The sequence below is a fragment of the Malania oleifera genome, chromosome 5, assembly GCF_029873635.1.
Source record: "Malania oleifera isolate guangnan ecotype guangnan chromosome 5, ASM2987363v1, whole genome shotgun sequence".
NCBI classification, from domain to species: Eukaryota; Viridiplantae; Streptophyta; class Magnoliopsida; order Santalales; family Ximeniaceae; genus Malania; species Malania oleifera.
The window spans coordinates 95107057-95179145 of record NC_080421.1 but is presented as its reverse complement, the minus strand read 5'-3'; the positions used below and the strand labels follow the sequence as shown (position 1 = coordinate 95179145).

Sequence of the window (72089 nt, the reverse complement as noted above, 5' to 3'; positions counted from 1 at the left end):
TGTTAGATCTTAAAACTCAAAATAGGTCATTTTTATACAGGAATTTTTGAAAAATGTCTTATTTTCAAACGGCATGCTGCCGAAATATTTAAAATTCCCAAACTTCTCTTGTGTACTAATGTTCTATACCCAATGCCTAAGGCTATTAATTTCATGACTCTTTTTGTTGTTGCCAAAAGGGGGAGATGTATAAGAAAGGGTAAAAATTGGGTTGACTTGAAAATTGGGTTGAATTGAACTTAAATGAAAAATTATTTGCATTGATAAAGTTTTACATTATGCATATTGTTAGGGGGAGCCTTCTAAGGCTATACCCATTTTTCGCACGATGTATTTGTCATCATCAAAAATAGGGAGAATACTGACCTTATAGGTCACACCCGGTTTTGATAATGACAAATACTCAGGTATTTGATGGCTTTCAAGTGTATGTACAGGTTCATTTTAGCAGATCAAGTAATGACACATGAAAGCAAAGTATGAAGACCCAGAAGATTAGTTTTATGTTGTAATTCATTTTATGTAATATGAGTTTGTAACAGTAATTAGGATATAAGGTCTGTAATAATAACCAGCATGTCATACATATAAGATATAATGTAAGCTCAGTAAGACCTTAGTGAGACCTTAGGTCCCAAATGCACAATCACTCCCTATAATAACTTGCTCAATCAAGGGATTAAATTGAAATGGATTGAACATAGTAGGCATAAAATGAGAGAGGTTGGGCAACCAAACCCCAAGTGTTCTTATCACCTCGAGCGCCCGAACCGTTGGGATGTCAACGGTTTGACTAGGCTTCGGGTGACTGAACCTAAAATTACCCTATCTTCCTCGGACAATAGAACCCATAGAAAGTGACTTTTCACCAACTCGTGCTGCTGAACTTTTCAGCTCAAAACAGGCCTCGGGCGACCGAATACCTCTGTTCGGTTAGCTGAACGTATTATCGGGCACCTGAACTGCGCGCCAAAGCTTTTTGACTTTTGTTTAGCCAACCAAGTTTAATTTTAGGTACCCGAAGCATTTAAAAATCCTTTTTTAACTAAGTCCATTTGGGTGACCGACCTGAAGTTCAGCCACCCGAATCTTCTCGGGGTACTTAATTACATATTGAGGTTAAATAGGTTAAAACGGGCTAAATGTCCTAATATGATTTAAAACTTTCCTAATAATACCCTATATGTCCTAAACAGTCATAATTTGACCTTAGTCTATATAGATATATATGGGTTCATTTGTGTGGATTAGTAATTAATTAAGAAAATCATTAGCCAAAAATTCTCTCTATTTTTGAAATCCTACTTTACTCAAATACTCTCATATTCTCATTCCCTTGATAAATTTTAGTAGTGTGAGAGCTTATTGATTGTGCTTGTGATTACTAGATATTGCTAATACTCTTATAGTATTGATTGATTATTTGATATTGATTTTGGGGAGTTTGACTAAGGTTTATCTCACAAATTTGAATTTTATAAATCTTGTGTTGGGATAAACTAGCAAACTTAAGGATCTTTGCATTGTCATTGCAAGATTCCTAGAAGTTTGTTTTTATTGTACAAAAATATTTCCTACAAGTTATAATATTTTTCAAACTACTTTTGTGCTCATTGTATTGAAGAAAAATCTTTTGAGTTAGTTTGATTATTTGATTAGCATCTTTGAAACCCTAATTTGTTATTGATATTTGATATAACTTGTTTCAAAGATATAACTTGATTAGAACACTCTTAAACATTTTGGAGATCATATCTTGTTGAGTGTTATTTGCATAAATATTCACATCACTGAGCTTACATATTCTATATTGTTTATGTGCTTGTGATTGATTACAGTTGGTACATATCTGTTTTACTAAGAAGCATAATCACTGTACCTTGTCATATTGTGAAAATATTGTTGTATTCTAGGCGTGGCCTGAGGGGGCAGTAATCTAGCCCGGAATGATTGTTTTGGTTGAGGTCAGCCTCATTAATTGACCTGATGTATTAGGTGTCGCTCCACCCATTTAAGTGAGCCTTATAGTGGTAATCCTTGTGCTTTTTAACAAGTTGGGGACGTAGGCAGTTTGCCGAACATCAATAACATTTTTGGGTGTCATCTCTTATTACCGCTTTCTGGTGCATGCTTGGTTAATTTCATTGTGCAATTTAATTTCACGTACATATTTAAATTGATTCTATTTATCCGCATTAGATTAATCATAAGGTTGTGTAATACTACTGTTAGGGGATTTACCTAAGGGATAAAATTTTTAAATACCAATTCACCCCCCTCTTGGGTTCACGGTAAAGCTAACAATTTATCTCCCTCCCTCTCTCTCTCTCTCTCTCTCTCTCTCTCTCTCTCTCTCTCTCTCCATTTTTCTATTGCAAAGAATTTGGTTTTATTTTCCAAAAAAATAATAATTCAAATCTCTAAGTACATTGAATCAAGAATGAAAGTCTTATACTGATCAATGCATTTGCATAATAATTTTATATTTTTTAAATTAAAATCTAAATTTCCTCTTAAAATTTGTCCTCGTAATTTTTATCATTCATCAAATTTTAAGTGGACAAATTTTAAAAGGATATTTGAATTTTAGTTTTAAAAATTAGGAATTATTGTGCAAACGCATTGGATTAATGTAAAACTTTCATTCTTGATTCAATGTACTTAAAACTTTCATTCTTGATTCAATGTACTTACATATTTGAATTATTAATTTTTTAGAAAATAAAACCAAATTCTTTCCAACAGAAAAATAGATTTAGCAAAAAAAAAAAAAAATCATGTGCAATAGAAATTGCAATTCATTGATTTCAAATCGACTACCAACTTAGTCTCTCAACCACATAAATATTTAGAGAGAGAGAGAGAGAGAGAGAGATCGAAACTTACCTGAAACAAAAACTATCAAGAGAAGTTCGATCTCTAAAGTTTCTTGCCAAATGAAGATCTACAAAATCAAAATCTTAGAAAATTCAGGAAAGATGTAAAGAGAGATGAGGAAGTTAGAAATTCTTACCTCAATGGTTCTTGCATCTGGTGAAATGAAAATTGCACAAAATTTTCAGGGCTCGATCTTTGAAATCCCTTACAAAATGAAGATCTATAAAATCAAAATCCTAAAAAATTTTGAAAAGGCATAGAAAGAGATGAGGATAGAAGAAATCTCACCTCATTAGATCGAACAAGCTTGTCGAGGATGGGTCAAGATATTTGAGGTATAATTTTAAAATTTTCAAGATAAACTAAGGACATTTTGGTCATTTAAGTTTTTTAAGGCATTATCCCATTCCTAAAAAGTTATAATACCAAATTGAGTATGGTAATGATATTCCAACAAAATGTGGGCAAATGACATGAAATGGTAATCTAAGACGATTCAATTCTTGCATTTTTATTTCAAACCAAACATGGGTATATTTTTAAATTATCGGAATACGACATTACTCAAACTCACATTCCATGAACCAAACATCCTTTAGTTTATTGGGTATCAACTGAAATGCTGATGCATTATATGCTTGGTACCAATATTTTCTAGTTATATGAATGGAAAATAGTGTAAGATATTTCATAAGTTACTATGGTTACGTAATTATGGTTAAAAAACAAGTTGAAAATCCATCTTACGAAAATTTTTTAAAAATAAGAAGTGTTGGGAGTAATTGTTAAAGATATCTATTAAAGATATAGAGAAAGGAATTGACATTTTTCACTCATAAATTTCGACTATAATGGAAGTAGTAATAATATGCCATCACCTTTCTATTTTTCACTGGTCTTCCAACATTTTAACGCTAGATACAAGTAGAACAAAAATAAACAGGTCAAAAGTAAAATATTTTTCTATGTTTTAGCTTCAGTGCCATCTAAGAGTGAGCACTATTCAATATTTATCAAATTAATCAATCTAATTAATTAAATTTGTTTAATTAGTCTAATTAATTTTATAATTGTGAGCGATTAAGCATAGATGTGTACAATTTTTGGTTTTTTGATTTTCGATTCAATAGACCCTTTAACCCTTGCTTGGTTTGCAATCTAAATGAAATCAAATCTCGAGGATGGAATTGCATTCTTGCATTTGATTTGTAGTATTAAGAGTGGAATCATATCCCAGCGGGAATATGATTTCTGCGATTGGGGAATCACTATTCCAGTTCAATTAGGTTAGAATTGATTTTCATTTCATAGAACCAAACTAATTTTATAAGAAAAAAAATTTCAAAATAACAACAAATGCTAATAATGCTATTTGTTGTTACTATTATAATAAAATCACAACTAATCTTTATTATTATACAATAATATTTATTATTATAAAATAATAATAACAACAAGAACAATATTAATAATAAAATAATTCAAATAATAATTATGGTAAAAGACACTAACCTCCCTTGAGGCTCGACAAAAAGACAATGACCTTCCATAAGGTTTAAAAAATTCCAGATACCTCACAGAATTCCAAAACCTTCCTTAAGGGTTGTTAAAAAGATACAAGTCTCCCTTTATATTTTACAAAAAAAAGGTGAAACACTTATGTTACAAGCCAATTATAATAGAAAATCATTTGCCTCTCATCCCAAGAAACTTTTATGGAATGAGATTCAGGCGGGGGGAGATTGTGAATTTACAAACTTAAATGAGACAGACCATCAAATTATTCTTAAAACACAAAAAACAGTTGCTACAAAAGTTATTCAAGATCAAGAAGGAAATGTTAAAATTAATTTTCAACCTTTACTCACAAGAAGTCACAGTCTAGGACAGACTTCAAAACAAACAATCGATTTAGGAAGAAAAAGTATTTCAAGTTTCTACACTTATATCAAACCAAATCAAACAAATCTTAAGTTAAAAGGAGTTGATTTTGGCCCTGAAATACCTCAAGGCTATTATCAAGAAATCCCTTAATCAAATTCTCCAACAGAATCGCAAATCTTAACAAAAGAACAAAGAGAAAATCTTTATGAAGAGAATCAAAGAAAGAATGTTATGGTTATCAATAGAGAATTTGAACCAAATATGGAAATGATTAAAAGAGATTATTATCATGAACTTAATGAGAAGAACAGAAGGTTATTTTTCAAAAAATATAAATGGAGAACAAATTAAGATAGAATGGTTTAAAAAGATGGAACAAATAAAAGAAAACATTCCTTTCTTCAAATTTGTCAAAGATAGACAAATAGTTAACATAATTCAAAATCCCGTTAAAATTTGGAAAACTACTGATAATTATTTTGTCAAAGCAACTCATCCTCCAGAAAACTCAATGAGGTTTAATTACAAAGGAACAGAAATTTTGGCCTCTCCCTTTAAGGAATCAAAAGGTAAAACAAAAGTTGACCAATTAATTAGTCAAAATAATTATACAAATCAAATGTTAAGATCAATAGCTACCCAATCAACAAGGATTGAAGAACAACTTGAAAATGTTGTTGAAATAAAAATTAACAAGACTTACCAAAAAGGCGAATCAAGTAAATCAAAAAAAAGACTTGAAGAACCAATTAAATTTAACATAGTTGATCAAAATCTTAAGAATTTTAACTTTGACAAACAAAATGAATTACTTATCAAAAGAATTGATGAATTAGTTAGTCAAACTTCAAATCTTAAAATCAATACAATAACCAAAGAAGAAGCAATCAATGCTCTTGAATCAAACTTTACGGAAGAAAGCTTTGGCATAAACAAAATTAAAGATTGGAAAGTCAAAGTTAAAGAACTTATTACAAGAAACCTACACCACCAAATATTTTATCAGAAGAATCAAATGATCTTCTTCCTCAAAGGAACTTTCAAGGCAATGAAATTCATGAATGGAGAATTGATGGTCTAACAGAACATCAACTTCATTCCTTTTTACATCAAATGGCTATGATAGCAACTGCCTATAGACTTCGTTCAAATAAAGCTAGTGAAGAACAAATAGTTTCTCTCATTACTCATGGTTTTACTGGAACCCTTAGAGAATGGTGGGATCATTATCTAACTGCCTTTGAAAAGAGACAAATTTAAGAATCAAAGAAAGTTATGGAAGAAAATGGAATCCCTACGCAAGAAAGTGATGCTGTTGCAGCACTCATTTGGTCAATTTTTAGACAATTCATTGGTGAACAAAGTAGTCAACATGAAAAGAATAGTGTTATTCTTCTTAACCTTACTTGTCCAAAATTATCAGACTTTCAATGGTACAAAAATATTTTTATTGCCAAAGTTATGAGCAGGCCAGATGGAAGATCTGGTTTCTGGAAAGCAAAATTTATTAGTGGATTACCAAAACTCTTTGCTCAAAGAGTAAGAGATCGTGTTAAAGAAACTTTAGGTACAAATTATGAATCAATTACTTATGGTCAAATTATTTGTACAATTAATCATGAAGGTCTTAAATTATGCAATGAACTAAAAATTCAATCTCAAATGAAGATTGAATTCAAAAGAAACAAAGGTGAACTTGGTGATTTTTGTGCTCAATATGGGTATGAAAAAATTCAAGCACCTTCAAGAAAGTACCTTAAGAAAACTTGTACAAAGTATAAACCGTCCAAAAAATATTATAAAAATTATGATAAAAAATATTATAAGAAAAAGAAGAAAAGATCTGAAGAAACCTCAAAACCTCAGAGAAAAGAAAAACCTCAAAAGTTTAAGAATCAAAAAACTTGTTTCAAATGTGGAAAGAAAGGACATTATGCAAGAGATTGCAGGGTTAAGCAAGAAATAAAAGAACTTAACATTGGAAAGAAATTAAAAAGACAAATGCTTAATTTAATCATCCATAGTGAATCAGAAGAATCTGAAACCTCTTACTCAAACTCATCCTCTGATAAAGAATTTATTAATGAAATTAATACAAGCTCTGATTCGTCAAATTAAACCACGTCTTCAGAAGAATCTTGTCAAGAAGAATTAAGATTTTGTTCCTGTAACAAATGTTCAAAATCTGTTAATGTTATTTCAAAAAGAAATGAAATAATTCTTGAGATGATTGAACACATTCAAGAACCAGAAATCAAAAACAAGTATTTACAAAAATTAAAAGGAAACTTAGAAAAAGATAAACTTCCCAAAATTAATGAAGGTTATAATCTTGAAGAAATATTTAATAGATTTAAAGACAAAGAAACTTTACCAAAAGAAAATTTATCTATTCAAGATTTACAAAGAGAAGTAAATCAAACTAAAGAAGAGATTAAAAGGTTAAAAAAACAAAGCGAAAAATTTAAACAAGAAATGCTTCGTTTAATTTCAAAAGTTGAAAAAATCAATAATAAAGGAAAAGAGAAAATCAATTCAAATGATGAAGATGATTTTCAAATCAATCAAGGATTTCTTTATTATTTATCAAAAGTAAATATTCATAAATGGTATTCTGAAATCAAAATTGTTATTAATAAAGATTTTGTTCTTAAAGGCTGTGCCCTGTTAGACACAGGAGTAGATTTAAACTGTTTACAAGAAGGTCTTATACCCTCTTGTTATTACGAAAAAACAAAAGTACAATTATTCAGTGCAACAAACTCTATGCTCAAAATACAATACAAAATTTCCAATGCTCATATTTGTAAAGATAACATCTGCCTCAAATCTACTTTCGTACTTGTTAAAAACATGCAGCAAGAAATTATTCTTGGCACACCATTTTTTACAATGATTTATCCTTTCACAGTAAATGAGAACGGTATCCTTACTTCAGTCAGTAATCAAAATATTACATTTGAATTTATTGATAAAATTCATGAAAAAGAGATTAATACACTTAAGGATTTAGGAATAAGTAAAGTAAATCTTATACAAAATAAAAAAAGCATATTAATTCTTTATCAAGCGAAATTTATCATAAGAAAATTGAAGAACAAATTCAAAATCCAAAAGTCAAAACACAAATTGATTTATTTAAAGAAAAACTTGAAAAAGAAGTCTGTTCAAACCTTCAAAATGCTTTTTGGGACAAAAAGAAACATTCGGTCAAACTACCTTATGTTAAAAATTTTGATGAAGAAAAAATACCTACAAAAGTAAGACCAATACAAATGAACGAAGAACTACTTGAGTATTGTAAAAAAGAAATTCAAGAATTACTCAATAAAAAACTTATTAGAAAAAGTAAATCTCCTTGGAGCTGTGCATCCTTCTACGTTCAGAATCAAGCTGATATAGAAAGAGGTGCCCCAAGACTTGTTATCAATTATAAACCCTTAAACAAAACTTTACAATGGATTAGGTGTCCAATACCTAACAAGAGAGATTTACTCAATAGACTTAATACTGCTTCAATATACTCAAAATTTGATATGAAATCAGGATTTTGGCAAATATAGATTGCTAAAGAAGATAAATACAAAACTGCATTTACAGTACCATTCGGACACTACGAATGGAATGTAATGCCCTTTGGACTCAAAAACGCCCCTTTAGAGTTCCAAAATATTATGAATGAAATTTTTAATAATTATACAAATTTTACTATTGTATACATCGACGATGTCCTTGTATACTCCGAATCAATAAGTCAACATTTTAAACACCTTAATATCTTTTACAATATTGTTAAAAGAAATGGTTTAGTTGTTTCTAAACCAAAGATCAAATTATTTCAAACCGACATTAGATTTCTTAGTCACCAAATTTATCAAAACAAAATAACTCCAATCCAAAGATCCTTAGATTTTGCTGATAAATTTCCAAACGAAATTACCAATAAAAATAAATTACAGAGATTTTTAGGATGTTTAAATTATGTTGCAGATTTTATTCCAAATATTAGAATTTTAATCAAACCTCTATTTAAAAGACTTAAGAAAAATCCTCCAATCTAGGATGAAGAATGCACTCAGATTGTTATTAAAGTTAAAACTTTAGTCAAAACTTTACCTTGTCTTAGTCTTCCTGACCCTAAAGCCTTTATGATTGTAGAAACAGATGCCTCTAATGAAGGATTCGAAGGCATTCTTAAACAAAAGGTTGCTTCAAAAGAAACCATAGTGAGATTCCACTCAGGAGCCTGGTCAGGCCCTCAGATTAATTACTCAACCATAAAAAAAGAAATGTTTTCAATCGTTTTATGCATTCAAAAATTTCAAGATGATTTAATTAACAAAAAGTTTTTACTTCGAATCAATTGTGCTAGTGCAAAAAATATTATTGAAAAAGATGTTAAAAACCTTATTTCAAAACAAATTTTTGCAAGATGACAGACAATTCTTTCAGTTTTTGACTTTCAAATTGAATTTATCAAAGGAACATCAAATTCCATTCCAAATTTCTTAACAAGAGAATTCCTATAGGGAAATTATGGCGAAAAGACAAACTGCAAGTGACTTTTATTCCAAAGCCTCTTCTTCAAAAGCCCCAGAAAGAATTCCTTTATCAAATAGATTCTCTCCTCTTGAGAGACCCTCAAAACCTCAAGCCCCCAGCTTCAAAGATATCATGGAAGGAAGAGTGTCCTCCCCTCATCCTTCTCCCTCAAAGAATTCCCCCAAAGGATACTTTACCAAGAATATTTAGGAAGATCTATTTCCTGTTGAACTTGAATGGGAAGCATCCCAACCATTTGAAGTTATCAAGAAATGTTTCTTCAGAGGATATCATTTTGACACTCCTGACATTATCAAGGATAAAAGATTTTATGAATTAATACTTATTGAGACCAACTCAGTTATCATTGATCATACATTTGATCTTCAAGAACCTCAAAAAATAAATTTCTCAAAATTAAAGATTATCAAAGTAATTTCTCCTTCTGAATGGGGACAACATCCTCGAACTTCAAAAGAATTTAAAGGAGTTTATATTCCTCAAACCTATGATTATCAAGATTATCAAAAGGCTTGGTATTTTGTTTTCTACGTAAGAAATTTTACTCACTCCTGGTTCATTAATTTTGATCAAAAAATTATAAAAAATTTTTCAAAATGGTTTCTCACATGGTTTTCGTACTTTGGTGCTTAAGCAGGAATTTTCCCAAAAGACATTCAAAACGATTTTGATTTATTCAGAAAAAATTTTAAGCTTCCTTTAGATTACTCAAAAGGACGCCTTGAGGAGACTGCTAGCCTCCTTTTCTTCTATTCATTTTTTATGATCACCTAGATATTCTGCTAGGATTATGTTCTGGTTTCACCAGCCGATAGTTCATTTGGTCATTCCAAGACCTTACGAAAAATCTTCAAAATCCGTTGGTGGGATAAATTCATTATGCCTGAAGGCAAAGTTCGTCCATGGCTTTCAAAATCTCATTGTCCAGAAGTTCTTATTATTCAAAAAGAAAAGAAGATTGCTCTTGAATAAGATGATGTCATGTCTATAATTTCATCAAGAAAGTCAAAATCTTCGACAAAGTCAAAGTTACTCAAAATTATTGCCCAACTCAATTCGGATGATTCAGGATCCGATCCCGATTCGCCAATCGCTCCAAAGTTTAGTCTACTAGGATCTGATATCGATTCCTGGTATAAATTTATTCATGACCCTGAAGAAATTTCCTCGAAGGAAACTTAGGGCAGAAGATGCTCTTTATTCAAGATTGACAGGCCAAGATGCTCTTTATTCAAGATTGATAGGCCATCCTGTCGGCTTCTCAGAGAATTTATCAAGAATTTTACAACTGTTCGCCATTTGGCCTAGCTTTTATTATTCTATTGTAAATTATTTGTGTGTAAGGTTTGAGTGTTTTACACCTTTCCACCATTTGGGGTCAGGATTGTATTTTCTTTCAATACTTTTTTAAGGTGGTGGGTTCCCACACAAATGCAGCCGTCCATGTGTTGTCACATTTTTTAAAGTATTTTGTTTTGTTGCGTCGGCTCACGTGTCCTATAAGGAATATGAGAAATTTTAGTGGTCGATGGGGCCCAATGAGCACCCGCACTAACTTTCCCGGACTCCAAAATGTTACAAGTCCAAGCCAGTCCGCCTATAAATTTGTGGTTTAGTTTTATTTATTCTTCGCACCAAGTTGAGGGTTTAATTTCTCTTAGGGAAAGCCTGAGTCTTCGAGCTCCACTCAACTTCTCTCTTCTCTCATCCCTCTAAACTTCTGTAAGTCCATTCTCTTATGTAAAATTAACATAAATATTTAATAAAAGCTTTTGTGAATTTTATTTCATAAATTAGTTTTCATAAGTATGCTCTGCACTTGCGACTTAGTTCGATCTTGTGCATCAGAAAAATTGCTTTACATATAATTATTCAATTATTATTTATTCTCAAAGATTGCTCAAGGGTTGTCTGTCAAGCTTGACTCGGCCAGTTATTCAGACGTAATAGCAAGTCCTCTCCAACAGACTCTTAATCATCCCTTAAATCTAAGAATACTTCTTTCAATTTGCTTATACTATTTATGATGCTTATGTCATTTTGCTTGCCAATTGTTTAAACTTTCCTTGTTTAAATTGTTTAAAATTTATATGAATGGAAAATAGTGTAATATATTTCATAAGTTACTATTGTTACGTAATTATGGTTTATAAAACAAGTTGAAAATCCATCTTACAAAATTTTTTTAAAAATAAGAAGTGTTGGGAGTAATTGTTAAAGATATCTATTAAAGATATAGAGAAAGGAATTGACATTTTTCACTCATGAATTTCGACTATAATGGAAGTAGTAATAATCTGCCATCACCTTTCTATTTTTCACTGGTCTTCCAACATTTTAACGCTGGATACAAGTAGAACAAAAATAAACAGGGTCAAAAGTAAAATATTTTTCTATGTTTTAGCTTCAGTGCCATCTAAGAGTGAGCACTATTCAATATTTATCAAATTAATCAATCTAATTAATTAAATTTGTCTAATTAGTTCAATATTTATCAAATTAATCAATCTAATTATTTAAATTTGTTTAATTAGTCTAATTAATTTTATAATTGTGAACGATTAAGCATAGATGTGTACAATTTTTGGTTTTTTGATTTTCGATTCAATAGACCCTTTAACCCTTGCTTGGTTTGCAATCTAAATGAAATCGAATCTCAAGAATGGAATTGCATTCTTGCATTTGATTTGTAGTATTAAGAGTGGAATCATATCCCAGCGGGAATATGATTTCTGCGATTGAGGAATCACTATTCCAGTTCAATTAGGTTAGAATTGATTTTCATTTCATAGAACCAAACTAATTTTATAAGAAAGAAAATTTCAAAATAACAACAAATGCTAATAATGCTATTTGTTATTACTATTATAATAAAAATCACAACTAATCTTTATTATTATACAATAATATTTATTATTATAAAATAATAATAACAACAAGAACAATATTAATAATAAAATAATTCAAATAATAATTATGGTAAAAGACACTAACCTTACTTGAGACTCGACAAAAAGACAATGACCTTCCATAAGGTTTAAAAAATTCTAGATACCTCACAGAATTCCAAAACCTTCCTTAAGGGTTGTCAAAAAGATACAAGTCTCCCCTTATATTTTACAAAAAAAACAAGTTTTTTGAAGGAAATTTTTTATCTTTTTGACAAATCTTAGAGGAGGTGGGTGTTTTTTGCCTCAATGATTGTTATTATTTTAAGACAGCTAAGAACAATAGTCGACCACAATAATAGTAAAACTTGGTTTTGTTATTGTGTTGTTGTTAAGACAACTAAGAATAACTAATAATGACTTCAATAAAAATAATATTTGTTATTGTAAAATAACAGTAAGAACAAAAGCAATAATAATAAAACAAAGCAAATAATAATAATTATTTTAAGGTTAATAATTATTATGAAAATAAAAAAAAACAGTAATAACAACACTAAAAAATAATAATTACACTAATAATAATGATTGTTGTGTAAATAATAAAAAAATAATAATCAAACAAAACCAACAATAAAAAAGAATACTAATTATTATAATAATAAAAATAATAACAATGAATAATAATTACAATAAAAAAAGAACAACTAATAATAATATTGATTACTATTAAAATAATGATAACAACAAGAGCATTATAAATAATAAAAAACGTCAAAATTATAATAATAAGTATTTTGAAGATGATAATTATTATAAAAAATAATAACAGCTAATAATAACTATGATAAAAAATAATATTTATATTTAAAATAATAACAACAAGAATAAATATAATAAATAATAAATAATTAAAATTATTTTAAGGATAATAATTATTATGAAATAATAAAAATAATAATACACTAATAGTAATCAATAAATAATTAAAATTATTTTAAGGATAATAATTATTATGAAATAATAAAAATAATAATTACACTAATAGTAATCATTATTATAAAATAATAATCAAACAAAAACAACAACAACAACAATTTTATTAATTCATTAGGAAGTAAGAATACCAAATCCTCAACAAGCACTAGCTCATTGCTCATAATTTTTTAAATAGGAAAACTGTAATCCTTGTTTGGCAGTTTAAGTAAAGCGGGTGAAAAAATTAATTGAAGTCAAGAGTCGCGACAAATGACAAGAATATTCCCAGCGCTGCAGTGCAGAATCTTAACGAGCAAGGAAAACCCCAAAGGTCCCCACCGACCTCTCAAAGTCAATCCCATCTCTGCCAAGTGGCAATTGTAGCGTACAGTCCACAACAAGGAACACACAGGTCCCACCGAAGCACCCTGTTCCCGCTATCAACTATCGTACTCGCCCATGATTTGACCGTTGTTTTCTTTAGATCCTGCGGTGATGGCTGACGCAATTCCTCAGATTGCCGTATCCGCGGCACACCCGACCACAGCCCAAGCGTTCCTTCCCTTCCTCGCGCGGTCTTTGTCTGCTTCGCTTTCCGAATTCCATTAGCAGAGCCTTCCTCACTACACACTGGCTCTTTCCCCTGTCGTCGCTTTCCACCCTCCTTCTCTATCTACGTTTCTGTATCTGCCTGCGTTTGGCTCGCGAGAAAGCTGAGGAAAAAAAGTAAGAACCTGAAAATTCGGATCCTTGTTTTATGTTGCTTTTGTTTCCAGATAATGAGAGACTTGCCTTGGGTGGTTACTGATATGTTATTCGTGTTGAACTAGGATGAGTGCAGTGTCACGAATAGAAAATTCCAAGGTTCATTTTATATATTTTTGTGTTTATCTATTAATTTCCAGTGTTTTCTAAGCAGCCAAACGGAGCAGTAAGTTTTTTCCGCTACAACTGAAACTTCAGATTGTCTAGTTGCATGTTTGATGTTCCCTTTTAGCATTTGTATCTGTGCTTGTTTGTTTGATGAGAAAATGCAGGAAAATGAAAGATTTTGAATATTAAAATTTTCTTTTCTTAATTTTTTGGGTTTCAGATTACAAAAGCACAAGTCCGTTTATGCTTTTGTTTTTCGTCCGTTTCCTCACCGTCTAAACAACGGATAGGTTTCCAATTTTCTAAATTTCTGTTTTCTGACGCAGGGTTGTATCCTTGGCTTTGTGTGAAATGTAATGTGCAGAGTCGTAGATCGTGTACAATTACAGTGGAGTGAGTTGAGTTTTCGAGTTTGGGCGCGGTGAACTTTTTTGACTGTTTTGAGGGCTGAAGTGCTTACATTGTCATCAATTTGGGTTCTGTTTTGCTGAGAATGGGGGCAACTCCGACCTCAGATCAAGGTTTCATAGATTCTCTGAACCTGTTTGTAGTACTACTTTGTGCTTGCATTGTAATTGGTCATCTTCTGGAGAAGAACCGATGGATGAATGAGTCAGTCACTGCACTTGTTATTGTGAGTATTTGCAGTTATATTTGGAACAACAGCCTGTGAATCTGACCTAAATATTGTATTTCTTGTGCTTATTTTGTTTGGATTATGGGAAGTGGTACATGAGTGTATCTTGGGGTTGATGGCAGGGTCTGTGCACTGGAATTGTCATTCTTCTATCGACTGGAGGAAAGAGCTCACGCATTTTAGAATTCAGCGAAGACCTTTTCTTTATCTATATTCTTCCACCCATTATATTCAATGCTGGGTAAGTTGGATTTTCCCTTAACTAAAAATTATTTTTGAAGGGTTTGTTAATATAGTTCAAACTACAATACTTAGGGTAGTACTTGTGTTATTAACTTTCTAAAGGGGTTCATTGTTCTTGTATACATGTCTAATCCTCAGGAGGCTCTTAGTCATAAATTATCCGACTCTGTTGCAGTCATAAATGATCTGTGTTTTAGTTCTGGCTGACTTGGTAGTCCACTTGGACGTGGTGATGATTGTGGAGTTTGGCATGAATTGAGCTTATTATTATTTTACTTAATGTGAAATGTCCATGAATTTTAAAGTTTCATAATCCTAGATAAAAATCGTTATATAACTTCAGTTCAAATCGGAGACGCAATCAAGTAGTTTAAAAATTCAGATTTGGTATGCAATTTAAAATTTAATCTATGGCCTAGTAGGTGCTCTTAGAATGTTTTGGTCAAGCTCCAAATTAGCCATAACTGGAAGGAAAGCTTGCTTCCAATCATCGAAGTGCAAGGAAAGAAAATGCATCCATCTTTCCTAATTTTTTAGGTAACCATCCATCTTTCCTACTTGACTCTTGTTTTTGTGAGATTGTCAAAAATATGAATGCATTAGTGCCTTCCCCGTACTGAACATTGGTTTATGGCCTTTTTGTATCGCCCATGTGTCGTTATGATGGTTTTACTTGTTACAAAATCCTATTTGAGAAGCATTTACATGGACATGGAGCATAGGTATGACCTGACATGGATAAAAACATAGGTATGACGCAACATGGATACAAAAACATGGCAAATCCCAAAAATATAAGCAAAATTCTCCATATTTTATTTATTCCATTAGAAATGCTGACAAGTTTATTATATATATATATATATATATATTTAAATCCTTTTTTTTTGTTTTCTATATTTATATTATTTTCACAAAAAATATAAAATAGTCATATCACGTGTCATTATAAGTGTTAGGCATTCCATAATTTTTTTTTTTTTGAGGGGTGTCCAAGGAATGGCCAAGATAAGTTGGAAAAGTGATTGGCTTAAAAAAAATATTTTAAAATTGTGCACATTTTATGAATTGGTGGGTACATGTTGAAGGAATGTTTGAGGAGTAGCAATGTTTGACATGGATATGCCACAAACAAAGAACCTTATACAAGTATCTATAGTAGTACATAGGCATGGAGATGGTGAATTCTCAATTAGGTGTTGCTAGAGTTTCCTGACTTACCCTGATGCTTGAGAATGATATTATCAGCAATGAAAAATGATTGAGTGAATACTAGTATAAAAAGCATAGTCTAGTCTGATTTCTAGCTTTTTTCTTATTCTTGGGAGAAAGAAATTCACAATCTCATACCTGGGAACATGGTTTTAAATAATGATCTGTGTAATGGTAATGGTTGTAGTGTAACAGTTGCTGATGTTATGTAACGGGTACTGGACACTGCCCATGTGAATTTAGTTTTTGCATTAGCGAACTTAAAAACATATATAGATTCATATGTTTTGATCCCAGAATCTCATAATATAATGCTTTAAATGATTTTTAGTAAATTTTAAGCAATTTAATATAACATACACTACGAGTATTGGACGTCATCTTGGTTACGTTAGTTTTTTTTTTAGCAAGAAGAAACATGAATTTGCTACTTCCCATTATGATAAGTGATACTCAAACTAAGAAATCATAAATATAAAGAAATATAAAATATAGAATGCCCTCTTTTGTACTCTTTTAGTCTTTAATAATACAATAGGATGTATTTTAGTCTCCAAACTAGGTGTAAAAAAAATTGAAAAAATCAAATTGAAAGAACTTAGAATATGAACATATGTAATTTAATGAGGGAAAAAGTTTGGGTTTATTTGAACATTAGTCAATAAAAATATGCATGCTAAATATCAAGGAAAATAAAACCAATAACGATTTAAAAAAAAAAAAGAAAAAGAAAATCACTAATTAAATAAACCAACTTAAAATTGAGTTCCTAAGCTTCACTAAAGGGAAAAAAGGGGAAAAAGCAAGGAAAGAACTCAAAAACCTATTTTAAGCATTCACAACCAATTGGCCTTCGTGAATCGGATTACCTCTGGGATATTGCTCCTTAATGGTCTTAGATATGGTTTCATAGCATCCATAGCGGTTTTTATGCACCAATTTTTAAAACCATGCTTGGAATACATCTTTTTGAAAGGATACAAGACTGAAATAATTATAAATAGTCTTACTATTTGTTTGGGAGCTTGAATTTTGGGTCTTGGATTTGGATTTGCATGGATTTGGATGAAATGTAGTGCAAAATCATATTGAGTTTTGTCCAGATCCATGCAAACCTAAATTCAAGGCCGGAAATTCATGGTCCCAAACTCTACGTTTGGATGTAACCATTGAGCTGGTAAGTGTGATTCTTTCACTTAGTAAAACATAGGTGTTGCAGAAAATTTTGCAATTCTTTACTAACAGTTTATATATGATTGCAGGACCTATAAAAGTCATATAGTGTTTGTCTTAATTTATAGGGTAAATATTGATCTTGTGTCGTCCTTTCAGTTGGTTTAATGGTTTTTGAATTAGTTTCTAAAATTTGGTATCAAATTTCATGAGAAATGAGAACATCTAAAGTATCATCTGCCTCCCCTTTTTTTTGTGTCCAAAGACTATAATGTGTGGGCAGTGTCTCCTTTCTCGCCCTCCTCATTCTCAATACCCCTGATGAAAGTGGTATTCAATTCCTAGGCTTTAACAAAACCCACTTGAACAATTTACAGTTATTTTTTTAAATCATAGTGCTATGGTGACAACTCACAGTTCACTGTTGTCTTTTCCACTACAAACTTTGTTAGGATGACTGATGACCTTACGATGGTGACAGTTTTACTATTATTTATTTCCCCTGTGTACATGTTCCACCTTATTCCACATATTTCTCTAAATGAATTTGATCAATTTATCCTGTTTTCTTACCAGGTTCCAGGTCAAAAAGAAGCAATTTTTTCGGAACTTTATGACTATCATGTTGTATGGTGCTGTTGGCACATTGATATCGTTCAGCATCATATCATTTGGTATATTTGGCTACTTTATGCTTGCATTTAGCAGCATTAAAGATTAATTAACTTGTTTACTTGTAAGTCTATTATATGCATTTGCAGTGTTATCTTAATTTAGGGCAAAAGACACTCACCTCAAGATTTGACAAAATGACAGGGATTTCCCCCGAAGTTTTTAAAAATTCCATTGACCTTCCCTAAGGTTTAAAAAAATGCCACAGATCTCCCCTGAGCTTTGCCAAAAAGACACGAAAACCTCTTTTCAAAAGGCTTATATATAAGGGGAGGTTTATGCCTTTTAGGCAAACCTCAAGGGAGGTACTTGGAATTCTTGAAACCTCAGGGAAGGTCTTTGGAATTTTTGAAACCTTATATTATCCAAGATGAATGCATAAGAGATATATTCTTACTGTGCTGGTTAATGCTGACTGTCAATGGTGCATATCAATTTCTGAAAATTTGGTTTTGGTTTCATCCTTTTTCAAAATTATAATGAAGGAAAACTGCTTCATCAAAATAGAGTAAGGAGTTATTACATATAACCATGATTGCAGTGGTAGCATTGTGAAATATTTACGAGCACAACGCATTAACATCCTTTAGAAACAGAGGATTATTATCTCTGTGTCTGTTTACTGTGGGAATATGCTCATAAGGGCCAATTGTAATGCCTTAGTTTCAAGAAAAAAAATGTATTAGGTGTGATAATACATATTAAATTTTCTTGTAGTTGCTAAAAGGTTTGGAAGGATGCTTTTATGATTTATATTCTTATTGTTCTGAATTTGATGAAAAGTATAAGGTAAATATCGAACACCCAACTATGTTTCTGACTAATAGTTGAATTAGTGAACGCGTGAGTTTTAAACAATTATGAGGCTATGTCAATAACAAAGGAAGGTGTGTCATATTTATGCTTTAATGCCGTTCATAGTATTTGTTGCAGAATTGGGTAAAATGGATGATCTACACAATGATAGGTATCTCCCTCTATTTATAATATACGTCAAGTTCATTCCAATGACCACAATACCCTTCCTAACTCATGCTTACCAACATAATGCTAGCACATACTAATGATTCCAAAGGACCAAAATAACCATTAACGCTCCCCTCAAGACACACACACACATACACACACACACACACACACACACACACACATATATAGATATATCAACAAGGAGACTGCAAATTAGGCTACACATGAGTGTTTGTAATGAGCTTCTGCACAAGTTTGTCCAAAACAAAGTAGCAGTCAACTTCAATGTGTTTTGTCTGTTCATGGAAAACTTGGTTGGAGGCAATATCAGTAGCAACTTGGTCATCTCACACAGACTCCATAGACTAAGAAAGTGGAAAACCTAATTCTTCCAACATGTTCTTCAACCAGACAAGTTGACATGTAGTCTGAGCCATGACCCTATACTCTGACTTGATACCTGATCTGACCATAGCAGTTTGTTTTTTCACTCTTCCAAGAAACCAAGTTACTACTAAAAAGGATATAGTACTCGGTTGTGGATCTCCTATTGGAAAGTGACCTGGCCTAATTTGCATGTGTATCCCTGAATCCAATTGTGACCATCTTGATACAAGAGACCTCACCCACATGCACTTTTGAGACATCTCAAGATGTGAATTATGTCATTCTAATGACTTGTCCTCGGAGAATCAAGAAATTGTCTCACAACACATGTTGCAAAAGTAATATTTGGTCGAGTGACTATTAGATAATTCAACTTTCTAACAAGTCTTTGGTACTGTCTTAGGTAAGGCAACAAATCATCCATATCTGACTCTTTAACTTATTGTTAGGATTCATTGTTGTATCAACATGCAAGAACATACTTTCTCTATGACAAGATGGTTTCTGTCCGAGATCTCAATATTGTTATACTCAAGTAAATATCAATGGTCCCATATCTTTGGTTTGAAACTTAGTCCATAGGAAATGCTTTAGGCCCTAGTAATAGTAATCATAATGTCATCCACATACACAATAAGCAGAATTCTATTGAATGGAGTATAATGATAAAATACTAAGTGATTTATTGCACACCGTCGGAGGCCAAACTCAAATGCTACGACACTAAATCAATCAAATCATTTTCTGGGTGATTGTTTCAAAATGTAAATTTGGAGGTGTGTATTTGAATTTGAAGTGGTCAAGTAAGGGTTTGTTTGGTATCATTGTTGTTTTCTATTTTCTATTTTTCTTTTGGTATAATTAAGAAATATATTATAAAATGCGTTTGTTTATGTTGCTGATTTTCTATTTCTATTGTCGATTTTCAATTGTTTGCAGAAAAATTCAAAGCTAGATTTTATGGTTTTTAGTTGTTTTGGCAACTTCTTGTCAAAAATTTTAATATTCAGAATAGCTCTTTTGGATTAAATCATTCATTTTATACACTTTTAAATTAAAATAAAAATTAAATGTTCATATGACTTTAAATATAATTGAAATAAGAATATTCATAAATTTCAAAAAATAAGAATAAAGTCAATTACAAAATATATATATATTTTTTTCAATTGTCATGCCCAATAAAATTTTTATTATAATATTAATTTTGAAAGTATAACAATTATGTAAAATAAGTATAATAATTTTTATTTTTACATAGTATTTTTTAATGTGTATTATTTTGCAATTTTATTATTTTAATCATAATTTTATAATATTATTTGATTTAAAGATGAAAATGAGTTTTTTTACAATTAATTTTAGTTTTATGTTATTAACCAAATAGGTTACTAGTTTCTAGTTTTTAGTTTTTGTTACTGGTTTTTTGTTTTCTTTTGTGGTTTGCGTTTCTCTAATTGTTGATAGTGATACCAAATGTTTCCCCTAAAAATATTATTTGACTTTAGTTTTTAAAGAATGAATTTTAATTTACATCAAATTCATTTTGTATTTCGACTTCCCAATTACATGAATATGAAATTACTTCTCAACCTATGGAATTTCAAACTCAAATCCCACACGAATTGCATCCTCTCCCTTAAGACACTTGAAATCCCTTGTGTCGTCATCATTCGACTCTATGCCACAAATACAAGATAGAGCAAATCATTCCTCACCTCCACCATCAAGTTTGTCCTGATACATGCCTTTGATTAGGAGATAGCAAAGCTCCATCAGCTGCTGTTGCATCACACCATTCTAGCAGCAAGAATTTGTGCCAAGATCTCCACCGAAAGCAATCCCCGGTGTAGATCTTTAAAGGAATCTAAATCTCGATTAATGGCTGAGTGAGATTGTTGGCCTTGGTGGTTGTGAAGGTGTAGAAGTTTGTCTCTAGCTTCTATTGCAACCCCTCGTTAGTGATGAAGAAGAAGTTTAATTAAGCCAAGTGTCACGGACCCCCAAAATGGGACTCAAGTAAGGGCCGTGTGGCACTCGTTGAGAGCTCTCCCTCGACAAGTCAGCCAACTCTCACACGTTCAAGCCTGCAAGTACGAGCACCAGGTGAGTCTCAATACTCAAGGAAAACAAGAAACAATAGGATTTCACATGAGCAATATATTCTTATACACCGAATAAGACTATAACAATCAAAGAAATCATAATCCAAGGCAACAGAACACCACAATGAAAAGAACTACTTGTATTATTCATCTACAAGAGAATCAACATACAAGCGATAACACAGATATTCATATATTCATTCTAAATCCCTGAAGAATACAATTATAGCAGTATCTCACTCCCCCATTTTCCCCATTACATTGTCACACCCTAACATCCTCCCCCACTCAATTTATCGACGTCCTCGTCGATATGTTGTAGACGGCCTTCTCACTCTTCTGATGTCGATGTAGATGTCGTTGACTATGAATTTCTGAACTCTTCAATCTTCTGTATGGCATGCTGAAGGTTGTCTGCTGTTTCCCAACTATTCTCTTCTTCCTCCAGTCCTAACCACTGAACCAGAAATTGTTGTTGTTGACGACCTTCTAGATTGACGACTCTGTCTGCAATGATCTCCTGGACTTCTTTGGTGACAGGATGCCTTCTGGAAATTGTTGATCTCCTTAATTTTTGTCGGTGCGGATCTGCTTCATCTGTGTGGAATGACTTTAAATTGCTTACATGAAACACAGGATGAACTGGACGTCTGTGGCTTTTCATCCACTCGGGTTGCTCAAGCCGATAAGATGCATGTCCCACCTTTTCGATTACTCTGATTGGACCTTCGTAACGACGTAACAGCCTTTTATCCTTGCCACGAAGAAAGCGAAATGTCTCCGGTGGCACTTTTACAAGAACCAGATCTCCAGCTTCAAATTGTTGTGGTCGTCTCCCTTTGTCAGCCCATTTCTTCATGCGCTTGGATGCTTTTTCTAACTGAGCTCGGGTGACTTCGATGTTTTGCAACCAATTTTTCGTGAATTGGTAGGCTTTTGGGCAATTTCCTTTGTATGGACCATCCAGAGTGTGTGGAAGAGTCGGTTGTTGACCTGTCACAATCTCAAAAGGGCTTTTATTAGTTGCAGAAGATTTCATAGAGTTAAAACAGAATTGTGCCGTGTCTAGTAAAGTAACCCAATTCTTCTGATTGGAGTGAACAAAATGCCGCAAGTATTCTTCCAGCATCCCATTAAAACGTTCAGTTTGACCATCTGTCTGTGGGTGATAGCTCGTGGAAAGATTAAGGTTTGAACCCATCAAGCGAAAGAGTTCACCCCAAAATCCCCCCGTGAATCTAACATCCCTATCACTAATTAAGCTTTCTGGAACACCCCAATATTTCACCACATGCTTGAAGAATAACTGAACTGTCTTCTCTGCTGAACACGGCTTCGAGACTGGTACGAAAGTTGCATACTTTGAGAACCGGTCAATCACCACCAAAATTGTGTCAAACTCCTCTACTTTTGGCAACGAGGAAATAAAATCCAAAGAGACACTCTCCCATGGCCTAGCAGGAACTAGCAATGGCTCCAATAAACCTGAGGTCTTCTTTCTTTCTACCTTGTCTTGTTGACAGATCAAGCACGTTTTAGTATAACTCATCACATCATCTTGCATATTTGGCCAATAGTACCCCTGTGTAATCAAAGCATGAGTTCTTCGCCATCCCGGATGACCAGCCCACAACATATCATGACACTCTTTCAGTAAGGTTTTCCTCAAGTTTCCAGCTTTAGGCACATAGACTCTCCTGCCTTTAGTCATTATCAGTCCATCTTCTACCCAGAATTGTCGTGTGTTCCCTTCGTCTATTAGTTTGCTTAGTGACTGCGCCTGCTGGTCTGTACTTAAATGTTCCTTGATAAGATTCTTCAAAGGTAGCGCCACCCTACTAGTTGATAGATGACTGATGATTTTCAATGCTGCCAATTCAGTTTTTCTACTTAAAGCGTCGGCCACTTCATTCGTCTTCCCCACTTTATATTCAAAAGCAAAATCAAATTCAGCTAGCTTCTCCTGCCAACGGGCTTGTTTTGACGTTAGTCCAGGTTGTGACAAAAAATGAGTAACTGCTACATTATCGGTTTTTACCACAAATTTGGACCCCAAAAGATAGTGCCTCCACACCCGAAGACAGTGTACCACTGCGAGAAGCTCCTTTTCTTGTGCTGTGTAGTTCCGTTCGGCACCCGACAATTTTCTACTTTCAAAAGCAACTGGATGCCCTTCCTGCAAGAGAACTCCCCCTAATGCAAAGTCTGAGGCATCTACTTGCACTTCAAACGGTTTTGTCACATCAGGAAAGATTAGCACAGGATCTCCTACAATCTTTTCCTTTAATTCAACAAATGCTGATTGGCACTCTTCTGACCACCCCCCATGGTACCCCCTTCCTCAATAAATTCGTTAACAATACAACTCTTCTAGAGTACCCCTCTATAAACTTTCGGTAGTAGTTGGCTAGACCCAAGAAAGATCGCAGTTCTCTAACGGATGTAGGTGCTCGCCACTCCTTGATAGTTTTTACTTTAGCTGAATCCATCCGAATCTGGCCCTCCTCAATGATATGCCCCAAGAATTTAATACGCTTTTGAGCAAAAGCACACTTCTCCCCTTTTACATATAACTGATTTTCTTTGAGTTTTTGAAAAACCTTTTGAAGATGATCTTTATGTTCTTCTAAGGATGCGCTGAAAACCAGTATGTCATCAAGGTAAACAACCACAAACTGATCAAGGTAGTCCCGAAAAACCTGATTCATTAGAGAACAAAAGGTAGCGGGTGCATTTGTTAGCCCAAAAGGCATGACAAGGAATTCAAATGCTCCATACCGTGTGACACAAGTGGTCTTCGGTTCATCTCCCTCAACAATGCGCACTTGATGATATCCCGACCTCAAGTCCAGTTTCGTGAAATATCTAGCTGTACTTAACTGGTCAAAAATATCAGCAATCAGTGGAATAGGATACTTGTTGCGCACGGTCACCTTATTAAGAGCCCGATAATCTATACACAAGCGCAAACTACCATCTTGTTTCTTCTGAAATAACACTGGGGCCCCAAAAGGTGCTTTTGAAGGCCGGATGAACCCTGCTGCAATAAGATCATTCAGTTGCCTTCTAAGTTCAGCTAACTCAGGCGGCTCCATTCGATAAGGGGCACGTGCTGGCGGCTTTACTCCTGGCAAAAGTTCAATTTCGTGGTCAATCTGTCGTCGAGGTGGTAAAACCCTGGGTAGCTGTTCCGGGATCACCTCCTTGAACTCTTCTAAAACTTCCTTAATCTCAAGTGGATATTTCCCTACTTCTGCATCTTCTGAGACTATTGGTAGAACCACGAAAGAAGATTCTCCCCTTTTTACTCCCTTTTTGAATTGGAGGGCTGAGAGCAACTTCCTCTCATCAAAATTGTTGTAGGCTGCTGGGACCGCACAAGGTGCACTTCCCATTATCACAAGACAATCCGCAGCTGGGATCGGCATTGAGCGTGTCACTTTAAGAAAATCCATCCCCAATACCACATCAAAGTCGTCAAGGGGTGCCACAGTGAAATCAACTGTTCCAGACCATGATCCCATTTGGCATGCCACTTTAGGTACCACCCCCACCGTGGTTAATGCTGGAGAATTCACTGCTTTTATCTTGCCCACATCTTTATCTACTTGCAATTCTAACCGTTGAGCTTCAGAATCAGCAATGAAATTATGAGTGGCCCCTGTATCAATCATGGCCCTGATTTTCTTTCCATTCAAAAGTAGATCCACATACATTAGTCCCTTCTCCTGAGACTTGTTGTGAATTACTTGACGCTCTAATGCCCCCAAAAATCTCAAGGCTCCCACCATATTCGGTTGTTCTTCTGGAATTGCTGTCGCGGTTTCGGTTTCCCCTCGAAGGGCCTTCATAGCATTCAAAGCCTTACGATCGGGGCACTCCGCCACTCGATGTGGTCCACTGCAAAGAAAACAAGAGATCGGTCGACGCTCTCCACCCCCTGTTCGTCCGCCCCTCCACTCCCTATTCATGGGCGCTCTTTTATCTTTCCAAGAACTATTTGTCTCCTTATCCCTTCCCCCATTTGTGGGCTTATACACTTTGTTGGGACGGGAATCATTGTTGGCGGATGTAGGGAAATTTCGCTTCCCAGAAGTATCTGAAAAATCATCCAACCGTTCAGCAGCAGCGAGGGCGGAAGAGAGATCACCAGCACCTTGCCGACGTATTTCATTTCTTGGCCATGTCTTCAAACCCCGAAGAAAATGAATCAGTTTATCCGATTCAGTCATGTCTACAATGTCCAACATCAAGGCTTGATATTCCCTTACATAACTCCTTAACGAGCCCGTCTGTTGCAATTCCATTACTTTGCACTTTGCTATATACTCCACATTTTCTGGATAGAATTGGGCCTTCAACGCCTGTTTCAACCCCTCCCATGTGTTAATGACACATCTATTGTGCTGAATATCATTCCATTTAGTTCTCCACCACAATTTTGCATCCCCAACCAGGTATACCGTTGCCATATTGACCCGGTCCACTTCTAAATCCACTCGGGAGCACGTGAAGTAGTGTTCCATATCAAAGAAGAAATTGTCTAGCTCCTTTGCATCTCGTGTACCCCCAAAACTTTTAGGTTCCGGTACCTTCCATCGAGAACTCTCATTTGGATGTGCAACTGGCCATCGGGCTAACTGTGCCACTGCATTCACTTTCGCAGTGATCTCTTGTAAATCCCTCTGGACTTGGACCACCGCACTTTGGACATTGCCCATCTCCTTCAAATCTCCCTTCAAAGCAGTAATGGACACTTTAACATCTTCTGTAAGGAAATCAAGATTATCTGTTAGCTCCCGTAAGGAGGCCTCAAGCTCTATTGGCTCTCCCCGTTGGGACGAAAGAGATGGCAATATGCCCTCAATATGTTGTAGCCTACTCTCAAAGGCTTCCAACTGCTCGATACTCTTCTGGAAGGCCTCAAGCTCTCTTGGCCGTTTCTCCAGGGATTTCACACTTGGAATGAATTTTTCAAGTTCCTCAAGTCTCTCTACGACTTTTGATACCCCATAGAGATTTTCTCTAGGGTTTTCTTCGGCGGCCTCAAGCTCTGTTGACCCGCCTTTCTCTTTTATCAATGTTGCCACCAACCCTTGGAGGTCACCGCACGTTGTCTCCAGGGTTGCGAGTTTTGTCTCAAGCGCCTCAATGTGCTTCACTCTTCCTGACTTATTTCTCCCAATCCCACGCATGGTGCTCGCACACACTGTGCTCTGATACCAACTGTCACGGACCCCCAAAATGGGACTCAAGTAAGGGCCGTGTGGCACTCGTTGAGAGCTCTCCCTCGACAAGTCAGCCAACTCTCACACGTTCAAGCCTGCAAGCACGAGCACCAGGTGAGTCTCAATACTCAAGGAAAACAAGAAACAATAGGATTTCACATGAGCAATATATTCTTATACACCGAATAAGACTATAACAATCAAAGAAATCATAATCCAAGGCAACAGAACACCACAATGAAAAGAACTACTTGTATTATTCATCTACAAGAGAATCAACATACAAGCGATAACACAGATATTCATATATTCATTCTAAATCCCTGAAGAATACAATTATAGCAGTATCTCACTCCCCCATTTTCCCCATTACATTGTCACACCCTAACACCAAGCATGTGCAAGAGGATCATGATGTCCCCACAGTGGAGGTAATTTTGAATTGCTCATTTCACATGAAGGTGCTCTTGTTGTCAAATCAACAATTATGACAATCTTAAGGTAGATCCCCCCACATGGAAGTGCCGAGATGATGGTGGGGCGAGATTGCTCTATTCGAATAGTTGACTGATTTTTGTGCCAAAGCTTGCCAAAAATGTTTGTATTCAAATATTCAAATGTCTTGGAAGATACTAATACCACCTATTGAATTCCCAAACATGTATTTTTATGAATTTAAAACTAATACAATTTTTTTTTAATTCAGGGATTTTAAAATAGTACTTAGCTATAATATTTTTGCTAAGGCAGTGGTGCGATGAAAGGGTTACCATTTTTATTTTTAAATATTTGAGGCAATTTTTGTGAAAATTTGAATTCAAATTCAAATTCAAATGTATGTATATAAATTTTAAATACATGTATTTCAAATTCATTACTTTAAAATATTATTCAAGCAATGAATTTGTAAATTTATGTATTATAAAATGATGGGAATTCATGTATTTAAAATGCAGATGTCAAATACAAATTCGTGTTCCAAATGCAACCATAATGATTTCTTGAGCCAACCCTTACTCCAACTAAGCAACAAACATGAGTGGTTGCTCTGTATAGACCTCCTAAAGATCACCTTGTAGGAAAGCATGCTTCACGCCTAACTATCGTAGAGGCTAGCGATAGGTGATGGTGAAGGAGATGAAAACAAACGTAATGAATCAAGTTTGAAAAACAGGGAGAATGTGCCTGAATAATCCAAGCCATATACCTGAATATATCCCTTAGCAACAAGGCGGGCATCAATTAAGCCATGGAACCATCTAGGTTGATCTTTACACCCAACATCAACCAACCATATACACAAGGAAGAGGTACCAACTCCTGAGTGTCATTATCATGTTGAGCATGGTTCTCTTCAATCATTGCAGTCCTTCACCAATAATGGGACATAACTTAAGAAATAGATTTTAGAAGAGCAACAGAAGAGAGAGTCCTAACAAAACAACAATATGAGGGTGATAAGAAATCATAACAAACAAAAATTAGAGATTGGATGTTGGGTACAAGTTACCTTTTTCAATTGCTATGGGAGGATCCATCTCTTGGGAAATAGGATCATTTGACAAGGGAATTGGAGACTTAGAAGTGCAAGCTGGAGGAGACTCTTCTCCCTTGAGTTGCCGTGTGTATACATGCAAATTGGGACGATCGAAGTGACGAGACGGACTCAAATCGGATGAAGATGTAGGACGACTAGACAAAGATAGTAGGTTAGGATCTAGAAGGTTAGGCAGAGGAAGGGACTCGTCGAGGTTTCCAGAACTCTAGGAATTAGAATCGTAAGGTGTAGACTTGAAAAAGGTGACATTAGCAGAGACAATGAATAGATGTAAAGTATTGACTATAACATGATATCACTTTTGAGTACAAGAATAGCTCAAAAAAATACAGTTGATAGAGAATCCAATTTATCCTTTCCTGGACTTAACTGATGGACGAAGGACACAAGGCCGAATATATAAGGAGGAAGTGAGAACAAAGGAGCTTTAGGGAAGATAACTGAATATGGAATTTACTACCAAAGACAGAGGATGGCATTTTATTGATGGGAGAGCAGCAAGCAGTGAACATGGCATCACATTCATTTGATAATGAGTGACTTTGAGGGTATGTTTGTTTTTTCGCTTTGCAAGTCCATTTGTTGTGAAATGGGGGCACAAGATGATTGATGGATCATACTAGAATTAGTCATATAGGTAGTGAATTGAGTACTGAAGTATTCCTTAGTATTGTTAGTTTGTTGCTACGATGTATCTTGAATGGCGTATCAAACTAAGTCTTTATTTGAGAACAGAAGGCAAATACAACCAAGTCATTTGGGAATAGTCTTTGACAAACATAACAAAGTACTGAAAGTCCAACTTTGACGTGACACAACCAGGACCCTAAACATTGGAATGGACTAACTTGAAAGGGTTAATTGCCTGTTTATTGACTTAGGAAGCAAGGGAACATGACGATGCTTTCCTAATTGACAAGACTTACACTCAGGATTAGTCACAAAACTCAAAGTAGGAACTAGCTATTTTAACTAGTCCAATGACGAATGACCAAGGCAACAATGGATTTGATATGGGCTAGCAATGGCACTACAGGCAATAGGAGAAAAAGAGCAACTCAAAGTAGTGAATAACAACAGAATCAGTAAAGAAGGTTATTGAACTATTTAGTGACTTCGGAATTTTACTAAAAGACACGAGATTGAAGGGAGATGGAAGAGTAAGATTTACTGTTCCTATCCTCTTAAATGTAGTACTGGAGCCATTAGGAATTGTAACTTGAGGTCGATTTTCAGAATACTGGAGGGCAAAAAAGAAGTTGGTAACACCTGTCATATGGTGAATAAGTAGCAGAGGTAATAACTTTGGGACTAGTGTAAGAGATACCAAATAACATATAGATTGTAGGATTACCTTTTTGAGCAAAAGCTGCAAATGTGATGAGATGTTTCTTGGGGTGCCTGATATTGCAGGAACCTTGAATACTCGTCCTTGAAACAATTGAAGTACTCTATTCACCCAAACAAGTGAGTGACGAGGAAAACACACTTTTGGGGATTTGGGGACTCTACCCTGACATGCTCACAGCCTTGATACAACAGAAAATTAGAACACGGCGACAACATGCAAATTCATGGACTTTATCCCAACAAACAAAATGTTTGACAACTGTAGCAAACCACAAGCAACAATGAATAAATCACAGACACAATGGACGCCACTGTTTCAGGATGAACTCAATAAACATTGGCAAACAGTTTCGGGAAGTATCAAACTATCTTTCCCCAGGTTCCAGCGTCGTGTGAGCAACTAAAGTAGGTGATATCTTTGTACAGAAAACATCACCAAAAAATTACGTAATATGTTTATAGAGGGATTCGAACACTGCAGGAGGATTCAGGCCAGAAACATGCCTGAAACGACTTTCATGCACCAGCATGTGGGTTAGCCCTGCCTGCCTTCGGTTCGTAAGGGCGCATGGGAGAAGTTCTGGTGATGGGATTTCAGGCAGGGGGCAGATTGGCAATGTCTGTGGGTGGCTACGGTGTTGGTTTTGCAAAATCTATAGGGGATTTTTTTGTTCCTGCCAGTAATTTTCTGGTGATTGCTGTGGCTTCAGGATGCTGCTGGCTGTTTTATTGGTCTATGAGGGTGCTGGAAATTCTCCTATGATGGTAGACATGCATTGGATTTAGGTTTTAGGCTTCAATTTTGACGGTTGCTGTGGCAATTTGGGTTTAGGTCACAAAATCTACTTTGATACCATGTTGAAGAAATGGGTAAAATGGAAGATCTAATCCCAGCAATAAGTCTTTCCCTCTATTTATGACCAAAATATTTTTACTAATTCACTTCATCAACATAACACTAGCACATACTAATAATGCTAAATGATCAAAATAAGTAAATAATCATTAACTATATTCATGTATTTTAAGCCTAAAGTTTAATGACAATTTGTAGTTTTGTGCATAAATTGCATTTTGAATCCTCAAATCTGTGTTCAAATTCATTATAACTGTTTAGTAAATGGTTTAATGCAAATTCATTGGGTATTCCTTGTACCAGTTGCGGCGGTTAACTCAATGTTTTAATTGAGAAAGTTTTCCAAAATTATTATTGTTTTTTTTAACTTTCAGATCCTTGTTTCAGGTGCCATTCAGTTGTTCAAAAAGCTGGATATTGGTTTCCTGGAGATAGCAGATTATCTTGGTACTCATTCTCTGTGCATTATTCTTATAGTTATTAAGTTATTGATGTTATTCTTGTTGTTGACATCTTCATAATTGTTATCACCATCATCTTAACAACTGTGCCAATATTGTCATCATCATTGTGCTTGTAAATATTAATATTAAAATGATCATCATTTTTCGTCTTTTCATCATCGTCATTTTGATTGTTGTATTACTAATGTCACTGTTATCTTCATATTTGTTATAATGTTTTTAGTCTTGCGTCAACTGCTACCACTGCTGTCACTGCCTCAACCACCATTAAAACCCGAAGGACTGCAGTTATAATTCCAGTTGACTTGAATTTACATTCATGCCCTCATAGAATAACATGTTTTCTACAGTTAGGGTTATTAATTGTTGGATAGCCCAAATCTGAAATATGGGTCTTTTTATCTGGTTTGGTGTTTTTCCGAATGAAATTTTTTAGTGACAAAACTCTTTAGATAATTGCTGCTGTTATTCCTGATTCTGCATTAAGCTATAATCCTGCAGCTTAAAAGCCTCTTTTTTTGTTAAATCATGGAATTTCAAATTTTGGTGTCTAATACACTGAAGTAATTTTTCTTCATGTGATCCTATGAGTTCCAACTTATAGATGTCTAACTTTGTGACATGTAGCCATTGGAGCGATTTTTTCAGCAACCGATTCTGTTTGCACCTTGCAGGTATTGAAATTTTGTTTTGGTTGCGACTCTTTTAAAAGGAAGGAGTGGGGAGGGGATGGGGACCTGCAACTAAAGATTTTCATGTGGGCAGGTGCTTAATCAGGATGAGACACCTTTACTGTACAGTCTAGTCTTTGGGGAAGGTGTGGTAAATGATGCTACATCGGTGGTACTTTTCAATGCAATCCAGAGATTTGACACATCTCATGTCAGCTCCAGGATTGCCTTGCAGTTTGTCGGCAATTTTTTGACATTATTTGTCGCAAGCACCTTTCTGGGAGTGTTAGTAAGTTCTCTCTATCTCATGCATGTGGGTGTCTTGACGGATTGAATTTGGACCGTTTGAATATGTGTTTGCCTGTCATTAAGAGAAATTGTAGGACAGAAAAGTAGAACCTCATTACTGAAACAATCTGAAATTGTAAAGCAGGAGCTGTCTTTTCCTTGGGCTCAGGTGTCGTCATGGTTTATATTGATTTGGGTGACCCTAAAACGTCCTTCTAGCATGTTTAATCAAAATATTATATGTAGTTTAACAATATTAGACGAATAAAATTTATAATTGTGTTGCATAATCATGGTCATATTCATGCTCATCAGTTCAGGTAATTTTCTTTTTGGTGCTACACCAAGAATTGGTAGGATGGGTGACGAATTTGTGGCAATCCTCCTTAGGGATGACTGTTGGAGTCCTTTTTGTTCAAATGAGTTGCTTGGGGTTCAAGTTAGCCTTTGTCAGATGTGGGCAATTGAATGCCTGTAATGATGTTATAGTTGGTGCTATTGACCCATTTCCCATTATATAAACATCATCTAGATCGAAGGAGGAATGATGGGCATGTGACACCACTTCAATCATTTTCCTTAACGATTTCTGAAGGAGCATTTCTAACCTAGTCTTTTCATAGGTAAGACTGGGATCATTTATGGATGCATGGTAAATCATGACTTTAATTGTCAGTCTTAGCCACAATATTTGTGGCCTTATATAGAGCACAATTGTAGTGATGGGAGTGGGTAATAGGTTGATGTGTTTTGACGTGAAAATTTTAATTATGAAGTTTGTAAATATTAAAATATATGTTCTCTATTCCATTTCTCTCTGGATAAATGTTAAATACACAGGTCCTTCTTATGATATTACATTATTCTTGACATTTTTCATTTTAACCTGCAGATTGGATTGCTCAGTGCTTACATAATTAAAAAATTGTACTTTGGCAGGTATTCAATTGCTTGTGATTATGTTTTCCCCAAGTTTATTCTATTAGAAAATTCGGTGTTTATTTTTTTTATTGTTATTTTTCATTTTAGTTTATCTCCCCCTTCAAAATTTCTTGCATTATTTCCTATGGAAAAATGAAAGGAAGTTTTTTAATAATTCCCTATCTGATTGACCATAAGACAATGAAAGACCTTTATAAGAGGCTGCGGTCGGAGTGTCAGTTTTTTGATACTCCAGAGTTCTTTTTTCTTTTCCCCATGACTTCTCATCAATCAAACTCAGGGAATTGAAGATGCAGATCAATAGGATGTAGCAATATCAATGGTAGGCATGGTGCATCATGCACCTAGTAATTATAAAACCTGTTATTTCTAGCTCGACCTACCATGTTTAAAATTCAGACTTCACAATATGCAAATTGTATGTTGTTGCGAATAATGTGGGAACTTGGTATTAGTTGGCTTTGAAAATTGCGAAGAAACCAGGATCTATTCAGGTTATCAAGTGCATTATGGAAAATTGATAACACATAATTCATTTGTTAGTTATATATATATTATTGATTCACTCCCTAATACATTAAACTGTTGGGGCATAGTGGTTGTTTAACAATATCAAAATTGTGAGAATTGGAAAATTTATTTTAAAGGAAAAAGTAAAGTTTCATACAATCAATGCAAATGCCAAAGGTTACTACAATACCTTGTTTAATCCTAAAAAGTTCCATTGCAGTGCATGTTGTGGACTTGTTGCTGTACTGGACTTTTCACTAGAAACCATGTTACTGTTTTGCTTCTGAGAACATTCCATTTCCAGCTCTTGGAGATAATTTTATTTTTTTCCCTGGGGAAGAAAGAGTATCATAGGATTGTTTTTTTCCGTTTTATTCTTGTATATATACTCTAGTAGCTGCAACTTTTCTTTTTTCTTTGTTCTTTTTGGATGACTCTAGCAGCTTGTTTTACCAATTTCAGGCATTCTACTGATCGAGAAGTAGCTCTTATGATTCTCATGGCTTACCTTTCATATATGATGGCTGAAGTGAGAGTTCTCCCAATTTTTAAGTACCTTTGCAGATATTTCCATTCATTGTTGAATCACCTTCTCTTTTTGGACCTTATGTAACATTATCCTTGACTTGGTGATGATCTTGGCTATTTTTATTCATCTTTCAGTTGTTCTATCTAAGTGGCATTCTTACTGTATTCTTTTGTGGGATTGTCATGTCACACTACACTTGGCATAATGTGACTGAAAGTTCTAGAATTACTACCAAGTATGCAATTAATATTTTTTGAAATTATTTTCTTGAACTTTGGAACACAATTTTGTTTATCTTAAATTTGTGGCAAATGTAGTCATCTTACTATTTTTGTGGATATCATATACTGGTTTCTGCAGGCATGCTTTCGCAACATTGTCATTTGTTGCTGAGATTTTCATCTTCCTTTATGTTGGTATGGATGCATTGGACATTGAGAAGTGGAGATTTGTGAATAATAGGTAGGTCTATTTGCACCAAAGAATAGTTGAATAGAAAATAATCTTTCAAGGTTAGCTTAGTGCATGATTTTTTATGCATCATGCCCTCTATTTCATTTTGTCTTGCTTCAGGGTTTTAAATTTTAGTCCTTTTTTAGAAAGCTTTCTTGCATATAAATTGCTTGTTGCAAGTTGTATGTATTATTTTCATAACGTTGGGCCTTTTTATCTTTTTTTGCAGTCCTGGAACGTCAGTTGGTGTGAGTTCAATTTTGCTTGGCCTGGTTCTGGTTGGAAGGGCAGCTTTTGTATTCCCATTATCCTTTTTATCAAACTTAACTAAGAAGTCCCAGAGTGATAAAATTGGCCTCAAGCAGCAGGTACATATATATTTTTTGTTTGGATTGCCATAGCCCCCTGAATCATTTGGTGCTCCAAGTGACTCACAATTTAATTCTTACAGGTAACAATATGGTGGGCTGGTCTCATGCGGGGTGCTGTTTCTATGGCACTTGCTTATAATCAGGTATAAAATGGGATTAATCAGATGGCGTAGGATGCCTGAAGTTCTGAAAGGCATTGATAGGATTATAGGGACATAGTGTGCCCAATAGGTTGCAACAACTTCATGCTTCAAAAAATTTGAGCAAGAATTTCCTTGCCCATTGTGCACATTTTCATTTGCAAGGACAATTATATTTTAGTTGGGTAGCTCTTACCTTCTAATCCTCCATATGTTTGCCTGCTTATCTAAAGATGATTATAGCATATTTTTATAAAAGTACAAACGTTAAGAGTTTTTTTTTTTTTTTTTAATAAGGTAAATTATAACTACTTCCCCTTAATGATAAAAACAATCAAAACTCAACTCAAGAGTGTTAGATGGAAAATTTTGACAGAATGAACATCAGGTCATAAATGCTTGTTTTATTATTATGCATAGTTTATAAAATCCATTAAACCCTTAAAAATTGGGATAAAAATTAAATAAATCAACCATGTATATATATATATATAAATCAAGTCAAAGACAAAAGTTTAATTTAGCAGTTATTACAAACAACAACAACAACAAAAACATACCAAGCCTTAAGTTCCACTAGGTGGGGTCGGTTATATGAATCATTTTCTGTCAATTTTAATTTTTACGGGCACTTGCCTTTGACAGTTTCAAAGCTGTTTAATCCTTATTATTTCACTCCAAGTTATTTTAGGTCTACCCTCACCCCTTCACTATCCTTCACGTACTATATCACTCCTCATTAGTGCACTATTTGGCTTACATTGCACATGCCCAAACCATTTGAGGTGTCCTTCCCTTATCTTTTACAAAAGTTATGCCTAACTTAGTGCGAATATGTTCATTCCTTACTTTATCTCATATGTTATACTAGTCATCCACCTTAGCATTCTTATCTTGGCAACTTTTGCAATTAGATACTTAAAATCGTAAATGAAGTTTCATAAAATTATCTAAAGTAATCTAAAATGTGTTTAGTATTTAATACGCTTCTATTTCAATTAGGTGTACGGGTGTACAAAATTTATTGAAAAACTGAAACGGACCCAAAATCAGCCTGAAATAAGTCTAGATTTGTTTTTTGGTTTTTGTTTCGATTCTGGTTCTCAAAAATTGAAAATCTTAATTTTCAGTTTTAGTTTTCAACCCAAAACCAAACCAAAAAACCAAAATATCTTATAGTAAATTAATATATGAGTTGTGTTATGTAATATATAGTAAGCAGTTATGAACTAGTATTAATATACTTATTAATAATTTCTAAATAATAATTCTCCTTTTGTACTAAATCATTACATTTTCTATTTTCGAAGCTTTCCTTTAGAATTTTAATCCAAGTAGAAGTATGGTGAAAGAGGGATATGGCGAGGTTTTATAGAGGCCCTCACGAATTTGCGATGTGGGACAAAGAGAGTTGGCGACTCAACTGCTCAAGTCATTGCTCCCCATCCATACTTAGTCCCACAATGGATATGCTTGAAATGTTCAGGCTCTCTCTCCTTGTAAATAGAGGTTTCCCCCTGTGTCTTTTTTCATCTTCCTGGCTGGGCCTGCATGCATCTGTGTGCGTGGTTCCCATGAGACTCCTAGAATTGTGGTAGAGTCCTGAAAATTTAAAAGTTTTAACATTGGGGGAGGGTGGCAAGAAATACAGTAGGCTTACTATTGGTTTTTTATCCAATCTGAACCGTATATCTGCCAACCCTTTCAGTAAGAGAACTGTCGGTTTCAGTTCAGCATTTTAGGAAACTGAATTCTGCAGTTTGGCACTTGGTATTAATCAAAACCAAACGGCACAAACTGAGTTCACCCAAAATTAGGTGACAATCTTCTTCTGGGAGGGGTTGGGGAGGGGATGGAGGTTGCTATAGAATAAAGGGTAGCAAAATGGGTTGATTAGTTGATGCTTCATAAATCGAGACATACCATCACCATCACCTTTTTCCTTTTGGAAAATTGGATAGATTGAAAAACCAACTCGAACTGAATGGCTTGGTTTGGCTTTTTCAAGTGCTTGGATAGGTTTGTTACTGCAAAACTAGGAACTGTGTAGTTTGGTATGGTTTTTGGTTCAAATATTTTTTAAGCAGAACAAAACACTTGATTGAATCAAACCTGTTTATAAAACCAGATTGAACAAATCTATCATAGGCCTGCATAACCATTTCCAAGCTCGTATGTAAAATCTAAAAAAAAAAATTATATATAAATTCAAATACAACAACAACAGCAAGCCTTTAAGTCCCACTAGGTGGGGTCGGTTACATGAAACTTTTTCCGCCAATTCACCCGATCTAAAGAATTTTCCTCTATTAGATTAAGGGTTATTAACTCCTTCACAACTACCTCATTGCAAGTATTTTTAGGCCTACCCCTACCCCTTTTCATGCTAGAAACCATAACTCACTCACTCCTCCTCACAGGTGCTCTACTAGGTCTGCATTTTAAATGCCCAAACCATCTAAGTAGTCCCCCCCCTTATTTTATTTTCAACCGGTGCTATGCCTAAATTTTTGCGTATATGTTAATTTCTTACTTTATCTTTTAATGTTAAACCACTCATCCACCTTAGCATATGCATCTCAGTAATTTTCATTTTTTGTATATGTTGTTTCTTAGTTGCCCACCATTCTGAATCATAAAGCATAGTTGGCCTAATAGCCGTCTTAGAAAACTTTCCTTTTAATTTTAAGGGCATTCTACGATCACACAACACGCTTGACGCACTCCTATATTTTACCCAAACTGTCTTAATTCTATGTACTACATCTTTAATTTTCACTTCATATTGCATAATAGATCCAAGATATCTAAATCTATCAACACTATTAATCTCTTGGTTATTCAGTTTAATTTTCTCTCTGTTGCTACTCCTGACATTACTAAAATTATATTTCATATATTCAGTCTTATTCCTACTTATCCTAAACCCTTTAGATTCAAATGTAGCTCTCTAAAGTTCTAGCTTAGATTCCACTCCGCTCCTACTATCATAAATCAACACGATATCGTCTGCAAACAACATATACCATGGAATCTCATCTTGGATATTCCTAGTAATTTCATCAATTATTGAAGTAAAAAGAAAAAGACTCAAAGCAGAACCTTGATGAACACCTATTGAGATTGGGAACTCTCTAGATTCTCCTCCTACAGTCTTGACGCTAGTCACTACCCAATCATACATATCCTTAATGACCTCCGTATATCTACCGCAAACTCCCTTTTTTTCTAATACGTACCAAAGCACTTCCATAGGTACTCTATCATAAGCTTTCTCTAGATCAATAAAGACCATATGCAAGCCCTTCTTCTTTTTCTTAAACTTCTCCATTAAAATTCTTAAAAGATAAATAGCTTCTATTGTTGATTTCCTAGGCATATAACCGAATTGATTTTTCTGAACTCTTCGTTTCTAATCTTATTTCATGTTCAATTACCATTTCCCATAATTTAATCTTAATTCCACGATAGTTATTATAGTTTTGAATGTCGCCTTTGTTTTTATGCAGAGGTACTAATGTACTTTTCCTTCATTCTTCTGGCATTTTCTTGGTTTTTATAATATTATTGAATAGATTAGTTAACCAAATAATTCCTTTATCTCCTAAACATTTCCAAACTTCAATTGGTATTTTATCTAGTCCTACTGATTTCCCACTTTTCATCTTTTTAGATGCCATCTTAAATTCAAGGACTCTACTTTTATGAATAAATCTCCTATTTTGAATCTTCTCTTCATTTTTCACTTCCAAGTTTAATCTTTCATTTTGATTTTCATTGAACAACTTATCAAAGTATCTTTGCCACCTTTCTTTTATGTCTTCTTGTCTAATTAAGACATTATCATTCTCGTCCTCTACATTTTACAAAACCTAAATCTTTGCATTTTATTTCTCTAGCTTTAGCAAGTCTATAAATGTATTTTTCTCCTTTTGTATCTAGCTTAGTATATAAAGTATCATAAGCTCTATGTTTAGCTTCATTGACAGTCTTTTTAGCATTTTTTCTTGTTTCTTTATATTTTTAAGGATTTTCTATATTTCTACAATTTTGCCATATCTTATACCAATTTCTTTTTGTCTTAACGATTTTTGGACTTCTTGATCCCATTACCAACTTTCTTCACTACTCAAGTATCTTTCTTTGGACTCACCTAAATCCGTTTTTGCTATCCTTACGATAGAATTCACTATTTTATTCCAAATATTATTTGCATCAACCTTATCCCCTATTATCCAGTCACACTCTTTGTTCATTTTATCTTTGAATTTTACTATATTATCTCCCTTCAAGTTCCACCATCTAGTCCTCGTATGTTGATTTATGCTACTTCTCTTGCATTCTTTAATATGTATATCTAATACTAAGACTCTATATTGTGTGGCCAAAATTTCTTCTGGGATAACTTTACAATCCTCAAAAGATAGATGGTTCTTGTTCTTGGTTAAAAAGAAATCTATTTGGTTTTTATTATACCTACTCTTGAAAGTTATTAAGTGTTTTTCTCTTGTTATAAAGCCAGTATTTACTATAGCCAAATCGTAAGAGATGGCAAAATCTAAGATTGTATCATTGAACTTATTTTTATCTCCATATATATATGGCCTCCATGTATCCTCTCATACCCAATATTATCCTTCTCAATGTGACCATTCAAATATGCTTCTATAATGTATTTTCTGACATCGGAATCCCTTGTAAAACACTATTCATATTTTTCCAAAATTGTCTTTTCAGATTTTCTGCTAAGATGGGGAGCATATACACTAATGATGTCCACTATCTCAAGGCCTAAAACTAACTTGATTGTAATGATCCTATCCCTTATTCTTTTAACTTCTACTACATTATCCTTTTATATTTCTATCTACAATAATACTCACCCCGTTTTTATGTTTCTTTTTGCTAGTGCACCAAAGTTTAAATCTTGATTTTTCAATTTTCGGGGCTCTCTCCTACCCATTTCGTCTCTTGAAGACAGACTAAATTAATTTTCCTTCTAAATATTATTTTCACTATTTCCGTACTTTTTCCCGTAAGAGTCCCTATATTCCAAGTTGATAATCTTGTCTTAGTTTCTTGTACTAACTTATTAACCCTATCCCTTTTATACTAACCCGGTCTATTCTCTTGATCTAGGTGATTTTGGTAAGAATTCATGGTAAAAGGATTTGACAAAGTTTTACCTTGGCTGTCAGCTACCTAACACAACCCCTCCTTTATCCGAGCTTGGGATAGGTTATGCGTACAAAGACTTTGTGTTACACATGCGAAGTACACATTTGTGTGTTTTTTTTTTAACAAACTTATTCCACAGAGATAGTTTTCTAAGTTACACCTTACAACTAGTAGAAACTAGTCACATAGTACAATGCATTAAAAGTATTTTTAAAGCATATAACCTTGAGTGTGCATCCAAGCTAGACTAAAATCCATGCAATAGTACTTTTTAAACAAAAAAAAATAAAAAAATAAAAATTGTTATATTCCAAAACTTGCAAATGAAAACACAAAAAACAAATATTAAGCCTACAAATCCTAGACACAAGATCACCACAACTAACCAACTATTGAAAAAAAAAAAATAATAATAGTAATAAGAACAGAAATAACTGAAGAGGAGAAGATCTCACCGGTGGCTGAAACTAAAAAGGTGAAGACAATTGCTTGAAAAATACTCTTTAATGCAGGAAAATTGATGCTGGTAACGAGAATCACTTGAAGAATATTTAAGCAACAAGGAATTGCAAGAATTATTTAATATGCCCAAATAGTTGGCGCGAAAAATGAATATGAAGTTTTGGGTCAACCAGGATTTGATTTTCTATGGCTTCAGCTACTATATTCTTGTCTCTGCCACAAGAAATTTGATGCCTCTAACGAAAAATCAATTGAAGAATGTTTAAGCAATGAGGGATTGCAAGAATTCTTCAATTTAAATTCAAGATTCAAAATCCAATAATATTGAAGAAACAAAATTTCTCGACCTTTAAAATCTTTATTGCTTTTTCATGATTTTAGGGCCAAAGAAACAAGAATCCTTGAATTTGTTTGTGTTGTAGTATGTGACTCATATTGAATGGAACACATGCATAGGAAAAGCATGCTGAGGAAAAACAAGGAAGCCGGTCTGCAGGCATAGTAGTTAGAGGCGCGAGGCGAGTCGAGGCGCAAAGGGTCTTTGAAGCCGAGGCGCAAGGCGAAGGCGCGCGCCTCATGAAAGTGAGGCGCACAATTATTAAAATGGTGTAAAATGTCTATTTGGGGTAATTGATATATGAACATATGAATATCTAGTAATATTAGAATTTAAAATGCCAAAAAATTCAATTACAAAATTGAAAATTTAGCCCAAAAGCATAAACAATTCAACATAGTTCATCATCAAAAGAAAAGAGTACAAATCAAAAAATAGTAGCTAAATTTCAATAAAAAAAATAAATATTATGTATTAATTATAATTTATAAACTCACATTAATTAAACTATATATTACAAATTAAAAAATAGTGGCTAAATTTCAGTAAAAAGAATAAATATTATGTATTAGTTATAATTTATAAACTTGCATTAATTAAACTAAATATTTAATTACTAATTACATATAAAGAAGAAGAGGAAAAAAAGTAGCCAAATTTCAATAAAAAAAATAAATATTATGTATTAGTTATAATTTATAAACTTACATTAATTAAACTAAATATTACAAATTTAAAAACAGTAGGTAAATTTCAGTAAAAAAAATAAATATTATGTATTAGTTATAATTTATAAGCTTAGATTAATTAAAGAAAATATTTAATTTATAAGCTTACATATAAAGAAGAAGAAAAAGAAGAAGAAGAAGAACTCGCGAGGGCTCCTGCTGGTTGGAAACGAAGTCGCGAAGGGTTGTGCTTCTTCAAAATGTCGAAGACGAACTCACGATCCTGGTTCGAAGCTCGAAAACGAAGAAGTGAAGGATTCCAGTTGGTTCGAAGGCTCGTAGACGAGCTCACGTTGCTGGTTCGAAGGATCGCGAAGGCTCCTGCTGGTTCAAATCTGCAAAACGAACTCACGAAGGGCTTCGAAGGGCCGAGAGGGGCTAGGGGCTATGTTTGTTCGAGTCGAATGAGGGCTACGGGTCTGGCTGTGGCTATTTCTCTACTTTAAATGACTAAAAATTCACAAGGCGCGACTCACTGCGCCTGTCGCCACAGTGCGCCTCGTCTCGCCTAGCGTCGCCTCTTGCAGGTCGCCTCGCCTCACCTGGTTTGAGGCGCAAGCCTCTTCGCTTCACTACGCCTTGTGCCTAGGGGCGCGCTTTTAACTACTATGTTTGTAGGAAGAAACAGTCGACGGATTGATCAACAGTTACATCGGCATTTTAGGCTTGGGAAGAAACCGTCGATGTTTTGTTTGAAGCCTTCGATGGTTCAGGATTAGTAAGAAACCATTGACGGTTTTGTTTGGCGCTCTGTTTTTTAATTTTGAATTGGGAAGATCAATAGGTTGGGGATGTGGAGGCATAACCTCTGAGGATTGATACAGGGGTATTTAGGAACTTCCTAGTTCCTAATTCCTTTGTATGTGTAGGGTTAGTATATAAATAATGTTGTAACCTTGGTTTTGACACAGTGAAAATTAGCCACCGTTTGCTCTCGTGGACGTAGGAACATTGCCGAATAACGTAAATTATTGTGTCGTGTGTTTATTTGCTTTCCTTATTATTTGTGTGAGTGTGTTTTTCATATTGTTCATCGTTGGTTGTTGCATTGACGAATCGATCACTTTTCCGCATGCATTAATTTGCACAACAAATTAGTATAAGAGCTTTTGGTTACAATGGCTAGGATTTCTTCTGCGAAGTTTGACATTGTCAAGTTCGACGGATCGGGTAATTTTAGACTATGGCAGAGGAGGGTTAAGGACTTGTTAGTGCAGCAGGGTATGGTGAAAGCATTATACGAAAGACAGTTGGAAGACAAGGACGACATGAGTTGGAAGGAATTGAAAGTGAAGGTTGTGTTGACTATCAGGCTTTGTCTGGTTGATGATGTGATGTATCACGTCATGGATGAGGAATTGCTGGCGGTAGTTTGGCTGAAACTGGAGAGTCGGTATATGTCCAAGTCATTGATAAACAAGTTGTATCTTAAGCAAAAACTATATGAGCTTACGATGTTAGAGGGTTTGGATTTGAATCAACACATCAACATATTTAATCAGATCATCAGTGATTTGAAGTGGGTTTGATGTGTAGTTCGAAGACGAAAATAAGACGTTGATGTTGTAGAATTCCTTACCTACGTTTCCTACGTATGAAAAGGATTCACAAGGTGTGGGGCTTGTGGTGAAGGGTAACCAGAAATGTGAGAGAAGCAAGTTCCGAAGCGGATTAAGTAACAATAAGGCTCGGTTTAATTCTAGGAAAAGGAAGGATGTACGGTGTTCAAGTGTGGGAAAAAGGGACACAAAACCAGATTATCCGAAGAGGGAGAAGGGGAATGTAGAAAATAAAGAGGGTTCCTCAAAATTGGGTGAATGTAGTGGAAGAAGGAGACTTACAAAGCGGTGATAGTGATATGCTTTCGGTTTCATCTAGTTCAAATCATCTCACGGATTCTTGGATCTTAGATTCGGCATGCTCTTATCACATGATACCAAACAAAGAGTGGTTCATCACCTACAGGTTGGAAAATTCTGGTTTTGTTCTGATGGGAAATGACGCTTCATGCAAAATTATCGGAATGAGGACTATGAATCAAAATGCTTGATGGTGTTGTGAAAACGTTGTGTGATGTTAGGCATATATCGGAGTTAAGAAAGAATCTGATTTCATTGGGCACTTTTAGACTGTAACGAGTTTAGTTACAAGTGTGTAAGTGGGGTAATGAAGGTGAGTAAGGGTGTTCTGACTGTGTTGAAGGGACAAATTATCAGGGAATATCTATACATTGCTAGATACCACAGTTGTAGGTGGAGCTGCAGCTGCAGAGTCTAAGTCGGATAACACTGTTTTGTGGCATATGCGGTCAAGGCATATGGGTGAGCGTGGGATGATGGAGCTTCAAAAGAGAAATCTTTTGAAGGGTGTCAAACATGCAAGCTGAATTTCTGCATGTATTGTATGCTTGGGAAATAGAATAGGGTGCAGTTCATGGCAGCCACACACAAGATGGAGGGAATTCTTGATTATATTCATTCCGATGTTTGGGGGGCGGTAAGGGTAGCATCACGGGGAGGGCATTTACTTCTTGAGCTTTATTGATGTTTACTCACGAAAGGTCTGGATGTACTTCATGTGACACAAGTCAGAGACGTTTGTTATGTTCAAATTGTGGAAAGCTGAAGTAGAAAATCAGATCGGGAGAAAGATTAAATCCCTCAGGTCTGACAATGGTACTGAGTATACTGATTCGAGGTTCAAGGAGTTGTGCGAGCAACATGGCATTAGGAGACATTTTACAGTATGCAATACACCATAATAGAATGGTGTGGTAGAAAGGGTGAACCGAACTATAGCTGAAAGAGCTTGGTGTCTCAGGTTCAATGCATGGCTTGCAAAGAACTTCTGGGCAAAGGCAGTAAATATGACGTGTTTCTTAATTAGCAGATCATTAAGGGCAGTTTTAGATGGAAAAGTTATAGAGGCGGTGTGGACAGACAGTGTGGTAGACTACTCTGATTTAAGAGTATTTGGATGTCTAGTCTATGTGCACGTTTCTAGTAAGGAGAGATCGAAGTTTGATGCAAAGTCTAGACAATGCATCTTTATGGGGTATTAGAAAGGGGTGAAAGGCTTCAAGCTGTGGGATCCGAAGGCAAACAAGGTGGTGATCAGTAGAGATGTGATTTTCGATGAGAAAACCATGTTGCAGTGTAGTCAGGGAGAAGAAGAGAAACAGGTGCTAGAAAACTACGGCAACAATGAGCATGTGGTGCGGGTGAAAGTTAGAGACTCAAGGTGGAGATGACAATGTGCAGAATGCAGTGAGTTCTAGCTCAGGAGACCAGCAGCATCACAGTATCGCTATAGACAGGATCATACGCACTATTAGGCCACCCCTCAGGTATGGATTTGATGATCTGGTTTCTTATGCACTCATTACTAGTAGCGGGGGTCCTACTACTTTTCAAGAAGCGGTGCACAACCAAGAGAAAAGTAGATGGATGGGTGTTATCGTGGAGGAGATGAAATCTTTGCATAAGAACCAAACATAAGAGTTAGTGGAGTTTCCAGAGGGGAAGAGAGTAATAGGTTGCAAATGGGTGTATAAGAAGAAAGAAGCGGTATCATAAAAAGGAGAAAAGTTCAAGGCTCGATTAGTAGCAAACGGTTACTCACAGAGGAAAGAGGTTGATTATGATGAGATCTTCTCCCTTGTGGTTAGACACACTTCCATTAAGGCAGTGTTGGGATTAGTGGCGCACTTTGATTTCTCCATGGTGATTTGGAAGAGCTAATTTACATGGTACAACTAGAAGACTTTAGTTAGCCTAGACATGAGCACTTGGTCTGTAAATTGAGGAAATCACTTTACGGGCTGAAACAGTGATACATGCGGTTTGACTCCTACATCATTTGGATTGACTAGAGGAGATGTGAGTATGATTGCTACGTTTATGTGAAGAGCGTTGATGATAGCTCATTCATTTTTTTGTTGCTTTATGTGGATGACATGTTGATTGCTGTGAGGAGTATGATTAAGGTCAACAATTTGAAAACCTTGTTGAGCAAAGAGTTTGGCATGAAGAATTTGGGTGCAGCCAAGAAGATCCTTTGGATGGAGATTCGCAGGGACAGAGCTTCCAGAAGATTGTGGTTATCCTAGCATAACTATGTTGAGAGGGTGTTGGAGAGGCTTAGCATGGATAGTGCAAAACTAGTGAGTGCATCGTTGGCGAATCATTTTAGGTTGTCTACCGCTCAGTGTCCAAAGACAGACGATGACGTTTATGACATGTCAAAGGTCTGATATGCCAGTGCAGTGGGGTGTTTGATGTATGCTATGGTCTGTACAAGACCGGATTTGACACGAACTGTCAGTGTGGTGAGCAAGTTTCTTTCGAATTCGGGTCGACAACATTGAGATGCAGTCAAATAGATTTTTAGATACTTGAGGGGTACTATAGACTATGGCATTATGTTCAACAGACAACAGGGTGATCCTTCAGTGGTAGGGATATGTGGATGCAGGCTATGCAGGGGATTTGGATGACAGGATGTCTACCATAGGGTATGTATTCTTCCTTGTGGGAGGGCCTATCTATTGGAGGTCCATGGTTCAGTCACTTGTTGCACTATCTATAACGAAATCGGAGTACATGGCAATGACTGAGACTGCCAAGGAAGTGTTGTGTCTTACAAGATTGGTCAAGGAGTTGGGTATTCAGTAAGGTGGAGTTCAGCTGCATTATGATAGTCAGAGTGCCATTTATTTTGGCGAAGAACCAAATGTATCATGCGAGGATCAAACATATAGATGTGAGATTTCATAGGATCAGGGAATTGGATGCTTCTGGTGAACTACTACTTGAGAAAGTTCACACTTTTGAGAATGCAGCAGATATGTTGCCAAAGTCTGTTACCATTGACAAGTTCAAGCATTGTTTGGACTTGATCAACGTCTCCAGTTGCTAGATGGGAGGCATCCCAACCTATTGCCCTAGGTGGAGTTGCGGGTTATGTTTTTCGTTTTTCTCCTAAGGGGTGAATATTCGCCAAGGTAGAGATTGTTGTAAAATGTGACTCATATTGAGTGGAACACATGGCCTGTAGGAAGAAAATAGTTGACGGATTGATCGACAGTTACATCGACGGTTTAGGCTCGGAAAGAAACCGTCAACATTTTGTTTGAAACCATTGACGATTTCAGTCTCGGTAAGAAACCGCCCGATGGTTTGCTGAAACCATCAATGGTTTTGTTTGACATTGTTTTTGAATTTTATATTGGGAAGTTCATTAGGCTGGGGATTGGAGGCATAACCTCCGGGGATTGATATAGGGGTATTTAGGGAATTTCCTAATCCCTTTGTACTAGTAGGGTTAGCATATAAACAATGTTGTAACCCTAGTTTTGACACAGTGAAAATCAGCCACCACTTGCTCCGTGGATGTAGGCATATTGTGGAACCACGTAAATTCTTGTGTCGTGTGTTTATTTGCTTTCTTTATTATATGTGTGAGTGTGTTTTCATATTATTCATTGTTGGTTGTTGCATTGATGAATTGATCATGTTCCCGCACGCATTAATTTGCACAACAATTTGGGTCTTTAAAAGAAAGGAAAGGAAAGGAAAGAAAGGAAGTTATTGATGTAGGACAGATATTGCAATTTATATATATTGATTGAATTGAGAGAATTAGAAGAAGTAGAAGAAGAAGAAGAAGGAGAAGATAAGAAGAGAAGATAAGAAGAGAAGAAGAAGAAGAGAAGCAGCAGCAGCAGCAGCCGTAGAGGGGCAGAACAGAAAAGAAGAACAGATAAGGGAGAAGGAGCCTAGGGAACCAAATTAGTTGAAAAGATCAATATCATGTGCGTGTAGTGTTCGAAGCCCAGGGAACCAAATTAGTTGAAAAGACCAATATCATGTGCGTGTGTGTAGCGTTCTAAGCCCAGGGAACCAAATTAGTTGGAAAGAAGAAGAAGAAGAAGAGGAAGAAGAAGAACTAATTGAGGTGCTCTACTATTGGTTGAGGGATGTTGGGTATGTGTGTAGCGTTCTAAGCCCTGGGAACCAAATTAGTTGAATAGACCAATATCTATGGAGCTAAAATCATTATTTATTTATTTATTTTTTGGATGTGTTAATTCAGTTACTAGAGGTAATTCATCATTAAACCACTTAACAATCTAGTTCATATCCAATCTGGGACAAAGGATTGAGGTGCATCATTATTCAACTAATTGAGGTGCTTTACTATTGGTTGAGGGATGTTATAGATTCTCCCCCACTCAGGAACTTGATTTCCTCGGAAAGCTTCATATATGCACTCTAGGATATTCACGCTTTGCCAGGCAATGCGGGGCTGCACATACAAAATTGCGCACAGGGAGCACGATGTGGAGTGCATATTCTATTTTATAGGCATGTGCATCCTATGGAGCATATGTTCCATTGCCAATGGTTTCTGGCAGCAGCTCATGTGCCATGATCCCACACTTTAAGCTGGTGTTGTCTTTAATACTATGTATAATGATCTGAGGGTTCTATCATCTGAGATAAATACCATAGTTGCATGATAATCCACACTTGGAGGTAATTCATTACAATCCACATAATGATCTAGGATGTGTGACGAAGGATTCAGATGCTTCACTGTTGGTTCAAGGATGGTACAATGGACACGCATTCGTGTTTTAATGAACAATTTAAAACTAGATCAGGTTCACTTTTTTGAATTGTTCATGATAAGAAGAACAATAAATTAATTATTTTTAAAAAATTTGGATGTACATTAATGGATAAAAAACTGAATATTTATTGGGTTTACGTTAACTATTGAAAATTTCTTGAAGCTATGGTTTTGATATATTTTTTTATCTGTTCCAAGCATTATTTTAGTAGGTTCTGGTGCTGATTTTGTGGGACCAAAGTTAAGGTTTGATTCTAATTTTTCCATGAAACCAAACTGATGAGTTGTGGCTCATATTCGAAAGTATTATCCACTTGAAGTGTATTATAAGTGTGAGGTTTTGCGCATAGGGCCACAGGGCCCTTGAGCCTCCTTATCCTCCATGTGGGAAAATTCCCGTACCTCACCATTTTCTGTTGCTTTTTTGTTTTGCCCCCGAGTGCAAGATTTGGGGAAAATAATGCTTAGTGTTTGTTTGGTCAATAGCTTAGGGGAGGTCAGTGTAATTTGGATGGCTGTTGATTTTAATAATATTGCTAATATTGATGAGGGTGTTGCCCATTGGCAATATTATTAATGTTAAAAAGGTCTTATTTATTCATGGATTTCCTGCATGTATAATTGTCATTCAACGCGGTAGATCGTTATTACTTTATGGAAGGTAGTAATGGTTTCAACTCTGTCGATGCATCCCCCATCTTATCTGTTTCAGTTTGTTCTTTTGCAACATGCCTTCTCCAAAGTGCATTTTTTTCCCCTTTGTATGTGGGGATGATGTTATTCTTCCCATTAAATTACATGAAATATGCATGAGTGCACAGGTTGTGTATAATGGAGTCTGAATGTTGATGTCATATGCAGTTTACAAGTTCAGGGCATACTCAACTGAGAGGAAATGCGATCATGATCACCAGCACCATCACTGTGGTTCTTTTTAGCAATGTGGTAAGATTCTGCATGTCTTTGGGATAAAGCTACTTGTTAAATTATTTATTGTGAGCACTTGATTTTGGAAACCTGTTTGCAATTTGTTTTGGACACATGGGGTTGGGCAAAGCAATGGTGATTGGATGGTACTCCTGCTGCTGGTAGGCTTTAAGATCATTATTGCTTGTGTATTTCATGATCAAGGACATCCTGTTGGCAGCGCTCTAGCCTGATAGATATCCAAAATCCTCGCTTGAGGATTGAACTAACCTTTGTTGCGACCTACCTGGACAAAGGGGAAATACTGTACCATTCACCAGAAGGATGCTGCGTAAAATTGTGGTAGTGAAAATATTGGATTATCCTATCATAGGGGAGGGGTTGGGTTGGAGGGTATTAATTCATGAGTTGCACATTTGTGGCTGGTTTGTGAATAGTGCTGGCCTTCAATTCTAGTTTTACATTGCCTAGGTCTGGATTGTACCTTAGCCTTACAAAAACTAGCTCCAGGCTATAAGCAGTAGGCACACAGGGCAGATTATCCCCATGACCCAAAGCAAGGCAACGGTCTTTTTATTCTTCCTCTGCAAACTGCTGCTAACTTTCTCTGGGGAAAATTTCAAAAATGAAATCTAATGTTCAATATTTTCGACTCCCATTTTGACAACTGTGTTTTTTTCGCCATTGTAATTAATTTTTGGTGTTTGTAGGTGCTTGGATTGATGACTAAACCTCTTGTACGTATTTTGCTGCCTGCAAAACGTTTCGACCACATGATGTCTTCTGAACCATCCTCTCCAAAATCCTTCACAATGCCACTTCTGGGAAATGGGCAAGATTCAGAAGCTGACCCGGAGGGCCATAGTAGCGTTCCACGTCCAAGCAGTCTGCGCATGCTCCTGACTGCTCCAACTCACATCGTTCACTATTACTGGCGAAAGTTTGATGATTCCTACATGCGTCCTGTGTTCGGTGGGAGGGGATTTGTGCCATACATTCCTGGCTCCCCTACAGAACGTAGTGTTTATTAATGGGGATGAGGCCCATAGGATGCAAGAAAGATGTTAAATTGTGGTTCACGCTTCTGCATAGACCTCTAATAACCAAAGTTATAATAAGGTGGTAGTGTCACAACAACAATCATGTTTCCTACTTGGGATGATTTTCAATTTAATCATCGTCATACATACATACATTTTTTTGTTTGTGTAAATATTATTTACATGATCTTGGACCTGATATACGGAGTCTAGATCTTGTCAATGTAATTACAGTGCAGAGACCAGCTTTTTTTAAGGTATATAATGTAGACATAATATTGGACATGGCATTTGACTCCCGATTCTTTTGGTTTGTATCATTTTTGTAAGATGAGTATGGATCCTTAATTTTTGTTCTTTGTGCATTAGAGTTAGTACTTTGCGGTGACTTGATATTGTAGATGGTTTGAAATTTTATTTGATGGTTAAATTTTAAGATTTTCATGTTAAAGCTCTCAATTTTTAATTGTGAGTGTGGGTGAGAAGGGATATGGGATGAGAAATGGTTTGTCTTCCATTTTATTGCTCCAAAAATCTTAATTCAATAATTTTTATCGCTTGTGTGAACAATGAAATGAAAGTGAAGTGAAATGAAAAATCACAAGAAAAATTTGTGAAAAAATTACGTAGGCTGATAAATTCGTTGTATTTCATTTTATTTTTATGTAGGCAATGTGCCTAGTCATGAAACCACACAAATCTGTAATTGACCTTACCTTGCCCACCTAATAAAGCATCAGTTTAAAGCCTCTCAGATCTCCAAGACCCATTCCACCAATTTTCTTCTTCTCTCCTCACAGAGTCCCAAAATCATAATTGGGTTGCTTTTGTAGTTCTCAAAGAGAAACCCAAAATGCCTAAAGCCCATTCCGCCAATTTTCTTCAACCAATTCAACTAAAGCCTTTTTATTTGGGTTTGTCTGGTAGTCGGAGTAAATGTTTTACTCATTTCTTTTTGTGGGACTGATCTTCTATTTTTTCTTATTGAAGAAATTAAATTTCAAAAATTTTACAATCCTAGTGATTATATAATCACACAAGGAATGAAGACCTCTCGTATTAGGGTGAGGCATTGGTTTAGGCCAAATTACCAAATCAACTGAACCAAGTGCTTTGAGTTGGTTTGGTTTTGTTTCAAAAATTGACGATTTGGTTGGTTTGAAAAATTTTACCAATGTATATACACACATAGTAGTAGAGATCCTATGCTATGCACGGGATTCATTTTAAGAATTTTAAAATTTTATAATTAAATTTAAGTTATGAGTCAAATTATCAAATATTTTGACAATAGAATTTATTGTGCATGTGTTTATAATTTAATTTTTTTTTTCTATATATAAGAATTTCATAAGCATAACAAGGAAAACATTTCATATGATTATATGAAATTACATAAATATAAGCCATTCAAACTCAAATATTTCACAATTCATGCAAGGAAAAAACTTATTTTCCAATTGTGATTATTTGACTTTCTATGTCTCTTTATAATATAATAATTCTATTGAAGTACACTAGTAATTTGCATAAAACATTTGAAATTTGATAAAAATCTAATCAAATACTAATAATCACAATTTATCTCTAATATAGTGTTGATATTCATTATCTCAATCAACATACATAATTAAAAATGAAATATATTCATTAACTGCTAATATTAACAGAATATATTGATTTATTTTTATCAACTAGAGCTATTAGATGTCAATAGATATTATTATTGTTTGATTCCCTTAAGAGTTTCATGTTTTGGGGTGATATACATTACTAAGAGTACTTATGAATTTATGCATTTTACACACTATATTAATAATTAAAATAATAATTTTCATACCAACAATAATTGAATTTAATACAACAACAACAAAACCAAACCTTAAGTCCCACTAGGTGGGGTCAGTTATATGAATCCTTTTCCGCCAATTTACGCAATTATGGACGATTTCTTTTGACAGATTCAAGGATATTAAATCCTAACACATTATTTCCTCCCAAATTATTTTAGGTCAACCTCTACTCCTTTTACTGCTCCCTACAGTAACTAACTCACTTTTCCTCATTGGTGCACTATGTGACCTACGTTGCAAGTGTCCATACTATTGTATTTGTGTGTGACTCTTATACTTGGTGGGAATCACAAACAAAGGAAGGAAAACATGAGATAAAGGTCTTCTTGTGTTGGTAGTAGAAGACTCGTCGACGAGTTCCCTGTGCTCGTCGACAAATAGATACCAAGAGCCAGAAAATATCAGAGTTAAAGACTCGTCGACGAGTTGACTTTTTTAACTCGTCGACAAATCCCCTGTTCTCATCAACGAGTGCGCCTGGGCTGCGAGAAGAAATTCAAATTTTGAATTTGAACGTTGGGGTGGTTGGGGTAATTGGAGGGAAACCTCTGAAGGAATGCCTATTTATCCCTATCTGAGAGTATTGTGAGATATGAGAGAGATCTTTGTGAAGTGTATTTGTGTATTCTCAAATTTCTTAGTAAAATTTTTGTGCTGATTGCTTCCGTGGATGTAGGCTTTGCTGAACCACATACATCTTGTTGTTGTGCTTGTTATTTTATCATTTTTTCGTTGAGTTTGATCTATTTGTTGCATTTTTATTCTGTTGTGCATCCAATATCCAATCCATTATTACAATAAATACCATCTGAGTCGTCCTTATCCTCTATATGAGCTACACCTAACTGACTGCGAATATGTTCATTTCTTAATTTATCTTTCAATGTTATACCACTTATCCATCTAAGCATTCTTATCTCGACAACTTTTACTTTTTGGATATTATGTTTCTTCGTCGTCCAACATTATGATCCATAAAGCATAGCTGGTCTTATAGCTATCCTATAAAACTTCCCTTTCAATTTTAAGGGTATTTTATGATCATAGTGTACACTTGAAGCACTTCTCCATTTTACCCAACCTGCTTTAATTCTATGCATCACATCATCTTCAATTTCTCCTTCAGCTTGCATAATAGATCCAAAGTATTGAAATCTACAAGTGTTATTTATTTTTTCATCATCAAGTTTAACTTTGTCTCCAATATTCCTCCTATCATTACTAAAATTACATTTCATATATTCTTTTTTATTTCTATTTATCCTAAAGCCTTTGGATTCCAAAGCTTCTCTTCATAATTCTAACTCAGTCTCTACTCCGTCCCTAGTTTCATCAATTAATATAATATCATATGCAAACAACATACACCATGGAACCTCCTTTTGAATACTTTTAGTCAATTGGTCCATCACTAAAGTAAAAAGATAAGGACTCAAAACTGATCCTTGATGTACATCTATGGAGATTAGAAATTCTCTACTTTCTCCATCTATAGTCCTTACACTAGTCATTACTCCATCGTATACATCCGTAATGATGACATCACTATACCTACTACATACACCCTTTTTTTCTAAAACCCACCGTAAAACTTCCCTAGGTATCCTATCATATGCTTTCTCAAGGTCAATAAATATCATATGCAAGTCCTTTTTCTTTTCCCTAAACTTTTCCATTACTCTTCTCAAAAGATATATAGCTTCTGTGGTAGAACTCCTAAGTATAAAATCAAATTGATTTTCTGAGACCTTCATTTCTGACCTTAATCTTTGTTCAACTACCCTTTTCCATAGTTTCATCATATGACTCATAAGTTTAATTCCACGATAGTTATTACAATTTTGAATATTTCCTTTATTTTTGTATATAGGTATTAAAGTGTTTTTCCTCCATTCATCTGACATTTTCTTAGTTTTTATAATTATTTTAAATAAATTAGTTAACCATATAATTCCATTATCACGTAAGCATTTCCAAACTTCAATTGGGATGATATTTGGTCCTATAGCTTTCTTATTTTTCATCTTTTTTAGTTCAAACTTTACTTCATTAACTCTAATTTTGCGAATAAATCTCATATTTTTAGTATTTTCCTCATTTGACAATTCTAAGTTTAAGCCTTCTATTTGGTTTTCATTAAACAACTTACTAAAGTAACTTCGCCATCTTTCTTTAATGTCTTCGTCCTTGACCAAGACAATATCATTGTCACTTTTTATACATTTTACATTTCCTAAGTCCTTACTCTTCCTTTCTCTAACTTTAACAAGTTTAAATATATCTCTTTCCCCTTTTTTTGTATATAATCTATTATACAAACTACTAAATGATCTATATTTAGCTTCACGAACTACCTTTTTTGCATCTTTTCTTGTCTTCTTATAGTTTTCAAAGTTATATCTGTTTCTACATTTTTGTCATGTTTTATACCAAATTATTTTGTCTTTATGACTTTTTGTACATCTTTATCCCACCACCAACTTTCTTTGTTATTCGAGAATCTTCCCCTTGATTCACCTAAAATCTATTTTGTTATCTTTTTAATAGAGCTAGCTAATCTACTCTAAAGAGTATTTGTATCTATTCCATCCTCTATAGTCCAATCCCCTTCTTTGATCATTTTATCTTTAAATTTTATTATATTTTATCCTTTCAGGTTCCACCACCTAGTCCTCTTACACTAGTTTATTTTATCCTTTTTCTTCAATTTTTTAGTATATATATATATATATATCTAACACTAAAAATCTATGTTGTGTGGTTAGGCTTTTACCTGAAATAACTTTACAATCCTTGCATGATAAACGATCTACTCTCCTAGTTAAAAAAAAAAGTATCTATTTGACTTCTATTTTGTCCACTTTTAAAGGCTATTAAATGTTCTTCTTTCTTCTTAAAACAACTATTCATTATACTAAACTCCTATGACATTATAAGATTATCTCCTCAAGCTCATTTTTGTCTCCATATCCATATCCTTTATCTATCTTCTCATAATTTCTGTTACCCCTTCCAACGTGTTTATTCATATCTCTTCTTATAAATATTTTCTCAGTCCCTAGTATGCCTTGTATAATACTATACATATCTTCCCAAAATTGTCTCTTAAGATTTTCTACTAAGCCGACTTGAGGAGCATAAGCATTAATGATATTTATTATCTCTTGTCCTAACACCATCTTGATTTTTATAATTCTATCCCCTACTCTATTTACATCAACAACACTATCTTTTAAGTTTTTGTCTATAATAATTCCTACTCCATTCTTATGTTTTTATTTTTCAGTGTACTAAAATTTAAATCCCGATTTATCAATTTCTCTAACTTAGTTTCTTGAAGGAAAATTATATTAATTCTTCTTCTGATCATTGTTCTTGAAGGCAAATTATATTAATTCTTCTTCTGATCATTGTATCCACAATTTCTATGCTTTTACCCGTAAGTGCCCTTACATTCCAAGTTGCTAATTTAATCCTAATTTTTTGAACTAATGTCTGTCCACGTCTTGAATGATGTAGGAACCCTCGCATATTTGACACCGTACCTGGGCGCTAACACAATGCGTCGCTTTGGAGCGACGATGTACAATACTAAGAGTACTTATGAATTTATGCATAAAAACACACTATATTAATAATTAAAATAATAATTTTCATACCAACAATAATTGAATTTAATGTTATATAATATTAATTTATAATTTAGTTTTCTAACTGCTAAAAAAAAAGATAAAAAAATATCTATTAATTGAATTGATGAAAAAAATTGAACTGATAATTTCCATAACTATTGTTAATAAAATACTTAATTTATAAAATTAGTTAACATTTTGAAAACCTTCATAAATAAAATGATTAATATTTTAATATATTGCATGAATTTATAATTTAATTTTTTAACATCTAATAAAAAATAAATTAATATTTTTACAATTACAAATAATAATTGAAAATTTATTGATTTGCTTTTTATTCATTGATGCTATTAAAATTCATTAAGTGTTATTCTTGTTATTTTTTGATTTCCTATGAATTTTATGTTTATGAAATTATATCCAATGTCAAGACTATTTATGAGTTTAAATGCATTCAAAATACATTTTTATTAATAATTGAACACAAATTTCAGCAACCACCAATAATTAAATTAAAATTTTTTGTAATTTAAATTTGAAATTTCATTTTTATCTCTTGTTAATAATTAAACTGATGAATGATAATTGAGTTGATAATTTCCATAGTAGTTGTTAATAGATGAATTAATTTATGAAATAACAAGTAATTAATATTTTGAGAACCCCCATAAATAAAATGATTACTAATTGATTTAAAGCCTCCTAATAAATTTATAATTTTTTATTTCTTGAGATTTTATATTTAAAGTGGAATACCTAGTGCTTAAAGTGCATATGATTGTATCTCTATTAAATAGCTAAACTTATAATTTTAATAATAATAAAAAAGGAATTAATTTTTTAATTTAAATTTTCAATTTAATCTTTTGAAAGATGTTAATGATGAATTAATAAATTAACAGTGATTGAGTTAATAATTTTTATAGCTGTTGCTAATAAATGAATCAATTTATGATACATAAATAAAATAATTAATATTTTGAAAATTTCTCTATAAATAAAATAATTTGTATTTTAGAATCATCCCATAAGTTTATAATTTTGTAGATGTTAATAGTAATTGAATTAATATATTTTTAACTTCTAATGGTCATTAATTGCATAATTCAAAAACAATATGAACATTCAAAAAATACAAATTGGTTTAATCTATTTTATATTTCAAGCATTCAATAAATTTGACAATAATATAGAGATATTATAAGGTTATAATTTTCATGGAGTTGGATCTTACAATTTAGCACTAAGTGAAAATACCTCATATATTGTAGTCAAATAATTTTCACAAGTTAAGTTTAATTTAACGATCCTCATATGTGCTTCTTTGATGAAGTTATTACATAAAAATTCTCTATAATTTTGTAATTCATTTCTTAAATTGGTAATGCAATTATTAAATTAATAATTTTATAATCTCTATTAGTAATTGAATTAATAATTTTAGAAATCATTAAAAATGAATTATTTTTAATTTTAATTTACAATTTAAAATTTAAACTGCTATTAATGAATTAGAAATTTATTAATGATTGAGTTAATAAACTTTATAACCGTTGTTCACAAATGGATTAATTTATAAAATAATAAATAAAATGACTAATATTTTAAATCCCATAAATAAAACAATTAGGATTCTAAAATTTTTCAGAAAATTTATAATTCACTTTTTATAACCAAAAATAATAATCAAATTATTTTAGGAAATAAAAATTTCTGCAATTAATATTTTAAAATTGTATTATAAATTCATTGATTACTATTGAAAACCTCCTTATAATTTTGTAATTCAATTTTTTGATTACCTGTAGTATTTGAGGTGATATTTTTTTGAAAATCACTATTAATAATCAAAATTTTAAAATAAATTGTGACAACTAATAATAATTTAATTTATGTAATAGTAAATAGATAAGTTAATTATTCAAATAGTTTTTAATAATATCCACACAAATACTATTAATGACATTTCATAACTCTTTTAAGTATTCAATTGTAAAAATTTTATTTAGTTTTATACTTAATATTACACATTTATATTTTAATCTTAACATGTAAAACTTTTTAAATTCATGTATGGCATGGGATCTCCATTAGTATTCGTAATTTTAACAACTAAAAAAAAATATATATTAATCCAAATTATGAAGTGCGTGTTTTCTCACTTAAATTAAATAAAAAATTAAACTTAAATTTACATGTCATGCCACTAAGAAAGTTGACTCACCTTTCTTTTTTAAATATAAAAAGTACATTTTAATAAATTATGAATAAGTATATATAATAATTTGATTAACTTTGACTATAATGAATTTGGTGATAGAGTTGGCTAGATAACATAATAGCTAGAACATAGCAATTAGCTTGGTATAAGAAGACTTTTAAAAATTGTATATGATGTCCAATAAAAAAGCATATAAGATGTGCAAATATTTAATTCAAATTTCACTATTCATCTCTCAAAAAGTCTCAATATAAGATGTGAGTGTCTATACCGGTGGTAGATTATCAATTATATTATTACTATTTGTTTGAAATGTAAGAATAAGTTAGCGTTATTTTTTATTAGTTTACGAATTGTTTACATTATTTTCAACCATTCCATTCCAATCGATACATACCATTACAATATACTAAAAACATTGGACTATAATTTTGGTTATAATAGGTGTTGCTGAATAAAATTGAATGATCTTTGGAGGCGTTCTTTAATCATGGCCACCTAAAAAAGAGAGAGAGTTTGAAAGGCTTGGAGGAACTGGGGTGTACTCCAGGGGATTGATCTGATGCCTAGGTAAGAGATTTTGTCGAAAGGTTTATTGCAACAGTAAAAGAATGATTATGAATGGGATGCCCTTACCTCTTCTCTGCAGCCCCTTTTATAGTGGTCGAGTTTGACCTTGTGGTGATATGTCATTTATGAGCGCATTATTGCGTAGACGTGAATTGCTCTAGCCTTTAAGGGCATTGACTTGTGTGATTTTGTAATTGCACTCATCAATGAGTGCTTTTGGTCTTCTCGCGTGTTTATGAAAGACGTTAAAATGAGTGGGTCAAATTCCGGTCTCCCTCTTTAATGAGGATATTTTTGGGATATATTAGTTGCCTCCCCCTCCCTAAGTTTTCAATCTTTGAAATTGGTTTTCAAAGTTCGAAGGCTTTAAGTGTTGCTTAAAAAATATATATTTTTCGCTTTGGTATCATTTGAGCCGCATAAGAGTTATGGCCGCGTTACCTTCAATTCAACCGAGTTGTTTTGGACTCGTTCGAGGCACTACAGATTCATATGAGCCGCGTACTATGTTGACGAGCGGTTTCCCATTCGTCCGAGTTGTTTTGGATTTGTCCATGGCGCTATAGGCTCATTTAAGCTGTGTACTCTGCTAACAAGCCATTTTCCATTCGTTTGAGCCGCATACTTTGCTGATGAGCCGTTTTACATTTGTTTGAGCCGCGTGCTCTGTTGACGAGCCATTTTCCATTCGGACGGGACCCTAATTTCATCCGAGCCATGTGCTCTGCTGACGATCCGTTTTCTATTTGGCCGAGTTGCCTTAATTTTGTCTGAGTCGCTGTTGACTTATATGCGATCTAACTAGTTCATCCGAGTCGGTTTGCTAAATGCCGAGCCATTTTCTTTTGAGGTTTTGGGTATGTTTTGAAGTGGCCATTTGGATGGAATAAGCTGAGCATCTCCTCGAGGAACACTAATATGAGCAACTTAGGCTGGGTGGCTTCAATCCGAGTGGCTTTTTGAGGTATCTTTTGTGCCGAGCAGCTTCTAACCGAACAACACTTTGAGGTATTCTTTGGGTTGAGCAGCTCAATATGAGCAGCTCTTTGAGGCATTCTTCAGGCCAAACAGCTCAATCGAGGAAGTTTTTTTTTTGAGTCATCCTCTATGCCGAGCAGCTCAATCCGAGCAACACTTTGAGGTATTCTTGTGATGACCAACTCAATCCGAGCAGCTCTTTTGCACCAAGCAGCTATTTAGAACAACCCTTTGAGGCATTCTTGTGCTGAGCAGCTCAATCCGAACATCTTTTTTTAGGCATCCTCTATGCCAAGCAACTCAATCCGAGCAGCTCTTTTGTATCGAGTATCATAATCCAAGCAGACATTTGATGCATTCTTGTGCTGAGCAGCTTAATCTGAGTAGCTCTTTTGTCCTGAGTAGCTTCAATTCGAGCAACACTTTGAGGCAATCTTGTGCTAAGCAACTCAATCTGAGCAGCTCTTTTGTGCCAAGCAGCTTAATTCGAGTAGCTCTTTTGTGCTGAGTTGCTTAATCTGAGCAGCCCCTTTGAGGCATTCTTATGTCGAGAAGCTCAATCCGAGGAGCTCTTTTGGGCCAAAATGCTTTATAAGCTGCCCTTTGAGGCATTTTTGTGCCGAGAAGCTCAATCCGAGTAGCTATTTTGGGCTGAGCAGCTTCATGAACTGCCTTTTGAGGCATTCTTGTGTCATGCAGCTTAATCCAAGCAGCTCTTTTGTGCTGAGCAACTTCAATTCGAGCAGCACTTTGAGGCAATCATGTGCCAAACAGCTCAATTTGAGTAGCTATTTGAGGCATTTTTGTGTCGAGTAGCTCAATTCGAGTAGCTTTTTTGGGCTAAGTAGCTTCATGAGCTGGGCTCACCTGTTTAGGTTGTCTTTAGATCTCATGAGCTTTGCTCATAAGTTGGGCCATTTCTTTGGACCTTATGACTTGTGCTCTTTTATATGGGCTATCATAAGGGCTCGTGAGCTGTGCTCATCAGTTAGGTCGATTCTCTTTCACCTCATGAGTTGTGCTCATCTGTTTGGGCTTTCCTTGAGGCCTCGTGAGCTTTGCTCACTAGCTAGGCCGATTCTCTTTCACCTCATGAGTTATGCTCATCTATTTGGGCTTTTCTTGAGGCCCCGTGAGCTTTGCTAACCAATTGGGCCTATTTCTTTCGCCTCATAAGATGTGCTCATATGTTGGGGTTGTTTTGAGGCCTTGTGAGCTTTGCTCACCAGTTAGGCCATATCTTCAAGATTCAAGATCTTTCTTAGGGCTTGTAGTTGGAATATGTGCCTATTTGGAATGCATGCCTGCTCGGAGTATGTGCCTATTTGGGATGCATGTCTATTCGGGATACCCACCGATTCGAGATTCGTACCTTTCTTGGGATGTGTGCTTGTTTGAGAAATGCACCTACTTCGGAAGTGTGTCCATACGCACCTATTCGAGATACGTACCTTTCTTGGGATGTGTGCGTATTCAGGAAGCACACCTATTTGGGAAGCGTGTCCATACGCATATGTTCAAGATACGTACCTTTCTTGGGATGTGTTCCTATTAGGGAAGCGTGTCCGTACGCACCTGTTCGAGATACGTATCTTTCTTGGGTTACGTACTTTCTCGAGATTTATGCTTTGTTTTGGGGTTCGCACCCCCTAGTGATTCCCGCTTTATTGCGATGTGTGATTGGTGAGATTCATGCCAACTTCGCTTTATAAAAGGCGTATGCTTGTTCATTCCTTCCTTGTCTCCAATGGAAGTTTCTCTTGCTTTTGTTAGGTACGCCCTTCCATCCTCCCCTTTTGGAGTTTCCCTATTTTTGTTTGTTTTCCTCAGCATTTTCTTTGTGTGCACATTACTTTTGCTTTGTTCTTCATATGTTCTTCACATGTTCTTCAAACATTCTTCATATGTTCTTCAAACCTTCTTCGTATTCCTAATGCGTTCTTCACATGTTATTCGAATGTTCTTCCTAGGTTGTTGAAAGTTTGTCTTTTGACCCTTATTTTGGAAGAGTACAAGTTGTTTTTCCTCTTGTTTTTTATTTATTTTATTATATATATTGAAGTCTATCCTTCATTTTTTATGGCATCCTCTGAGGCTCAATCTGTGCCCCCAGTTAGAATAAGTAATACTAGGCCGCGCCTCACCCACAAAAATTTGTGTGACCTGCGTTGCTTGTACTTCATTCCCGAAAATATTCAACTTAGGTTGCCCACCAGCTCTAACTCTGCCCAATAACCTGGTCCCAATGAGATCTTTATAGCTTATACACTGACTATATTGATCTTGGCCCTTGACTACGTTTCCACTCCTTTTTTTTTTTTGTGGTACTGCAATTCTATAACATAGCTCCCTACCAATTGGCCCCCACCTCGTACCTTACCTTAGTGTGCTTTGCCACTCTCCTCATCTAAAGGGGCCGCCACCAACCCTCAGTTGATTTATTTTAGTGTTACTATCAGATGAGAAAACAGACAATAGAAAAGGAGGTATTCTACTTCAATTGTCTCCCTGATTTCAAACTGTTCACCCCTAGTAATTTGTCTATTCACAATTGGAAATTTAGATTCTTCTTCGCATCTAGGGAGCTAAATTTTCATAGGCCCCATGTCCGGTCAACCACTCTTGATGATGATATATTTTATCCTATCCTTCCCTTTGTATTATTTTTTATTCCACTTGCTCTGTGTCTAATTCTACCTTACTTTTTAGCCTGGCAACACCACATTCCCCCTTCTTTGTCTCCCCAGGAGCAAACTATCCTTGGGGAGCTCTAAGCTAGGGCTCATCAACGGATCGCTCCCCACTCCGAGTTGCAAAAAGAGTGAATCCTTGTACAATGCAACCTCGGTCATGCTTGTCTTTCTTTCTTATAATATTTGTGGTACTTTATGTACCTATTTTATCTGGTCCTTACTTTTTTAATTAAGGCATGGATGGGAGTCATTTTGAGAACGTGCTTTCTCAAAAGAAAAGACAAAGGGTAGGTAAGAAGAAGAAAAAAGACTCACCAGGCGGGTCCTCTCAGATGGAAGATGTGCCTACAACAGATGATGAGCTCCCTTCCCAAGCCCCACCACCCACCGTTGCTACATTTGAGGGGTTAGGTTTACCTGACTATATGCTCTTTGGTGCTGCCCTCCAACATGCTGTGTACTTAGAGGATGCTTATGAATTGAGAATGATGCTTCCTGAAACCCTTGCTGCATCTGCCCACCACACTGCCTACCAGGTAGCCTTTTGACATGTTTATAATATATTTTTCTAGCTAATTACTACATGTTTATGGTTCTATTGCAATTTTCAACTAGCAACCATAAACCTTACTATAGAAGATAAGGTGGCTGAGATGTACCAGGTCTCCATAAAGGCAAGGGAGTAAAACGTGGCTTTACAAAATCAGCTAAATGATGTTGCCCTTCAGGAGAAGGCCCTCAAAGAGGAGGTTACTCAGATTCGGAGCGAAGAGCTCCTTGCTGCTACTAGTGCTGCTACTAGCGTTGCGATATCAGATTGTTGCAATTTCGACCAATTCATGGTGGACAACTCCCAGTCCTACCAAGGAGGCTTTTGGAGGTGTCAAGAGCAAGTCAGAGTCAAGTATCCCGAACTTAGCCTGACTAAGGTTTGTTCGCTTAGTTATGGTAATGAGAGTCCTTCGAAAAGGGAAGAGGGCGAAGGGGATAGTGGAGAACATAGTGAAGCTAGGGATGGAATTTGAAAATTTATTGCTATGTAATATGCTCTTGGAGCATACAAAATTATGAATAATATATTTTTTTTTAGCAAATCAGAGTTCCATGTGTTCTTAATTTCCTTTCCCTCTAAGTCTTTTAGTGTGCATGCCCTTGGTTTGATTTTTGTTGCTATCAAATATGGCCCCTCCCAAATGGGCTTCAACTTACTTAGCCCGAGTTCTATAGGGTTGTGTTGCACTTTTCTTAATACTATGAAAGTTCGAGCTTTAACCCAAGCGTTAGAGTATTGGGCTACCCTATGTTGATAAGCCACAACTTTGATATGCGCTTGGTTTTGCTTCTCCTCCAGCAAATCCAACTCTGCTCTCAATTCCTCACTGTTCCCTTCTTCGTTGAAATGTTGTCTTTGTCAGGAAGGGATTCCTATCTTTGAAGGGATGACCGTCTTTGCTCCAAAGGCAAGAAGAATAGGAATTTCTCTCGTGGCTGCTCGCTGAGTTGTATGGCATGCCCACATGATTGTCCTATTCATGTTTTCTACTTGTCCATTGCTTTACGGGTGTGCCACGAATGCAAAGAGTAACTTTGTGCCAAGATCAGTAAAAAAAGCTTTGAAATAGTTGTGGTCGAACTGTCTCCTGTGGTCTATTACTATGGCCGACAGTACTCCAAATCTGCACACCACTGAAGCCCACACGAACTTGGTGATGTTGCTCTATTATATGGGACAGAGCTTTAACTTCTACCCATTTTGTGAAGTAGTCGATGGCCACGAGTAAAAAGTTTCGCTGTCCAACTGCTTGTGGTAGTGGCCCTAGAATGTCAAGTCCCCATTGAGCGAAAGGACAAGGACTGGTTAAGGGGGGATAATGCATTGGCTGGCAAGTGTGGTATGCTAACACACTTTTGACATTTGTCACACCATTTTACTAGTGCGATTGCTTCTTTCTCATAGTGGACTAATAGTACCCATGCCGCAACACTATGTGGGCCTAGGATCTACTGGCCAAATAGTTCTCGCATATCTTTTTGTGAATTTCACTCAGTATATACTCCTCTTCTTTGCAGCCTAAGCATCGTAAATACGAAAATGTCAAGGATCGCCTATATAGCTCCTAGCCTATCATCATGTACCTGGCCACCTTCCTTTTTATCCTCAAGGACTGCTTCCTGTCATCTGGTAGGGATCTGTCTTGAAGGTACTGTATCAATACAGTCCTCTAGTCTTTTTCATCTCCTCTATTACCGCTACACTACTTTTGGGCTCCTTGTAAGTTGGCTTCTTTACTCGTTCCTGGTAGACATCGTTCTCCCAATATGGTTTTGAAGTTGAGGCTAATTTTGCTAGTGCATCAGCTTTTGTATTTTCTGCCTAGGAGATGTGTTTGATGGTAAATTGAGAAAACATCTGGATATATTCTTGTACCCTTGCCAACTATCTCCTCATCTTTTGATCTTTAGCTTCGAATTCGCTCCTTACCTGCTCGACCACTACTTGGGAATCACTTGAACCCCAAAGCTTTTTTAGTCTGAGGGATGTTGTAATCCTGCTAGTAAGGCCTCACACTCAACATCATTATTGGTTGTTGCGAAATCCAATCGTAACACATACAGTACTTTAGAGCCATCTAAGGTCGTAAGGATCAAGTTTGCTCCTCCTCCTTCATCGTTCGATGACCCATCCATGTGTAACACCCAAACGTCTGACTCCTTCGAATTTTCAAGGACTTACTCCACCATGAAATAAGCCAAGACCTGGGTTTTAATTGTAGGTCTTGGCTTGTAGTGGATGTCGAATTCTCCCAACTTAACTAACCACCTTACCATCCTTCTTGAGGTCTCCTACAGCTGAAGGATTTGTCTTAGGGGCAAGTTGGTTAGCACAATCACCTTGTGCGCTTGAAAGTAGGGTCTTAACCTTCAGGCTGCACAGATGATAGCGAAGGCTGCCTTCTCTTCTATCGTGTAGTTGACTCTACTCTGCATAACACTTTACTTGTGTAGTATATAGGGTTGTGTTGTTAGCCTTCCTCTTGAACCAGGACTGCACTTACCACATGCTGAGTAGAGGCCGAGTACAAGTAACGGTCCTCTCCAATTTTTTCTTTCATCAAAAGGGGTGGAAAACTAAGGTATTGCTTAAGCTGTTCGAAAGCTTACCTTGCTCTTCTCCCTATTTGAATCCTCCCACCTTTCACAAAGCATTAAAGAATGACAGACATTTATCTCCCGAACAGGAGACAAACTTGCTTAACGAGACAATCCTCCCATTAAAGACTTGGACTTCCTTTCTTGTTTGAGGAGCCCTTATCTCCATCAATTCTCGTATTTTATTGGGGTCACCTTCTATTCCTCCTATGGGTTACCATAAACCCTATAAATTTTCTTGTAGACACACCAAATACACATTTAGTTGGATTTAGTCTCATTTTGTACCTACATAGTAGCTCAAATGCCCCGCTCAAATCCCTGCAGTGTTCGTTTACTTTAGTATTTTTACTAGCATGTCATAGACATAAGCCTCCATTGTGTTTCCCAAAAAATATTTAAATATTCTCTTCACCAGCCTCTGATAGGTTGCTCTTGCTTTTTTTAATCCGAAGGGCATCACTCTGTAGCAATAGAGCCCCCTTTTAATGATGAATGAAGTCTTCTCCTCATCTTGAGGATGCATACCAATTTGGTTGTAAGCTGAGTATGCATCCATGAAGCTCAGGAGTTCATGTTCAAATGTGGAATCTACCAACTGGTCGATTCGTGGAAGGGGGAAACTATCTTTGGGGCATGCCATGTGAAATCGATGTAGGTCCGCCATTTTTCGTTTGGCTTTTTCACTAGAACCACATTGCTGAGCCATTCTGGATAATTGACCTCCCTAATAAAGTTAGCTTTTAAAATTTTTCTTACCTCTTCATCAATTACCTTGATCCGCTCCAGGGCAAAACTCTTCTTCTTTTGCTTCACAGGCTGGTGGATCAGATCTACCTGTAATCTATGCTTAATGACTGTGGGGGTCGATTCTCAGCATATCATCAGCTGACTAGGCGAAGATGTTCGTATATTTGCCTAACAATCAGATCAGATCTTCTTTTTGTGACTCTAGTAAATGACTCCCAATTTGAATGAACCTTTGCTGCTTGCCCTTTATTGGAATACTTATCCGATCCTCATCTAGCATACTGATCTACGGTTAATTTCCTCTTACCTCTAGATCTTCAATTGCTAGGGTCTTCGGGGCCTCTATCTTCCCCTTTAGAGCCATTATGTAATAGTTGTGAGCCGCCGTTTGACCCCTTTCACCACTCCGACTCTGCGTGCGGTAGAGAATTTTACCTTCAAGTGATTGGTAGAGATCACAGCATGGGCTATATTGAGTGTTGGGTGACTCAATATAATGTTGTAGACTGAAGGGCAATTGACCACCAGGAATTTTGTCATGAGGGTAATCTGCTGTGGAGATGTTTTCATTTTCCAAGGGTAGTGTTATCGTGCCCATAGGATAGACTACGTCTCCCACGAAGCCCACCAAGGGTGTGGAGATTGGTTCTAGCTGCTCTTTTCAAATCTTCATCTCCTGTAGTTCCGACCATAAGATTATATTAGCTGAACTCCCATTATCCATAAGCACCTTCCTTACTCAGTAATTGACAACAAGTAGTGACACTACTAAGGTGTCGTCATGGGGCTGCTGCACACCTTCTTCATCATCCCTAGTGAAGGTGATAGTATCCTCTTACTTCTATTTTTTGTGATTCTTTTCTTTTCCTTCCGTAAAGAGCACCTATTTTGGGTACCTTTTTTGGGCACCTCCACTATCTCCTTCGTTGGCTAGTCCGCCAAAGATCATAGCGATCTCCCTCACTATCCGTTCTCTTTTCTACTCTACCTTCGACTTCTTATGCTCGTGAGCCTCTATTCGATAGTCTCCCTTTTTCAGAAAATCTGATAGATATCCTCTCATTATCAGGGCCTTGATTTCATTCTTTAAGTGGATGGATTCTTCCATGTTATGCCTATGATCTCTGTGGAATTGATAGAATTTGGTTGTGTTTCGTTTATGCGATGGTGTGTGCATAGGCTCGGGCCACCAAACATACCCTCTTTCTTTTATATGCATCAAGACGTTGGCTCTTGAGACATTCAGGAGAGCGTAGGATTGGAACTTAGTTGCATGTCCTAACTCCCTAGAACTGTTTTGCGTCTTGCTACTCTCTTGATTTTTCTTTGCTCTGGTGGTTTCCTCCATATCTCTCGAGCCCTTCATTTTCAAGTTAGTTTGGCTTCTCCTTGTGTCCATCACCTCCTCTAGATTGATATATTTATGAGCTCGTGCCATTAGTTCTCCTATATTGGCTGGGGGTTTCTTCCCCAACGAGTTCAAGAAGTCCCCTGGCTGCAGAGCTGTTGTTAAGGGTTGCCATTACTACCCTTTGATCCAAGTTTTGAATTAGGGTGGCAGTAACGAAACTGTTGGCCTTACAAGGCTTAAAATCTTGTTTTGATACTAACAAACAAGTAGAACTTAACATTTTTGGTTGAAGTGGTGATATTTCAGAACTCACAAGGATCACATATGTGAAAGTGAGATCAAAGTGCTCACAAGGATCAAATGAAGCTTAAAAGAGTCAAAACATGAATTTAAAGATGATATTTTAAAGCTTGAAGAAAATGAGGACATGGATGATTTGTTGAAAGCCAAAGAAAAGCAAAAGGGCCAAAGAAAAGCAAAGCAAGAAAGCTCAAAGAAAGACAAAACATGAAAACTCAAGTACCTAGAATGTGAAAAGTCTTAGAAGTCTTTATGTAAGTTAATGTTTAAATATCGTTTGAAATGTTTTGAAACTCTTTAGGGGAAACACATGGACTTAGAGATTTTTTTTTAAAACCTTGAAAAATATTTTATAAAAGAGCAAAGAAAGAGAGCAAAACAAAATTTTGAAACTAAAATGGAAAAAACCAGAAAGTGTACTGCTTAGTAGAATGAAATTATTCCTTAGAAGTCTGAACATTCAACTTCAGAAGACTGAGATTTGAGCTCAGTTGACTAAAGAATTACTTCAGAATACTGAAGATTAAGTTCAATCATCTGAAGATTTATTGGAGAAACACAGAAACAGGCAAAAGCACATCAGAAGACTGAACCCTGACTTCAGTCGTCTGAACTCAGGACTTTAGAAGTTTGAACCCCAAGATCAGACGTTTGACCCTGTGTCAGTTCAATATTTTCAAAGGATTAAGGAACTTCAGTTGTTTGAACCCGATACCTCAGACATCTTATTGTTAACGGTCAAATTTTTTAAATATTTTAAATGTTTTAAATTGGTTTCTTGTGCTCCAAATTTTCTTAAAACTTAGAAGACACTCCAAGTAATCTTGGGCAACACGAAAACATTTTTGAAAGCCTATAAATACATGGTTTTGCAAATCAAAACACACTAAGAATTGAAAAATCTGATTGATAAGCTGAAAGCACTCTTATTCTTACAAAGTTCTCTTGCTCACTTATTGCGAAACTCTTTTGCTAAGATATTATGAAGTGCTGATCCTTACTACTCTGAGTTTCTACTGTCAATCTTCATTTAAGAAAGAATTTGGTAAATTCTACACTTGAGCTTCATTCTATTTCATATTGATATTTTTATATTGGAGTATATAGTGCTGAACTTGTACTAACCTGCTCTTTGGAGAGTGTTTCTTGTACACAAAAATTCTTTTTGTTTTTCATGTAGATTGACGACTCCAAGGATTGTTTGGATCATTGGCTAAGCATGGGGTATCACTTAGAGAGGTGCAGCTCTAGCCTATTGAAGGAGTGATCGAGTGAGGGGATATCACTTGGAGAGGCAATGCTCTTACCTATTGAAGGAGTGTGTAATGGTGTTGTTCCGTCCCGCAAAGGAATTGGTTTAGTGAATCCTTTGGTGGTTTGCCAAAGGCGGGGACGTAGGCTGGGGATAAGTCGAACCTCGTAAAAACTCGGTCTCACTCTCTCTTTCCCTTACTATCTTTACTTTCAACACATATAATTGTGTGGATGATTTAATTTTCTTAATTATACAAACTACGTAATTTGGAAGTTAAATAAACTTAAAGTTTAATTTTGATGTGGGATTGCGGAGACCGAAAGGGAGTACATTGGTTGATCAAAACTTTGCGGAAACCTCAAAAGGAAGTACATTGGTTGGTTAACACCCAAAGAAAAATTAACTAAAGAGTTTATTTAAATTCTAAGTTGTTTGGAAATTGAGTTGTGGTTTGCATTTAAGGAACGATTTCATATATATAGAGCTTGGTTCAAATTCACATTCACTACAGGGCTTGAATATAAATCATATACTTAGGACTATGTACAACAAAGATGAATATATCAAAGTGCTACATCTTGTTTGATTGAGTTTTGTTTGATTGTTTACTTGAATTGTGTGGTTGTGGATTGAAATATTTGAAAGAATTAAAAGGGTTAAAATTTCATTAAAAAGATTTGAAAGAAATTTTAATAGCCCAATTCACCCCCCCTTTTGGAACTGCACCTTTGTTTTCAATTGGTATTAGAGTGGGGTTAAAACAAATTGTTAGCTTTACCGTGATCCCAAGAGGGGGGGGGGGGAATTGGTATTTTTAAAATTTAACCTCTAGGTATTCTTCCTAACAGCAGTATGTTCACAACCCTATCGTCAATCTAGTGCAAGTAATATAAATATATACCAGAAATTAAATAAAATGATTTAATTAACAACACATGTACCAGAAAAACAGTAAAGTAAGAGTGACACACAGAAATGTTATCGAGGTTCGGCCAATTGCCTACGTCCCCGCCTTGGCTAACAAGCACAAGAATTACCACTATAGTATCTCACTTAAATGGGTGGAGTGGCACCTATACAAACCAGGTCAATTAGCATAGGGCTGACCTCAACCTTTACGACAATCCTTACCGGGCCGGATTACCGCCCCTCAGGCCATGCTTGGAATCACTCAGATTTAAAATCAATGGTATAGATAAAAGTACTTTCAAGTAAAGTAGATAGATATGTACCCAAATGCGTTCAATCACATACACCACAATGATTTAATATGTAAGCTTAATGTGGTTTAGTATTTCAACTCTCAAATATATTTTTTATCAGTGTAATGCGTACGTGAGAGTGTCAACAATCAATCTTTGTATTTCAGGATGTTCTCAATCTAGGTGCTTAAACAAAGATATCATTCAAGTTTCAAATATTCCAAATAGCAGAATATGTCAGTCACGCAAATAGTGTATATGCTTGGTTTACAAAAGATATGCAATCTTTGTATTCAGCAAATGATGTACACTTTAAATAAATATTGCCACAAAGATTAATATCACAACCACAAATATCTTTTCACAAATATATCAATGTAAATCCCACAAGATATTTGAGTAAGTTTGAAAACATTTTTTTGCAAGCCAAAAACAAATACAAGCTTCCTAAGATATTGCAATACGAATGCAATACTTAGAAGCTTAGCAAAGTCTTCTTAGGATAGGCCTATGAGAAAAGCCCACTAAGAATACTTAGGTAATGCTCTAAAAAAAATTGATTCAAACAATCAAACAAGGAGAGCAAACCTATCAATACAATCACTCAATCAACTTACAAAGAATTTTAGCAATAGAAGAGGGTAAGTATGAGTGGTTTTTGAGAGAGTAGGAATAGTAGTGAGAGTTTTTCTTAAGAGAAACTATTTGGATTTTGTATGCTAATCAAGTTACTAATTTTTCCAAATGAAAGGGTATATATAGACACCCCATGAATTATGACCGTTGGGGACCTATCCGGTATTATTAGAAAAGATTAATGACATTTTAATTAATTTAACCCCGTTTAAAATATTTTAACTACGGTAAAAAATCAGGGCAACCCGAGAGGGCCGGTCAATCATAACCATTTCGGTCGACCGAAGTTCATATGGTTCGATTGACCAGGACACTTTTGTACTGGAGACTCAATCAACCGAAAGTGCCTATCCAAAGGGTGATTTTCCATTTCTCTGAGGTTCGGTTGACCAAGCCATTTAGAACTGAATGGTTCGATCAACCAGATAGTTGGGATTTCTCCCTAGGATCCTCGGTTGACTAGGTAGTTGGTATCAATTTTAGAGCGGTCAACCAGGTGGTCAAATTGTTCACCTCAGAAGGGTTTGGTCGACCAGGGGATTTGAACTACAATGGTTTGGTCGACCGGGACATTGGTCAACCGTTGACCCAGACCGGTTTCAGTCGATTAGGGCAGAATGAATTGCCTTGGCTGATTGATCGAAAGTGCATAAGTGTTCATTTCGGTCCTATTTTGAATCACACAAACCCTATTCAAGTGCCTAACATTCATAGGTGCAATAGTGAGTGTCCTAGGGTCATTTATATCCAATTAAAGACACCGAAAGAATCCGATGTCGGTTGACCGAAACCCTAAGGTCATTCTAAGGTCATTTTGAGCATTTTGAGCTTACGTATTAAAACATGCATGTGGGGTGTGTGATTATTACAAGTCAAAGACCCTAATTACTATTACAGACCTTTGAATAAATATGAAATACAATACAAATAGAAATTAGGTCTTCAACTTCACTTTCTCTTTGTGTATTATGATTTGCCAATTTAAGTTCCTACACATAACTTCAAATACCCATTAGACACAATGAGTATTTGTCATAATCAAAACCGAGCATGACCTATAAGGTCAACATTCTCCTCCTTTTTGATGATGTCAAATACGACAAGCAAAAATATAGGGTTAAGCCTATGAAGGCTTCCCTCTCAATATGCATCCAACTTATTTTTAAACAGATTCATTTTACCCATTATTTTTGCCCCTTTCTATCTCCCCCTTTTGGCAACAGCAAAAAGGGCCATAGGAGTTAATACTCAAGGCAAGGGGTAAGTATTACATTTATACATGATGAATTTTGGAAATATTTTACTATTTTCAGCAGAATGCCGTTTGTAAATTGGAATTTCCAAAAATAATCATGTATAAGTGTAACCT

The 72089-nt window shown here is 35.2% G+C and overlaps 1 protein-coding gene across 6 annotated transcripts; it reads left to right on the top strand.

Annotated features, from left to right (window-relative positions):
- The first annotated feature begins 13687 nt into the window (after nucleotides 1-13687).
- Nucleotides 13688-50416, top strand: LOC131155783 (sodium/hydrogen exchanger 1-like). 6 transcript variants are annotated; one of them, XM_058109183.1, is made up of 15 exons: nucleotides 13688-13916; nucleotides 14390-14697; nucleotides 14823-14941; nucleotides 17905-18002; nucleotides 30841-30900; nucleotides 31545-31591; nucleotides 31683-31877; nucleotides 32769-32815; nucleotides 33791-33857; nucleotides 33992-34092; nucleotides 34218-34319; nucleotides 34540-34678; nucleotides 34762-34824; nucleotides 49021-49104; nucleotides 49797-50416. In XM_058109183.1, exons 2-15 carry the CDS (start codon nucleotides 14557-14559, stop codon nucleotides 50115-50117), a joined length of 1584 nt encoding a protein of 527 aa, XP_057965166.1. In that variant the 5' UTR covers nucleotides 13688-13916; nucleotides 14390-14556; the 3' UTR covers nucleotides 50118-50416. The 6 variants fall into 6 exon arrangements, with proteins under 6 accessions (XP_057965166.1, XP_057965163.1, XP_057965169.1 ...); XM_058109180.1 differs by having other exon boundaries at nucleotides 13720-13916; nucleotides 14428-14697; XM_058109186.1 differs by having other exon boundaries at nucleotides 13895-14054; nucleotides 14428-14697.
- Nucleotides 50417-72089: the final 21673 nt, after the last annotated feature.

Bases quoted from the DNA above. Each gene is read 5' to 3' on its own strand.
- LOC131155783 (XM_058109183.1), top strand. From the start codon at position 14,557: ATGGGGGCAACTCCGACCTCAGATCAAGGTTTCATAGATTCTCTGAAC. The intron at 14,942-17,904 runs GTAAGTTGGATT...TTTTCTTACCAG, and splicing joins CCCATTATATTCAATGCTGG to GTTCCAGGTCAAAAAGAAGC. The intron at 31,592-31,682 runs GTATTGAAATTT...TCATGTGGGCAG, and splicing joins ATTCTGTTTGCACCTTGCAG to GTGCTTAATCAGGATGAGAC.